This window comes from Myotis nattereri (genome assembly GCF_964212035.1).
Source record: "Myotis nattereri genome assembly, chromosome: 17".
Lineage (NCBI taxonomy): Eukaryota > Metazoa > Chordata > Mammalia > Chiroptera > Vespertilionidae > Myotis > Myotis nattereri.
In genome coordinates, this window is record NC_138092.1 from 40,721,510 (window position 1) to 40,793,598 (window position 72,089).

At 40.1% G+C, this 72,089-nt stretch overlaps 1 protein-coding gene across 1 annotated transcript; it reads left to right on the top strand.

The window, feature by feature from the left end:
• Window positions 1-2,944: 2,944 nt before the first annotated feature.
• Window positions 2,945-31,023, top strand: PI15 (peptidase inhibitor 15; the record flags this gene model as incomplete). Its single annotated transcript, XM_081111625.1, has 5 exons — window positions 2,945-3,217; window positions 24,925-25,043; window positions 26,449-26,581; window positions 26,931-27,046; window positions 30,888-31,023. The coding sequence occupies 5 exons, from the start codon at window positions 2,945-2,947 to the stop codon at window positions 31,021-31,023; spliced, it is 777 nt and encodes a 258-aa protein (XP_080967751.1).
• Window positions 31,024-72,089: the final 41,066 nt, after the last annotated feature.

Genomic DNA, 72,089 nt, shown 5'->3' on the forward strand with positions numbered 1-72,089 from the left:
TTTATCTCAGAAATCCTCTCTTTCTTAGTCCTCCTCTTTCCTTCCACTCTCTTACAGTAAACCCATTTGTGGCTCAGACAACTTTCTCCAAGAACGCTTGTTTTATTCGCAAGGAAGTCCCTCAAGTCAAACTCCAAGAGAGAGACAATACCTCTTCATGTGCATGACAAAGGTTTGACCTTGAAAGCAACTGCTGATATTTATGAGATTCTAAGCAAGAACTCAGCCAGCCTGGAGAAAGAAAGGCTCATGTCCACTGCTTAGGCATTAAAAGTCCTATTGTCCCCTATATGCTGGACTGCTATAGGGCATATGTTGGAAAGTATAGGCTAATCTGCGCTGTCATTAATTTCTCAAAATGCCCTGGCACCTTTGAGCTGGACAGCTCATAGAGAGTATGTTGTCTAACCTCCTGTTCAATTCAGAGACCTTTAACACAACATCCTTGAGATTCATTCAAGGCACCAGGAGTCCTTCCTGAAGGGGTGAGACCCTAGCTGGACAGCTCCAGCTGTTAAACATCTGCAGCTGTGAGCGGTCACGTGCATTTCCCCCAGCTGCTCTGATGTTTCACACTATTCCTATTCACCTCCTGCCCTTACATGGTCTTGCCTTCTCAACACCACAGTGCTAAGTCTTATTCACAGCTTTCCGTACTGCAAACCGAGCTTTCCTAAAATGACTCCACTTTAGTGAAAAGCTTGATGCTCATCAAAATATAGCAGCACCCGAACTTTGACACCTGCCATAAGACATCCCTCATGGCACCTCGTCACTGTACTTTGAACTTCCATGGCACGTCCCGTTTCAAACATTGTTCTGCTCTCCTAGGGAATTTGATGAAGTCGGCCTCCCCATGAGTATGCACCTTGCCCCTCCCACCTTTAGATGCGCTAATAAAGAGTTAAAGAACACGCATCAGGCCACACATATTGCTGGAGATCCAACTGGGAATAGAGCCCAGGAAACTTGGCTCTCAGTCTGGTGTGTTTCTAACCACATGACCATCATTTCTGACGGCTGTGAATTCACGTAGTACTCCTCCTGCAGAAACACGCAGGAGACGAGCACCTCGCACACTGGACGAGCCAGTGCACTGTTTTCAGTAAACGGAATAATGTGTATTTTCCAGGATTCCTGTTGCCACTCCCTGTGAATGGGCCACATTTTTTTGTTAGTGTCACCAGGACACATGGCATCGCTGAGGGAGCTTTCATTGCAGATTGCCCTGCTATTCGCGTTCTTGGCTCTTGTCTTGCCCGACACGGATTTTGCTCCAAAGGCATCTTTCTAAGAAGGCACTTCTGACTGCTGGCGGTGGTGGCTGCTGCTGCTGCTGCTAAATTCTTCATGGGCTCTGTGCTCTGCCCTCCAGTACGCTTCCTGAGAGGCTGAGCCACTCTCTGCTTAAAATTTCAACTATATGCTCCTAAACCTGAAACAGATGTTATCTTGGCGGCTGTCATTTGCCATGGGCTTGTCTATTTGCATTACATACAAGGCAGGTAATTTGCTGCCTCAGTTTGTAGAGAAAGAAAAGGGGGTGGGGGGATGAAACCAAAGAGAGAATAAATATAGAAACTAGAGGAATAAAGCCACATGGAGACAGAGAACTACCACTTGAGCATCTATTACCCTAATATCATATGCTATAGCTTGGCTACCACGGACTTGCCTGGCATCTCTCTTGAATCATATTTGTGGCCACCCAGATGAGCTATGGGAGCTGATCTTTTGGTTTAATATCAGCTTGCTCTTTTCAGCTGCCATGTCATTTACTATCTTAAAAAATGTACTCCTTGTTACTCAGGCATCTGTGTTTTCAAGAACTCACATTCTTATTTTTTTTTTCTTTCTTTCTTCTTTTTGTATGGGAACCAGGAACTAGAAACTATTAAATGGGGGAAATTAACCACTCACAGTAAAGGTAGAAGCCCAAAGAAAAAAGGGGTTTGTCTTTTATGGTTTGTACTTTGTAAGCTGTGGGTGTGACTCAATTTCCTCACCACCCACATAAAAAAGGTTGCCACCCAATCACTGTTTTTTTTTTCTTTCTTTTTCTATCCCAAACCCCTCCCCTTTGATTTTGGCTGGGAGAGACCCTAAGAAAGACTGCCCTTTCTGGACGTTGCCGACTGGGACATATAAAAGCTGTTTGCTGCTCCTGTAGCCAGCAGCATTCAAACCTTGCAGGCTTTTACTCTCAGAGTTTGTAATAAGACACACTCCTCTTACAAGAGTTCATACTACAACTTAGCAAAGACTTTACATTTTTGGAAGAACAAAATATTCATTTTGGCATTGTGCAGAGGTAAGCTATTTAGCTCAACAAGTTTATTTTGCATGCATTGATTTTAAAGTAGCTCACACTTTTTAAATTTTTTTTTTTTAACTTTTAGAAATGAGTTTGGATGGTTATGGCTCGTTTGTATGTTTCTCTCACTTGGTGTCCATATGTGTCTGGGAGACATTATCAGCACATTCTCTGCTGTTACCTGCGATGCATTTTTTCCCCCTCTTCACTCTCCAGATGAATTTTAATTTCTAAAGATTTCCCTCTGAAAATACATATGCAGTAGTGCATTTTGTGGTGCAGGAATTTAGGACAAATGGCTCACCTGCTCACATGCATTTTAGGGTTAGTAGTCAGACTGCTAATTTTTCTCTAGCTGTAGGAAATTCCTCTTAGGAGTCTGTCTCATTAACACCAAGCAAAATGCAAAGAGGCTACTATAGGTGGTCTCCTAGGCTTGAATTCAACATGTGCTTGGATTTTTAATTTTTTTTATTTTTATTTTTTTGGAGAAAAACCAAAGCAAGCAATGCTCCCAAATAACAACTTGTACATTCACGTTCTCGGGCCCATTTCCCCCCTTTCCTCGACCCTAATTCTACCTTTCTGGTTTCAAGCAAAGGGAACTGGGTGCCTTCCTCCAGCCTCAAAATGACAGCAACCTCTGCCGTCAGCGGCGCGCTCCTGTTCTCCCTTCTGTGTGAGGCAAGTGCTGTTGTCTTACTCAATTCCACTGACTCATCCTCGCCAACCAATAATTTCACTGATATTGAAGCCGCTCTGAAAGCTCAGCTCGATTCTGCGGACATCCCCAAAGCCAGGCGGAAGCGCTACATTTCGCAAAATGACATGATCGCCATCCTTGACTACCATAACCAGGTCCGGGGCAAAGTGTTCCCACCGGCCGCCAACATGGAATACATGGTAAGAGGAATTTTTCTGTATGTCCTGGTCCTGGGTGAGAATGCTTTGTTCCAATCGTACATGAGAGGAACCTAAAGAGTGTCTGTATGAGATGCGGGGCGCTTTTTACCTGCTTCCAAGAACCAGTCCTGTGTGCCTGGTAAACTTAGGTGCTGTCCTATTACAGAAGGAAAGGGGGGGGGGGTGTCTCATGAACTTTTGTGGGTTCCAGAACCATCCATGAATCAGATCTTATATAAGAAACAAAGGTAAAGAGGGAGGTGTGTTGACTGGTCACGGTTGGAAGGTCCACTTTAAAAAAAAAATTCATGGAAAATTTTGGGGGCTTTGTTTAGCTGATAGCCAAATGTCCCAGTTAAGACATTTATTGAAAATCATTTTTTTTTCAAATTATAGGTTTCGTGGGCATGATTTATTGTCTGGGTAGGAGTCCTTTCCCTTTCTTGGACAGAGCATTTCTGATGCTCATGTACAGTGTGCTCAGGGAACACGCTGCTCTTGCCTCCCGGTGATTTACTGCTCTGCCCCGCAGAGAGCAGGGGAGCCAGTGTGCACTGAATGCGTGCTGTTCCAGCTTGCTCTGAACACATTCTTTGCTCTCTCTTAAAATAGGCTCTCTGGGCTGAAATCATTTTACTTAGAACGTTTCAAATTGGGATGGTATGAAAGGATAGATGTCTTTTTAATGTTTCTCTTTGGTTTTGAATTTATGCAAGGTTATGGTTTAAATTCCAGTACCTTCTAAGAGCACAGCTTGGAGCCTATTTAAGGCAATGGAGACCACCGATATGGTGTTTCTAAGATGGGTTTGTGGGGGTGGGGTGGGGGGGAGATACCACTAACAACTCTTCATAAGTGCTGACCTAAAATTTTGGGATTCCGATCAGATTATAAATTCCATCTATTTTATTCAAGTCTGCTTTTTAAGTTTGACTAATTGCAGCTATCACTGTCAGAGGGAAATCAAAGGCTTGCCAAGCGTAGGAGAGTCATAGTTCAGAAGAGTGCAGTTTAGACTCTATAAAAATGCATGTTCCTTGGATTTTTAAAGAAATAGGAAAAGGAGATGTAATCAGTCCTAGTGCATAAGGGGCAATATAGCCTCATGATTAAGACTATGAATTCTGGAATCGAAATGTGTGGGTTTAAACCCCAGTCCTGGGATATAAGCTGAGTGAATTCACTACCTCATTCATTTCATCATCTCTAATATGAAGGTAAAGGTAGTATCTGCTATACAGGGTTGTTATGAGGAATGTATAAGTTGAGTGGTAGAGCAATTAGACCAAAGCCTACTGCAAAATAGATGTTCAATAAACATTAACTTTCATGGGTTTCCATGAACTTCTTGTGAAAGGTGCCCAGCGAAAACCTATTCAAGATCTAAAGTAGTAAGAGTTATGCACATTGAAGAGGTGTTTCTAGAAGGTGACGTATAGACATAGAAAGAAGAGAAACAAATATGTTTTCAAAATTACCCTCAATTATGGAGTAATCTGCATAAGGTTCTATTGAACTCAGAAAAGTGTAATATCCAGATTGTGGGTTTAGGGCGGGGATCACATAGCTACTACGCAGTCAGAGACTCAAGACAACAGAACAGGCTTTGGAGATAAGCTCATCTGGGTTGAAATCCTAACTCTGCTGCTTACTTCATTGTCTTGTATACATTACTTAAACTGCTGAGCCTCAATTTTCTTAACTGTAAAATGGGAATGATAATTTACATAAGAACCCGTCAGTACATGATGCAATTCACCATTTTTATGATATGAAGAGGAACCATCATGAATAAAGGCATAGGTGGGGTACAACACAGTAGAAATAGAATGAAGAAAGCCACATTTTTCTAGTTATATCTTTCTCCACTGATCAAGAATTAATTAATTCCACATGTTATTCATTTAATTGCTTCTATGTGCCAAGGACTTGGTTAATTGTTTCCACAGATGACCTCATTTGATAGCTCACATTTTCCCTGTGAGGTTAAGACTATGGTCTTCCTTTTACCCTTGAAATCACGGAGACCCAGAGAAGTTCATGAATAGGCCAAGGTGGTGTGGGTTGTTATCCATATGGAACCAGATCACTGGGATTAGAATTTAGGTCTGTGTAATTCCAAAGCCCATGCCTGTACTGGGAGCATCTATGTATGTGTATTTAGATCTAGCAAGCATTCTACTAGAGGAACCCTCCGGAGATATTGGGATATCTTTGTGTCCTGCTTTACATTGCCAACTGAAATCCTATAGCATTCATATTTTATTTGCCATCCCCCCCCCCTTTTTTTTCAAATACAGGAGCTATTATATATAATTTACTTTTTAAGAACCAGATTCAGTGCTGGTTAGATGATAGATGCTCTATAAATCCTCCTTAACTCAGGAAAGTTAATGAAAAATAGTAGTTAGAACAGTTAAGTCCTATAAAGCAACATATGACTGTCTCAATTATCATGTAAAAACTGCATTTAACTCTAGCCAGTATGGCTCAGTTGGTTGAGTGTCATCCCATGCACCAAGAAGTCACTGGTTCAATTCCAGGTCAGAGCACATTCCTGGGTTGTAGGCTTGCTCCCCAGTAGGGAGCATGCAGGAAGCAGCCAGGAGGAACGATCGATGTTCTGAGCTTGCATGCATATTTCTCTCTTCATCTCCCTTTCTCTCTCTTTCTCTCTCTCTCTCTCTCTCTCTCTCTAAAATAAATAAAAATGTATTAAAAATAAACACTGCATATAGTTCATTTGCATAAGTATTTATTCATTTAATACGTAGGCCCTATTCTAAGCATTAGGGAAACATTCATGAATAAAACAGACACTCCTTAGCCATCTGGGGTGGGGAATCAGACGATAAACAAGATAACTATATAAAGTTCACAGTACATCAGAAGATAATAAGATTATGAAGAAACAGGAAGCTGATTGTGGTGAGGTTGTGAAATTCCATAAGGTGATCAGAGAAGAGCTCAGTGAGAGTATCCTGGAGAGAGAGGAGGGAGGTAGCCACACTGATAGGTGAGAGGAGATCATTCCCAGCAGAGGCAAGAGTAAGGAAGGACAAAGGCCCTGAGACAGGAAATTTATTAGTTCCATTAAAAAATATGCTTCATGTAGTGAAATTGTAGACCTCCCTGAGTAAACTGACCCATGGAAATAATTCAATGGACCCCTCAAGAAGACTCAGAGAAACTATTGAGGGAGGTACAATATAATAGGTAGCTTGGAGGTCAGGATGTAGTTGACTTTAATCTCTAAGCGCAGGTGAAAAATGAAGATCTCAATTGAACAGTTATCTTTGTTTTAACTTGCTCAACGTTGATTTGGATTATGAGCAATTTGAAAATGAGTTCAGTTCCCAGCTCTACTCTGTATCTCAATAACTTGGGACACTTAGCTCACTATGGCCACCAGCCAAGTGTCCAAATTGTCCCCATCAGTGAGTTATATCACTATGGGAGCCTCATAGAAGGCAGTCTTTAGCTCAGGGCTTTTCCTAATGGCACCAGATTGATTGGTAATCTCTCTCATCCCAACTTCTCTCTCAGAACCTTTTCCTATGCCATTTCTTCTCCTTCTAATGTTTCCTAATTAATGTCTGCCATTGTCTATAATCCTACCCTTCAAGTTATAATCAGAATGTGTGTCTTTTGTTGATATTTCCCTTGATCACAACCTCATTTGATTTCTCCTTTGAAGTACCATAACCTATATGTCTATTATACTGCTCTCATCAAAATGGAATTGGATTTACAGTTATTTGTATATTTCTGCAAACTTCTTCATTTTAAGCTTTCAGGGTGCTAAGTCTATGTTTAGTTATCTCTATTTTTAAGTAGCTTTAATTTTGATATGACAGTCAGCACTCCTATCTATGGGTTCTCCAACTATGGATTCAACCAACAGCAGATCAAATATATTTGAAATAGCCTATTACATAGTTGCTGACATATACTATATAGCAGGGGTCCTCAAACTTTTTAAACATGGGGCCAGTTCACTGTCCCTCAGACCATTGGAGGGCCGGACTATAGTTTTAAAAAAAACTATGAACAAATTCCTATGCACACTGCACATATCTTATTTTGAAGTAAAAAAACAAAACAAAATGGGAACAAATACAATATTTGTATTTGCATGTGGCCCGCGGGCCGTAATTTGAGGACCTCTGCTATATAGTCAGACCTATAATATGTAGACTTTTTTCTTGTAATTATCCCTTAAATATTATATTAAAACAAGTATTAACATTGTATTAGGCATAATAAGCAATCTTGAGATGATTTAAAATATCTGGAGGATGTGCGTATCCTGTCTGCAAAGACTAGATCATTCCTATATAATAAAAGGCTAATATGCAAATCGACCAAACTGCAGAACTACCGGTTGCTATGATGCACACTGACCACCAGAGAGCAGACACTCAACTCAGGAGCTGCCCCCTCGTGGTCAGTGGGCTCCCACAGGGGGCGTGCCATTCAGCCAGAAGCTGGGCTCACAGCTGGAAGTGCAGCAGTGGTGGCAGCACTAAGGATGTCCGACTGACGGTTTAGGACACCCCCCCCTCACCAAGTGCACAAATTTTGTGCACCAGGCCTCTAGTTTAATATAAAGAGCATTCACGGATTTTGGTATCTGTAGGAGCCTTAGAACCAATCTCACACAGATACCAAGGGGCAACTGTAAAATTTATATTTTTACAGAAATTTTATCATCTATAACAATATTTTATCACATGCACCCAAAATAAGTTTTGCATAATTTCAAAAAAGTCATTATATAGATAGAGCTTAAGATATGCAAGTCAAACTTCTCTCCTCTTGGCTTCTGTTCTCCAATTAGTTTATTGACATATTTCCAGAGCTCCTTGGACACCAGCTGCTTTTCATTCTTCCTAAGGGCAGCTTAAACCATGACTCTAAACCACAAACCACACTAGTTTCTTAGAATAAGAATTATCCCCAAAAGAATGAAATTGCAAGACTCACACATGGAGTAAAATTTGTAGGATCTTCTTTGAATCCAAGTCAATTGAGTAAATTAACTTTAGAAAATTTGAAGTCCCTCCCTGAGAATATGAGATCCAAAGATAACATGAATCTCTGTCTTTAAAGTATAAAACAAAACAGTAGAAAAGAAAACAAAACAAACAGGAAAAAAACCACTAAGCATATAATTCAGTATAATACACTGCTGCATAAGACTGATGTAATAAAAGAGGTCCAGATAAATACCATGGAGAAGTCAAGGAAAGAAGTGATAATCTCTAGTTGACAAAATCAAAAAGCTCTTTGGAGGAGGGGCATTGAGACTCCTGATCAGGAAGGGGCAGGGTTGGCTCTTAGGGTAGGTTAAAGCGAGGCATGAACAAAACTGCCAGGGGGGAATTCACAGTCCATCGACCAGATTTAGGGGGAGTTTGAAAGGAGACTGAGGATCATTTAATACAAAGGAGTTCCAGAGTCTGTGGGAGTTTAGAGCAGGGTCAGAAGTGCATGTTAGAAAGATGATCCTGGCAATTGATGGACTTTGGTCAGCAATGAAAGTGACAGGAGAGGTGACAACCACTGAGTCAGAGATGCCATTGCTTTAGGCACAGGTAGGAGGGAGCTGGGCACCTACATCTATACAGTGACAGGCAGTAACAACTAACTGAAGTGTAGTGTGTGAGATAGCAATCCTCACATCTAGGCAGTGGTTGGCAAACTGCGGCTCGCGAGCCACATGCGGCTTTGGCCCCTTGAGTGTGGCTCTTCCACAAAATACTGACTTCTGTGCATGGGCCACGAAGTTTCAATCGCACTGTACATGCACACCCGCACGTGGTATTTTGTGGAAGAGCCACACTCAAGGGGCCAAAGAGCTGCATGTGGCTCATGAGCCACAGTTTGCCGACCACTGTAGTAGAGAATGGTGGGAAGGCAGGTGAGGGGCAGTGTGAAGATAAGGATGCACTTAAAGCTGAAAATAAAAGGTATAATGTAATTTCAAGAAGCTAACACAGCTATATTGATAATGTGGCCGATTTCATTTGTTTGGTGCCTGCAGATGTTATTGGCAAAGCTAAAGGAACACGGCCTCTTATGCTTTTCTGAAAAAGCGAAAAATACTAGTTACCAAGTCACAGCAGATAGTAACATAACAGAAAGCATGACTCAAGTGAATGAATGGAGAATAGATTAATTCACCCTCGGAAATAACCAATAAACTACTTGCCTACAATGATTTCTGACTTGGGAATAATGAAAAATGCTGATTTCATTTATTTGGGTTTCACAAAGAAGAGAATGTAGACAATATAAATTACTTTTTTTTCTTTATTCAATAGTTGAACACATGTGATGCCCTTATTATTCTGAAAAAATAAAACCATGTATTGTCCCAGATGGCGCATTTCCTCTCATTCGAGAAAGATAACTCAATTTCTTGCGATAAACATGAGAAATTTGATGTGTCTAACCTAAATCTTTTCGATGAATGCTTCTCTGGCGGCTGAAGGCCTCCTGAGAGCCGCTGCCAGCCTGCGATGAGCGGGGAGGTGGCTGCTGACAGGAGGCGCGGGTCCAGCACTCCGCATTCCTGCTCTAGAGGCAGAACCTTTCAAGTGTCTTGGCTTCAGATGGAGACTGGGCACGTTTGGTAGGAATTTTCTTTCAAGGTGCACGTTGCTTAGTATCACTTGGTGGTGTATGCTCAGCTCTCCATGCGTGGAGCCAGCTGAGGGAGGGAAGCTTAAGAACATTTGGTTTGAGACCATTTGAAGATAGACCCCAAAGAAGCACAAATGTAAACACGTGACACACAGAGGCCACATATAGGGTGACCATATTACCCAAGAGTCAACAGTGCTTTTTTTTTTGTGGCAAAGGATACTTGACCAAATACAACAGTGCATGAAGAGAATTGTATTGTATTCCTGTTGAGTGTTGGTAGACCATACCTGGTCTACAGAGAACACTCAGTGAATATTATGGAGCAATTGAATGAAGTACGTCCACTGGCATGAGTGTAAAGAGCATGTGGCTCTGGTGCTCGGTAGGCAAGAGCCATGCAGCATTCAATCTCTCCTCCCGCAGTATCTAGCCAGGTGCCTGGCACTCTGCTGAGGGGGTGAGTGGGGAGCTGGGACACCTTTCCGTAGGAGCACTGTGCACAGACCAGTGAGTGGGAACACAGTGAGCTGAGTGCTAAGGGGTGCTTTGGGATCACAGGGGGTGTACCTAGACCAGACTTGGACTAGGATAGAGAGGCCGGGAAGGCTTCTAAAAGGCAATATTTCAAATATCAAATGTGAAAAATAAATAAAAGTTATAGAGGAGGGCATTAAGGAAAGAGAGAACCTGTTGTAGGTGTGAGAGCATGTTCCAAGAAGGCACTTGGTGTGTTGCAGGCAAGGATAGAAATTGAAAGGGTGGGGTTGGGGGGGGGGTGCTTGGAGGGAGTATATTAAGGAAAAAGTGATGTTTAATGAGGCTGGGAAGGCAAGTGGGAACTTGTTGAGTTTTATTCTAAGATCAAAGTTAGATCATTCATTGAAGGTTTGAAGCAGGGAAGTTATATCATTCATTCACATCATTGCTCCAGCATGAGGAAGGGGTTGGAGGAAGGCAGAAGTAAAGGCAGGGAGCACAATTCAGAGGCCATTATTTACTTGGCAGTCTGGGTGAGCAATAATTGAAGCCTCATACAGTTTAAGGCCACAGGGACGTGACCAAGTACATGTAGAGACCAAGTCAATGGGGGTAAGTGATTGTGTGAGAAAGCAGGCAAGGAGCTGCCTTCAGTTTTGAGCAGAACAACTAGGTTTTTCTGAGTTGAGTTGAAGACCAGAAAGTAAAGAGTGGGGGTCAGGCTATCTATAAGGGCTGCAGGTGTACCATCCAGGTACACACCTATGGAGGGTGAAAGAAGTAGCTAGTGGGTGTGGGAGGGAACATTCTTCAAACCTGACAATTTTCAGCTGGTGCAAGAATTGTTAAAATATGCAGCACCTAACTAGTCAGGGGCACTGATTTCTTTTCTCTTACATTGCCAAATTAAAAAAAAAAAATGAAAAGAGCCAGCACAATAATAGCTGTCCAGTGTGAATGAATCAAAATTATATCTCCTTTATTTTTTTTGTCAGATTGGCAAAAAATTGGTGTGCTGCAGAATAGTAGTAATTAGCTTATGTGTGCCCTGAGATGAAAAGGGTTGAAAATCGCTGCTCCACTACAAAGAATGTTGGGTGGGCATATGCTTTGCTCATCAAAATGGACCATTTTGCATAAGGGGTTGGGGAGTATCATGGAGACAGCATGGATGGATGTTTTTATGTCTGGGAATCAACTCAAGAATGTTTGCAAGAAAGCTTCATGTTTTTGTGTTTTGTAAAGAATAAGTGCTGAGACTTAAATCAACACGAATTCAAATCTGTTTCAGGGGCCTAAATAGCAACAGACCCATCGAGTCCTTCTGACACATTCAGAATAAGGTCTTTCTGGAAACTATCCAAAGCACTTCAGAAAACTAGCAGCTGACTAGTGTGGCATCTGAGTGTAGTACATCTGAAAACCTTTTAATAGCCAGTGAGTGGCTATTCAACAGCTGGGCGGAACCTGAGATGTTAAATTGTGAGAATTTCTTAAGAAAGGTGGGGAGGGGAAATGAGAAGAAAGACTAACAGCTCAAACTGGTCACGAAAGAATGCTTGGTACAAAATCTATCCTAGAGTGAGGTTTGGAGGGATGGGGCTCCATTGTTTCCAGGCTATGCTCCCTATTGTGTCTAAAATCGAGTATCAAGCATTTTTTTTTTTTTGGACACAAAGAGGAAAGAATGCCTAACAAGTTGTATTTTCAAACTAAACTTTTCATGACTTTTAAAATTTCACACCACATACTCCAAACGGAAACAGTCCAGCAATGTTACTTAAGGACACATGTTTTTTCCTCCTAAAATGTGCATCAAATTCACATTTCATAATTTCATTAAATATGAACCTTCTACCCAATCTGGGTCTCTGCATTCCAGGGAGATCTAGCTGCCAGCAGGCTGTAGGTAGGCGGAAAGGCATTCCACTTCTTCAGTGCCATGGCCAGAGAGGGGGTTTGCACGTGTATCACAGCAGAGTTTAACAATCAAGGAATCCGTTTTTTAGATTGCTGTGAAGCTGAGTTTGGGGAAAAAAACTAACCACGCGTGAAAATGTCTTCCTGTCTCATAACTCTGGAATTATATGATAGCCAATGGGCATTGTATTTCCCCAGAGAGCAGGGCATTGCTAGAATCCATCATGAAATGGTCTTCAAATTTAGAGACACAACATATGTGAAAGATGGGTTTAAGTTGGGGAATTCACAAATTTTAACACTTCTAAAATCCCTCTAATTTTTATGTCCCACTGTCTGATGTTATTTTTCCCCAGAAGCAAGTTCCTTGTTATCTAGACATAATTCTGCTTCTAATTATTTAGTTGCTTTAGGGTTTGCCTGGCTTTCCTTTATCTGCTTACACGCTTAGCTGAGATGAAAGCTTGATGGCTCTCAAACTTTAGGCTGCCAGATGATGTGATCAAAGGGCACCTCACTGCTTCCCATTTGGGGCGGCTTTCTCATTCACTACCATCCAGGGCCTGGACCCCCAGTACTAATAGCATCCACCATTACATACACCCTTGCGCTGCTCGAGCTGGGCTCCATGCTCTCAATCACTAGCTCACCCAGCCTTCACCACAGTCAGACAGGAAACCTGAACCTGGAGAGCAGGTCAAAAGGTTAAGAACACAGTTCTGCCTGACCCCAAAGTCCATGCTTGGAAAGTCAGCAATACACACTCCCCTGCATGTGTTCATCTCCTGCTCTAGGACCTTTCTCTACATGCATTTCATCTGAGGACAACACTGAATATTAGAAAGTATTTCTTCCCGTGGCATTGAACCTTGCTGCCTGCATTCTTCCTTGGACACCATGTGGGAAATTCTGCATTAGAATAGTGCTTCAGGTCTTTGGAGGCTGTGAGCATCTATGTCTTTGACCCCTGACCCCAGTCACCCAGCTCTTTCTTAGCCTCTAGACCTTTTGTGTTCAATACCTGCTGTCTACACCACTTCTGGCCTCCAGAGTGTTGCCTATCAGGGAAGATTGCACAAAGAGGTTTGCTTTCTGAAAATCCTGAGAAAGGTAAGAGTTGTGTCGTTAAGGAGATGGAGATTCGAGGTACTCCCTCGCCCCTTACTCCTGGGAAGCAGTGTGGCTCTGGTCAAAGACGGGCTTTCACCTGGTTGGTATCCCTGGTTGGGTTCTAACCTGTGTGTGTTATTCTGACAGCGAGGTGCCTGGAATGGAGGTGGCCTGACCAGCGCAGAGTGGTGATGACACATTGGTCCCCATTTGTTCTGCTTCTGCAGATGCACCCTCAAGGGAGGTTGGCAGATGTGGTGGCCAAAGTCTCCCGCAACTTCATTCACTAAGTCATGTGTAGGTCAAATGAGTGTTTTAAGTACAAGTGTGAGATTATAATGCAAAGAGATTGCCTTACTTTACATTTTTAAAGCCTTTCTTTCCAGTTTTTAGACTTTTCAGGAAGTGATGCACACTGTTCTTCCATAGGTTACTTTTGATACCTCAGTTAGTAAATCCATTTAGAGTTCCCATGTTGTCTAAACAGGCACTATGAACACCATCTGTCATCTCAGTATTCGTACCCATGAAGCTGCAGACTACATGTCCCCTCCCCTGGAATGATTGTTCTCAGAATGTGTGATATCAGCTTATTTGTACAGCAGCATTCAGGACTGTTTTCTACCCCTCGTACCCATAAATCTTTCATGTGCACACATAGCAGACATCCTCACAGAGCATCTCGCTGTCACCAGGTACATGAATCAATAACAGACCAGGGCTGAAAGAAAGGATATGAATATGAGGGCTCATAAAGTGAAAATTAACAGACATTAACTACCAGAAATGCCCCTTCTTCCAAAGCCCCTCATGGGGTGTGTGAGTGCAGTGGGGAAAGAGGGATGAGTAGGGGTGAGATATGAGAGAGGAGGCCCAAAGTTCTTCATGATCAGAATGACACCCCCCCCCTTAAGTAGGGCTTTAGATAACTTGTTGCCCACAAGAGCAGAACCACTTTGCAATACACAGTCAAGATGCCCAACTCTGGTCCAGGGGTGGGTGAGGCATCTCTTCTCAAAGCTTCCCCTGGGGATCCTGGAGTAAGTTCCCAGGTGAGAACTCTAACACATGCTTTAAGAATTATCTCATGTCATGGTTCAGAACACAAAACTGAGCTGAGAAAAGTATTTTGTGGCTCAAATATCCACTTATTTAATGAGAGACTATACACTGAAACAAGGATGAGGCTAACCCAAAGGAATTATTCCAGTGCTACTTGCTATATCATCACAAAATGTCACTGAATGCTCACTCAACACCTGTTTCCAAACATAGCATGTCTGGGGGAGCTACAGATGTGTGTGACATGGGATGAGGCTTACATGGGAATGTACTTGATTGACTAAGGACACTTCAAAGGAAACAAACTTAGTGGCACATGGTTTTCTCAGAGCTTCTTCATAGAATGCATTGTATCTGTTATACAGGGATGGGCAGAAGTAGGTTTACAGTTGTGAGTACATGAAACACAGTTTATTTTTGTATGTTTATTTATTAAAATTGTATTATTCATTTGTATTACAACTGTAAGCCCACTTTTCCCCATCCCCACCCCCATATACGTATATTGAATTGTATAATGCTAAATGTATGTAATTTATTGTCATTTGAAATTATTTGCTTATTTGTTTGGTAGTGCTTTTGTTGCCTGTCTCTTCCCTAAGCTGCAAGGCAGAGTCCCTGTTAGTCTTGTTGACAGTTGAATTCATAGTACCCAGTGCCTCCCAATAGATATTCATTTACTGGCTGTCTAGATGAATCACTTACCTAGAATCCTATTGGTTAAAATGGAAACTTGCATTCTTGCACTTTCCATTGTTGAGGACAAAGCAGCCTTCCCCATGTGGTAAGTCTATTGCGAGGAGGTTTGAGGCAAATGCAGGTACAGGGTTGCTATGTCCTGCCACCATCCATGGATGGGAAGAGGACTCATTGGTGTATGTGGAATGGTGACAATGACACCCTACATTAAAGTTCATAACCTGCAGGCCCATCAACCACTCTAGTAGGTATGTTTAATTTGCTCTGTATGGTATTGAACTGTACATAATTTTGTATTTTTAAAAGTTAACTGCCTACATGTAAAAGTTGATATATTTCACATGTATATCAGGATTTCTAGATTATCCTGAAAATGGTAATGTCTAGAGAGACTGAGTCCACTTCCTGCTTGTTAGCAATTGCTTAGAGAGGGGAGGGGTAGCCTCTTTGGGTGCAGCAAATTCACTTATTTCTGAGTCTCTCTCTCTCTCTCTCTCTCTCTCTCTCTCTCTCTCTCTCTCTCTCCATATAACTGTCCAGAGGTCAAGCAGCAGGTGCACTTTGTAATCTTATACCCAATACTACATTTAGTCATCCTCATGGGTAGACCATCCCCACAATGCAATCATTTAGTTTAATTATATTTAAAGAGTTTGGACATTTTCAGCACTTGGCTGAAGTAGTTTTACAGCCATGCATAGATTTAAAGCACTCAAAATTTTTCCATTTTTTCCTAATCACCAATCTTATTTAAGTACTTTTACCTCAAATCCTAAATTTATTTTTTTCGCTTTTATTCATGCCCTCGTTTATTTATACATATGGGTCACTCCCTCAGTTAAAAGCCCCTTTCAGGAATCCCGATAAGAAATGAAGGTGGCTTTGACCAGGTGCGGCAATAGTGGTGGCACTCACTACTTATCTTTTGTATATACAGCAGTTTGAAGGCAGGATCAACAAGATTTGCCGGTGGAGCAGATAAAGATTATGAAACCAAGAAAGCACAGAGTTGACTACTAGATTTTTAGCCTGAGCAATACAAGAGCAGTTGTAGTTTGGAAACAGCCATAGATATACATGAACAGGCAAGGGGACAGATTGGTGACTCCGGAACTAGAAGACGGGCTATGCCATTTGCTGACAGGAGGAAGACTGCAGGTTATGGGTGGGAAGTGGGGCAGGGTTGTGAGTATTTGGAGCTCAACTCTGAACAAGTTAGGTTGAGGCTTAAAGTACCTAGGTTTGGAATTCAAGTGAGAGGTTTAGAGATATAATTTGGAGTGATAATGTCAATAGCATGTAAATGGCATGTCAATCCATAAGACTGAAGGAGATTATGTAGGCAGTGAATACAGATAAAGCAGGAGAGAGAGAGAGAGAGAGAGAGAGAGAGAGAGAGAGAGAGAGAGAGAGGCTGACTCTCTGCCCTGGGACCCCTCCAGCACATAGAGGTTGGAGGGATGAGGAGGAACCACCAAACATGGAAAATCAGCAACCAGAGCTCAACAAGGCAAGTACGGGGTGGTGAGACCAAGGACAAAGGAATGGGGGAGTGTCCAGGAGGAGCAAGTGGCTATCAGCCGTGGGCAAACTACGGCCCATTCGCCAGATCTGGCCCGTTTGAAATGAATAAAACTAAAAAAAAAAAAAAGACCGTACCCTTTTATGTAATGATGTTTACTTTGAATTTATATTAGTTCACACAAACACTCCATCCATGCTTTTGTTCCGGCCCTCCGGTCCAGTTTAAGAACCCATTGTGGCCCTCGAGTCAAAAAGTTTGCCCTCCCCTGGCTAGATCATGCCAAGAGCTGCTGATAGACCAAGGAAGTTGGTGACCAGGCCATTGAGGAGAGCAGTTGGGTAGAGTGGAGGTGGAGTGGGGAATCTCTATGTGGGGCTCAAAAAAGAATAAAAGAAGAAAAACTGGAAATTCTCAATTAAGACAACTCTCATGGAATTTTATTGTTAGAAGGAGAAGAATACTGCAATAATTGGAAGACAAAACGGGATGAGGAAAAAGGGCTTTATTGGTTTGTTTTTAAGAAATGTATGCTGTTAGCAATGATCCTTCCAAAAAAGTGCACTTTACATCATCTCTTTACAGAAATTTACCCCACCTACCTGCAAGGTGGCATTCATCTTACCTGAGGGAAGTCTTCATTATCTTCTTTTAAACATTTACCAAATGCTTAGGACCCGACTTAGATATTTTATGATATAATTTGGTTCCATCTTTTATAGGTATGGTTGTGGCTTCAGAGAATTTTTTAATCAAGTTCCTTTAACTCTCTACTTCTCTTATAAAGTAGAATCAGTTTAAAATCATTTAATTAATCTAATGAACACCAGAAATTTCCCTTCCTCTTTCTCTGTCCTACCGCACTTCACCCTACCCCAGCCTTCCTTCCCAATACTCATTTCTGCCCTCCTGTCTGGTTAACCCTGGGCCTCAACTCTGAGTTTTCTTTACTGGCATTTCACATGCATTTCTACCTACTGGGAATGAACCCATCAATTTTAAAACAGAACTGCAATCATGCCCATGATTTAAAGCTGTTAAAGTGTATTAAAAGCATATTTTTTTTGCCCTCAGAGGAAATAATTTTGTCATCACTTAACTTCTTTTTAATGGCTCTTTCCCACTTCTGTAAGTCAATACTCCTTCCCCAATCTGACCAACACAGGAAAAGATCAAACAGTCCTAGCTAAATTATTTTTTAAAAACTCCAAAACGTGTCTATCTAAATTGACTTTACTTCTTATCTTAATATACAAGGAATGACCACATAAATTTCCAGGAAAATAGTGTCTACAGCATATGCCATACTGTCTCCATTACTATCATACCATTACTATCATACCATTTTAGAAATACATCTCCAAAGATTCAAAGTACGTTTTTTTTTATTTAACATTTGTTATCTTTGAAGATGGATTCCAATTGTGTATTATATTTGTCAAGAGGTATATTTTGCTTTCTCAAGTAATATTCCTGGTTCTTCCTTAACTTAGCTTACATTTCCTAATCTCTGGTTGTATCCATAGAGTTAGCAAACTTTGACAATCACATTTCCTTAACGTTTGTTACTAACAAATTTTAAAAATTAAATATCTCAAAATAGCATTGATAGTTTTAATATGTTTGATTTTTAAAGTATTTCAGTTAATTGATTGAAAATAATAATTTCTATATAGGTAATGTCTTAAAAGTCTAAGGTACACAGTGACTCTCAAGTTCTAAATTTTGCAATACTGTTTAAAAAAATTTAACAAGTCTTCTAATTTTCAACTTAAAATCACAAATATAAATAATTACTCGTTGATATATTTATTGAAATTACAAGGCTAACCTGTTGCTTTAATAAGCCACATTCTTTAACCATTAAAAATCTTTTTTTTTTTTTTTTTTTTAAAGGATGTGATGTTTATGTGTGTGTATTTTGTAATGTACATTTTATTTATTTATTTTAATACATTTTATTGATTTTTCACAGAGAGGAAGGGAGAGAGATAGAGAGAGTTAGAAACATCGATGAGAGAGAAACATCGATCAGCTGCCTCTTGCACATCCCCCACCGGGGATGTGCCTGCAACTCAGGTACATGCCCTTGACCGGAATCGAACCCGGGACCTCTCAGTCCGCAGGCTGACGCTCTATCCACTGAGCCAAACCGGTTTCGGCAAAAATCTTAATACTATCAAATATGCACAGGTTCTTCATCCAGACATAGCTATCCTTTTTAATAACTTCAATTTGATTCTTTCAAATACTTCTACATTTAATTCTTATGTTTGGAATTGAAAGATATTACCCACTTAAAAAAGGTCTGTCACCTCAAATACTGTTAGGGATATATTCCCAAGTAATTTTAGGTTGCCATCCAGCTAGACTCAATTCTTGTCGTCCAGAGATATTGACTGGGGCTTAAGAAGAGAGATTCAGATGGCACCATGCTCCCTGAATCTGGCTGCGACACTGTTGTGGATACCAAGCTTACAGAAACGGCCGAGAAAACAACCTCCCCCCTGGCCGGAGTGTATCATTCGCTAGTTCGTCTGTCCACTTGAGAGTGTCAACAACCTTCTCCCGTGATGGAAAATCCTTTCACTCGGTTTTGTATGTCTTTGGCTCAAGCTCTAAAGACCTCTGAACTTGCTGAGAATCTGCATTCTTGTCACATCCCTTCTCTCCCTTGGAGCCACAAGCCTTTTAGATATTTACATGACATCAGCTTGAATCCAGGGTATTTCTCATGGCTCAGTCCAACTATGTGGTTGCCACAGACAAGGTGCTGACTTTATAAGCAGAATAGCTCATGGTGAACATTTGAGCCCAAAGCTAAATCAGTTTATGAGCTGAGCAACTAAATGGTTCTTAACAACAAAGAATGGAAGAAAACCACTTGGGTCAATAGGGTACACCTACAAGTATACGCATGCTCCAACATTGTCTTAAACTATATTTATTTTGTGATTTACCTGATTTAATTATAGTATCCTCTAGTGGGTCCAGTAAATATCTTTTTGTATCCATACATATTCTTAATTTTTGCCTCATTTTTAGGAGGCAAGATCAGATTTTAAGTGCCACAACTAACTTACCTTTGAAAGTATCTTATCTATTTATAGGGAATACAGAATGTTGAATCTGGTTGAATGAAAGCTAAGTATCAGGTGTTCAGTTTTTTTTTTCACCAACAGAGAATAATATATTGTATGTTTACTAGGAATTCCACAGAACATTAAGTGAGTCACCTGGGTGCCCTTTGTTCTGTTGCTGTATTTGTAGGGGATAATATTAAAGCCATCTCAAATAAATGCCACAGGTACTCAGAGAGATTCAGCAGATGCCCATCAAGCAAACAGAAAGGTATACAGGGTGTCCCAAAAAAATGTATACACACTTTAACTTCTGATTTTAGCTCAATTTTAAAAATGAAATGTACTTTAATAAGCACTGGCTTACTAATTATTCAAAGTGCATGTACACATTTTAGGGGGACACCCTATATATCAACTTAAATGCTTAGCAATTTTCATCTTCATTCCCTGAATTTTTTGTTGTTGCTGTTGATCCTCACCTGAGGATATTTTTCTATTGATTTTTAGATAGAGTGGAAGTGAGGGGGAGAGACACACAGGGAGAAACATTGATGTGAGAGAGACACATCTATTTGTTGCCTCCAGCAGGACCCGGTGGGGGCCAAGAATCAAGCTTCAACCAAGGTACGAGGTATGTGGCCTTGACCAGAATTGAACCTGGACCCTTCAGTCCATGGGCTGACCCTCTATCCACTGAGCCAAACTGGCCAGGGCCCTGAACTTCTGTAAGTTGTTAAAATTCTTTCACATGGTTATACTGGCAACATTCATTGTAGTTCAGAGCTTCTGATTAAGAAAGAACAGATAATTATTGGGCCATTAAGAAAGAATAGATAATATTGGGCCACTCCCTACAGGCCCCAGTTTTTTGTTGAAATTTCCTATTGTTATTAAATAAAGTATCATTGCTTGCTATTTTCCAACCTCAAAGACCTCTCATCAAATTAATACAATCAAATACCACAAAGATCAGGGGATACGTAATTTACTCACTTTCTCATGGGAGTGGTAAGCAATGAAGAAAGACAGAGGCAGTGAAGGCAGGTCTCAATTTTACCAATAGACGTGATTGATGTAACCCTCACATTTCAGCGCTCCCTACTCCAGCTGGATATGCCTCTCTCTACAGGACGGGTGTGGGTCCTGCTTGGGGACAGAGAGGCAAGAAAGAGTGCAGGACCTTCTGACTTTGTAGTGGGCATCAAAGGGAGAGTTGATCATCTCTTGCATAGGGAGGGAAAGTGACCCACTGTCTGTGTGGGACCTGGCCAGTGCCCACCAAGCTTCCAGCACCTTCCTTCAGGGACATGGAGACAGACAGAAACCCCTGCCATCAGTTCCCTAAAAGTTAATACCAGGGAGGGAGGAAGGAAGGAAGAGAGAGAGAGAGACAGACAGACAGACAGTCCTTATTCCTCCTCTCCCACAACTATTTTCTCCAAAATTGTAATGGTGACTTTTGTACATAGAAACCCCTAAAAAAAGTAGGCATCAAGCAGTAATAATATTTTTTCTTCCCATCAAAATCCCCTATCACAGTTAAAAAGAATTATCACGTTAAGATACTGTTCAGGCATAAACTTATGGTTTATCTTTTTGACATATACAATATTTTGTTTTTAAATATGTGAATGAGTGTAAAGATAGGATTATATATGCTAAATTATTTTTCAAATCCTCAACTGCCTTAAATGTTTTCAGTAATTCTGAAAAGGAGTTTTACTCTCTCTGGGGAATGGGAAGGGCTAGCACTGAGTAAATCATAGACCCATAGAACACACATAAATCACAGATCTTCCTGGCTCTGTGCTGGGCTACTCAAGTATATTAAGTCATGAGCAGTTGAAGATGAAAGGTACCTTAAAGATGACTTCATTCAGTCTTATTTCACAGGTGAATTACGTGGGAGACAGAAAGAATAGTGAACATGCCCTCAGATGATGTTAGCAGCAGAATCAGGGTTAGAACACAGTATTCTTTACTCTTAGGTCAATGCTATTTGTGCCATGCTATGCTGATATTCAGGACAAGACTCTAAGTGTTTTTAGCAGTTACTGATTGGCGTGCACACTGTATATTTGGATGCATTTTTTGCTCAAGTGACTACAATTAGTTAAGAACCCTCCAGGGGACAAATTGGGTCGATGCTATTCCATCTGGAACTCCTTTGTGAATTAATTGTGTTGTTTTGTATTTTGATGAACTATAACCCATATTTTATTCACAAACATCAGAAGAATAGATAATAGATGAGTTCACCAAACAAATGCTTTTAAAAGTTCATTTCAGTCCTATGATTCTATAATTTTCATTATAAATTTATTATATGTTGTTGGTATACTTTGCCCGATTTTTACAAACAAAACAAAGAAGTTTGAAATAGTGACTCATATAATTTCTGTCAAATAGTGATTTTACTGAGCTAAGAAATTAACTATAAAATAGTAGTACAAAATCTTTTTCATAATTGTAAAAGAGTATGATATCAATTTAGAGAAAAACAAATACACAGACACTAGCTCATAAAATATTATAGAATGAACATTATTCTCATTTTTGATACTGTATTTAACATTATTTATTAAAATGATATTATGTAATATTTTGCCACATTAATTTAACACACAAAATGGGAAAATTATATTCTGGATAACTAAAAGTGTGTCTTGCTACAGCTCCTTGTACATGGGCAAAGGAGAAGTAGCATTTCACCTCAGAATTATTCCAGATCCTTCTAAATAATTCTGAGTTTATACAAATTTTCTAAGTCTGTTTATTTTTTTTTATTACCTTAAAAATATTTTTTATTTCAGAAAGGAAGGGAGAGGGAGAGAGAGAGAGAAACATCAATGATGAGAGAGAATCATTGATTGGCTGCCTTCTGCACATCCCACACCGGGGATTGAGCCCACAACCCATGTATATGCCCTGACCGGGAATCAACCATGACCTGGTTCATAGGTCAATGCTCAATCACTGAGCCATGCCGGTTGGGCTTGTGAGCTTATTTTAATGCAATTCTAGATCAATGTATGTGTGATGGCTTTGTTTTTCTCATTTAAAACAACTTCTGAGTAGCTAACAAATCTCTTTTGAGGGCAGCTGCCATGGTCTCTACACTGAAAGTATCTCTTTTTTTTTAAAATATATTTTTATTGATTTCAGAGAGGAAGGGAGAAGGAGAGAGAGATAGAAACATCAATGATGAGAGAGAATCACTGATCAGCCGCCTCCTGCATGCCTCCCACTGGGGATCGAGCCCGCAACCTGGGCATATGCCCCGGGAAGTGAGCCGGTGACCTCTCGGTTCCTGGGTCGATGCTCAACTGCTGAGCTACACCCGGCTGGGCGAAAGCGTCTCTTAAAGAGTTCATCTATTTAATTTTTTCCTGTTTTATTTCTTTTATATATATATATATATATTTTTATTGATTTTTTACAGAGAGGAAGGGAGAGGGATAGAGAGTTAGAAACATCGATGAGAGAGAAACATTGATCAGCTGCCTCCTGCACATCTCCCACTGGGGATGTGCCCGCAACCCAGGTACATGCCCTTGACCGGAATCGAACCTGGGACCCCTCAGTCCGCAGGCCGACACTCTATCCACAGAGCCAAACCGGTTTCGGCTTTCCTGTTTTATTTCAAAGTCACTAAATTACTTTCCTTTTAGTTAAATATATTATTATATTAAATAAATCTATGTATCCCATTATCCTTGAGGAAAACTATGGCTTCATAGTGTTATGATCAAGCAGTCCCATGAGTTTGCTTGGTAACACATAGTTAACTAACGGCTATTAACCCTAATGGAGGTGTGTCCTGCTTAGCTCCACACAATCTGGTGGAAGAGAAAGTCACCAAAAGGATGATAAGATAAGAAAGTCTATGAAAAGCAGGAAAACAATGATTAGCAGAAGGACATCTCCACAGGCCTCATCCATGGAGCTTCATTTGCATTTGAGTAACATAAGACTAACACTTCCTTTTTCATACACAATCTTACCTTCCAAAATATACTACTACCTACTGTCTAATCACAATCTGAACCAATTTCTTCAGACAGAATAGTATATCAATATTTAAATAATTTATAACATAATGTCATGGTATTGAACTTGTTAGTTCAAAATCATTTTTATAAGAGATAAATACTTCACTAAATTATATTTTCACCAGGGAGAAATTTTGAAAGCATTTTTTCTATATTTATGTACAAGAATTATAAATATTCTATACTTTGTGTTTTGTACCTTCTAACTTGCTAGAAAATAGAGCATCATGCTTGTGTTGCTTTATTATTGGAAGGTCCACATACGCTCAGAGCTTGATTTCCCCATACAGCTTTGGAAATAAGAATGTCAATCCATATAGTAACTAATACAAATGTATACTAAAGCTAAGGCTCATTTAAATTTTATCCCACAAATATTTTAATGATGGAAAAGTCATTATACACCCATAACACCCTTGCCAGTGTAAACCACATTCTTTTCAAGAACAATTACTATTTTTCATCATTTATTTAATTGAATCATAATGCACTATATTTTTATATCAGCCCCATGTAGCATAGTCAAGTTACTTTTTATCATAGTTTGTTTCCAGTTCATGCCAACTAAAATGTAATTCTCATGTTATCATTACCAAAGATTTAAATGATATAACATGTGGAAACTCCATGGGATTTATTGCATGCTAATATAGTTTGACCTTTGAAAGTTTCAGTATAATATTAGACGTTATTAATCTTGATAAACTGATTTGAATAACTTTGATCATATTAGTTTTTAAGGTATTTGAATAGCACGGTTCCTTGTTGCTGTGAAGATGGCTTCTAGGGAAATCAACTGACTTTGGTGGATTCAAATTTCAGTGGTCAGTATGAGGTGTCCCCAGTTTACACCTAGATACAGTGTTTTTGTTAACCAACCCTTTACTAAAACTGACGTCTAGACTTTAGATCTAGGGGCACTAGAAAAAACAATATTTTGGTGGCATAATCATATTACATTATAGAACTTCAAATTTCAATGGCCTGGATTTGCTTTGTTTTAGTCAAAACAGCCTCACGAACCAGCATTGAAAGAACTTTGGGGAACAGTAGCACCTTTTCTGCCCTCTTCCTTTTTGTTTCTTACCAGCAAAACTTGGTAAAGCTAAAGGCTTTTTTTCCCCTTCACAGGTTTGGGATGAAAATCTTGCAAAATCTGCTGAGGCCTGGGCCGCCACCTGCATTTGGGAACATGGACCTTCTTACTTACTGAGATTTTTGGGCCAAAATCTCTCTGTGCGAACTGGAAGGTAGGAAGCGGCTTTCCTGGCACCCTTTATGTCCACACAGCGTCGTTGCTCAGAGACTCCAACGGGGGAGTGACACCAATTTCAAGTTGTATCAGCAACTGTTGATTGAGTGCTTGCTATGTGCCAGGCACAAGTGCTGGACCCCTGGCTGTTTTAGATATCTTCAAGGAGCATTAATTGCTTCAAAGGACCTAATATGACCAGTTTCCCATTTCACCCTTGAAGCACCCTCCCTTAGCCTGCATTCTGCACTTACATCCCAGAAGCTGCGAAAGGATCAGCATGTGCTTATACCAGTGGTCGGCAAACTCATTAGTCAACAGAGCCAAATATCGACAGTACAATGATTGAAATTTCTTTTGAGAGCCAAATTTTTTAAACTTAAACTATATCGGTAGGTACATTGTTATTAACTTAATTAGGGTACTCCTAAGTTGGCCTTTGCTAAAAACGTCCTCAATCTGAGGGGTCGACCTCAGCAAACGTACCCCCACTTCTTCTAACACCATTTCTTCAAAATAGACTCACTCAGGCCGAAAACCAACTTCTGCACATGGGCCACGAAGTTTCAATCACACTGTATGTGCGCGCCCGCACGTGGTATTTTGTGGAAGAGCCAAAGAGCCGCATGTGGCTCACGAGCCGCAGTTTGCTGACCACTGTGCTATACCCTGTATCTTGTCTCTTCTACCTCAAGAAAATCCCGACAATGGCAGAAGCCATTCTTGTGTGTCTGCAGCTTTTTCCTGGTTGCATATATCTCTGTTATAAAAATTATACATATTCATATATATATATGTGTGTGTGTGTGTGTGTGTGTGTGTGTATATACACACACACACATACGTACATTCACACCTATCTGCAAGTATATGCAACTATGGAAAAGCTGTTCCCAGTGATGGGATAATTTTCCTGCCACTGTGCAATGTCATCATACAACCTTCCAAAGGCCCAGTCTCTTGCATGTGGGGGGGAAAAAATCAGGTGTCCTATTATTAAAATTAAAGTGATATAAATTTAAGAAAAAACCCCACACTGAGTTCTAGTATAATGACTACTTCTAATATGTCAACTCTTAATTGTGCATAAGATTCTGATGGAAGAAATTTTTGACATAGATAAAACAAGATAAAATGATAAGTCCCGAAATATCTACGTGTCTGTTTTTGAAACGGTCAGATGTAAACTTATGCAAATATAGGATCACTTGATCCAACTCTGGGCTTTTTTATGTTGGTCCTACTTGAAGGAATAGAGGATTCTACAGGGTGGTGATGGTAATTGTAAGGGGTGGGCATGCTCTTGATTCATTGTGAACAATCTGCATAATGAACACTTAACTTACAATTTAACATGAGCCTGCCAGGTGTTCTAAGTTCTCATTGTTTATCTTTATATCCAGATATCGCTCTATTCTCCAGTTGGTCAAGCCCTGGTACGATGAAGTGAAAGACTATGCTTTTCCGTATCCCCAGGACTGCAACCCCAGATGTCCAATGAGATGCTTTGGCCCCATGTGTACACATTATACACAGGTTACTTCAACTGTCTCGTTAATTTTGGGGTCATACTTTTAAAAAATGGTCTTAACTATTTTTTAAAATTTACCTTTATTGTTTAAAGTATTACAGACGAACCCTTTCCCCCTCCACTGACCCCTTCTCCCCACTCTTGCTCCCTCCCCAGCCCTTCACGGCGTGATTGTCTGTGTCCGTGGGTTATGCATATATGCATATACATTTTTTGGTTAATCTCTTCCCCACCCCTTCTTCCATCTGAGAATCCTCACTGTGTTGCATGCTTCCATGTCTCGGGATCTATTCTGGTGAACATGCGTGTTCTTAGCTTTGGCCTCAGTAATGGTATATTGGTTTGTGTCTGCAGATGGTTTGGGCCACCTCCAATCGGATCGGATGTGCGATTCATACTTGCCAAAACATGAACGTGTGGGGAACCGTGTGGCGCCGTGCAGTGTACCTGGTGTGCAACTATGCCCCCAAGTAAGTCCCAGGTGGCCTGCTGTTTCCTCGGACCTTTCATGATTATTCAATATCTTCAGTCTGTTGGGCATTTTTTTTTCTTTTTTTTTTAATGTGCCTCTTATTACCTTAATGAGGTGACTTTTTCTTTTTATTGATTTCAGAGAGGAAGGGAGAGGGAGCGAGGGATAGAAACATCAATGATGAGAGAATCATTCATCAGCTGCCTCCTGCACGCTGCCTACTGGGGATGGAGCCCGCAACCTGGGCATGTGCCCTTGACCAGAATCAAACCTGGCACCCTTCAGTCCTCAGGCCAATGCTCTATCCACTGAGCCAAACCAGCTAGGGCAGTCTGTTGGGTATTTTAATATGAGTGGGACTTAAATACAAGGGCCTCTGATCTTGAATCCTTCATTATTCTCATAAACCTGACAAAATGAGCTGAAAGGCTTCTTTGCACAAGGAGAAGGATTCTGGGCCAAAGCTGGTGGCAAAACAATCTGAGTATGGAGATTCACTAAATTCTCCTCACAGTCTTTCCTTTGTCATGGCGATTGTAAAATAAACTCTGTACTCCCAGGCTTTTGATAGCTACATGAAAAGGCATCAGAACATAATCTTCTAGGGAATTTATCAGCACCATGATATTCCCACCTCCCAGTGCCAAAATGTCAACTTACTTTTTTCCCTAGGAAAGCAAAACAAGCCTTTCTTCCTTCTTTGTTTTAAGAGTAAAATTGAAAACTATAGTTTATTCATTCCATAGATGGCTAGGGAGGCATTCAATATCAGAAGGGGAGATTTACAAGCTATGACTTCTTTTTCAATTGAGGCTTTGCCATGATTGAAATTTCAGTATTAAAAAGTATTCAGTAATTTCATCCTATGGCACATATGAAAATATTGTGAAACTGATTACAGCTTCTAAAATATGGACATATTTATGAACTTTTTTTGCAATAAATAAGCATGTGTTAACATTCGGGAAAATGCCTTCTTGATAACAATAACTCTTCAGCTGATAAAAGATTGCAGTTTATTCATGAGTCTGATCCCATTTGGAGTAAATACCAAAATGTGCAAAGGATTTATGACATTCTTGGTGTTTTCCAAACTAAGTCCCAAAGATTTTCTCTAGCATTGCCAGTATGGGGAGGGAATGAGAAAATGTTTCACAGACAGCTGCATTACTCATTGTGTGGTAGTATGCCAGTGTTGTTGCAGAGTTAGAGAAATAGCAATTTCCCCAATGGACCCCTCTTCACGATTACTAGAAGAATAAGATTTGGAAAGTAGAATGTGTCTGCTTTATGAAAAGTATGGAACTGTGCATTTGACTGATATTTTCAGTCTCACTCCTTATATTTTCCTGTTAAGCTTTTACCTTTCTTTCTGACACAAAGAAGCCAAGTGTCCTCCCCAGATGATGAAAGACATTTTTATTTTATTCATTTAACTTCTCTGTTTTGGGCCAATGACTAGAATTTCTCATACTATCGATGAAAGATTTGATTGTTTTATGGGTCCAGGAGATTAAGATATTGTGTTCATATGCTATATTTGTTGTAATAAAAGACCATTATTTTGAAACCTGGGGCAATGAAGAAAGTTTTCAAATCCTGGCTGATATGTGAATATGATTCTTCTAATGCCAGTGTGAAGTTACCTCAAGCCTAATCATTTTTCAGGGTAAAAAGTAAGAAGGGATGGGGGAGACAGACAGGGAGGGAGAATTTAGTTACATGCGCTAGGACAAAACAATAAAAGAATAAATAATAGTTTTATTAGTTGGCAGATTTACTATTGAACACAATTAGTTATTCTCTATTTGACAAAAATCTGTGATTTATGTAAAAGTACATAACGTAACATATAATTATTACAGATAATAAAATTGTACTTCTAAATTAATGTTACCAAAATATGTGCTATATAACTTCAAGAAGTATATATAGTAAAAAGAAAAATATCAAATTAAAATAGCATAATCTTGATAAAGATGTAGCTTGGGTAGAGATACCTAGAGAAATACAATTTTGAATATAGAATGGGGGAACTTAGGACCCAGGTGAGGGAGCTGCACTCACCAGCGAATGGGGGCCCTGGCTGTTTCTGAGCCAGCTTATGGCATCAGAATTCCACCTGAGGAAGCTTCTCTGGAGGTCAGAGTGTAGAACAAACTAGATTTGGCAGGCAGTCTTAGAATCTCATCTCGTGTTGTAATATGAGTCGTTAATCAGCAGGTTTTACATGTGTGTAGATAAATGTTTTATAGATAAGTGTGAATTTTTAACTGACGTTTAAACTGAGACCTTCACGCCCTATAGAGACAGGTTCTGAGTCCCTGCTTGGTCTTGTTCAGGTCTTAAATAAAGATTCGGAGAACCTCCTGTCTCATATGCTAGCCTCTTACCTACTGTCGTCTGATTTTCTACCCTGACTTTTTATTATTGACAACCAGATTTCTCCTGAACAGTCAAGTTCCTTCCCATTGTTGGCTATATTGCTATTTCCCAGTACTCTAGTTACTAACACCAGGCTATGAAAGTACATTTATTACTCTTTCCTTTGTAATTGCAGGACCTAAATAATAGTAGGTAACAGTAAGGTAATTCTCCTAATAGTGAACTGATGTATTATTTTGATATTGGTGATCAATACAGATAAAGGAAAATATTGAGAACAGAAAGTAATTCAGTTAAATGTGTTTATTATCAGAAAATGAATAGCATTACTATAAAAAGGTCTAGGAGTGTATTTATGGGAAAATTTTTTTAAATCACCTTTAATTGCTTCTGTGGGCCATCATTCCCTTACTACAAAAATGGAGCTTTCCATATCTCATTTTATAAATAATGAGAATCTACAATATTTTACAAGTTTAGGAACAAATTTTGTGAACATTTATAACTTTTGGTGTGTGCTTATGACAACTTTTTGTTCATTTAATCATTTCTAAGCCTCCCAGAAATGATGACATGAGTAGGAAGTTGTCGTAAGCACCCAAAGCACTTGTATGCATGCATATAAGCACAACCAACAGACGCAAGACACTGGGAAAAGGGGACGAGGGCGAGTGGGGTGGGGGTGGGTAGGGAGGGCCGGGGGGAGGTCAGTGGGGAAAAAGAGACATATGTACTGCTATTTGTAATACCTTAAACAATAAAATTTAAAAAAAAAAACTTATATAGACATGTAAAAAAATATCAATGAAAGTTTTGGCCAATAAAAATGTGGATTAAAAAAAAAGCGAATCTGGCCTATGTGCTTCAGAGGATAGCTATGGGAAAGAGACAGATGCGGTGAATTGGAATGAGCATTAAACCTGGTGTCAGATGACTATGATGTCACTACTCATTGTAGTGAGTCACGTATCACCTATAAATTAAGATACTATTAATTCAGAGAGAAAGTGTTTTAAAAGTAAGATATATAAATGTTATTGTATAAATAAGAAATGGATATAACTTTCAGTGCCTTTCCAAAAATGACAAACTTCTCAAAAAAATCGTCATGTCAATACATATGATCATGTGCTTAACAACGATAAAAAAAAATTTTATTCTCATCCCATGATATTTTTTCCATTGATTTTTTTTTTAGAGAGAGAGCAAAAGGAAGGGAGGAGGGGGAGAGAGAGGGACACATCCATTGGTTCCCTTCTGCAGGAGCCCGACTGGGGCCAGAAATCGAACTGGAAAATGAGGATGTGCCCTTGACCAGGAATTGAACCTGAGACTCTTTGATCAGCAGGCTGACCCAACGCTCTAACCACTGAGCACTAGCCAGGGCAAAAATAAAAAGATTTTAAATGAGCAAGTAACATTAATGCTACCATTTTTTTTCTTTTTCTCTCTAGGGGCAACTGGATTGGGGAAGCGCCATATAAAGTAGGGGTACCATGTTCAGCTTGTCCTCCGAGTTACGGGGGATCTTGTACTGACAACCTTTGTTTTCCAGGAGTAACGTCAAACTACCTATACTGGTTCAAATAAGCTTATCTGCTCTTCCAGGAAGTTGAATGCTTTCTGGGAATCATAGGTCTATATATATATTGAGTTTTGCACATATTATACATATTTTATAACAATCTTGTTTTCCTTTTATTAGTCCTTGTATAAATTAGTGTTTGTCTAGTATGTTTGTTTAATCTTTTGAGGTCATCGGAACATCCATTTCTATTTTCTGATCTCTAACCCTAAATTAAAATATTGTATAGGTAGTACTGATATCGTTGATGCATCCACTTCTAAAACTTGCTTTCCAAAAGAATTATATTATGTTCCTACGGCATAAAAAATCTAGTTGATCTGTAGGGTGTGTGTGTGCATATGTAGACATACACATGTATATGCATTTATATGTCCATATTTACACACACACACATAATAGATGATGGAACACATTGCTAATAATATGATTCAGTAGTAAACTGAAGGGAAACTTAAAATATTCTATTCAAAATATATGTGAGGTGGTGGGACATGTCCAGCACCCACCTCTGTAATACCCACAAAATAATAGTTTGCAAAATAACCCTCAGTGATATCTGGATATAATAAATTAATTAAGCAATCCCAGATTTCATTCTGGAGACATTTTTTTCTTATTTGGGTTATGCTCCAACTATGTAAGCTTCAAATCCTACCTTTTACTTAATCTCTTCTGGTTATGTTCTCATAATGCAAAGATAATGAGATTCGGTTCCTGCCTTCAGAAGCTCACAAAAATATTCAGGAAATGATACAGCCCAATGATTTGGCTGCACAATTATTCTTTTTTAACGAATGGATGTTCACGTAGCTGTGAGGAAGTGAACACAATAGCGATGTCCGCCTGTAGGTGGAACAGGGGATAAGCCACACTGTGGGGTGGGTGAGGCTCCTGATTAGTGTGGAATTTTAGCTGCCGTGCTTGGAACCAGAAGAGGCAGGAAGGAATTAACAACTGCCCAGAGGTACTGGGTTGGAGTAGACAGTTGTGCCTTTGGCAGAAAGGCAGAAAGCTAGACCCTGAGAACACTGAAGAGTCCCAAGAGAAGCAAGACTGGGGAGACAGGTATGAAAGTCACAAAAACTCCAGGTGCAGAGCTGCGGGAGGGCCTGTCCTGAGGGCCTGGTTATCGTGAGGGCTGTCCGCAGGAGGGAAAGGACCAGAAAGAAACACCTCGGTACCAAGGACACTCCACTGCTTCACTGTGATCGTGGGACTTCGGGGCTCATATGAGCGACCCTGGGTGCCCACCACAGACGGCAATGACGTGTTAGACAGCCCCCTGCAGAACGACTTTCTGAGGACGAGTATATGTCTATGTAGACGAATACTTATCAGTTGAGTTCTCAATTAGGAGCTCAAAATAACCATGAAAACTTCACTTGTGTGATTTTGGAAAGGCAACATTTCCTCATTCAGGGAATTGCTTTCAGAGAAAACTCAATTATCTGGGCCAAGGCACTTAATGCTATATACCGCGTGTGTGTGTGTGTGTGTGTGTGTGTGTGTGTGTGTGTGTGTGTGTGTTTGTGAAAGAGAGAGAGAGAGAGAGAGAGAGAGAGAGAGAGAGAGAGAGAGAGAGAGAGAGAGAGATATGCTTAGGTTGTATAATACTTCCATAGAATTTCTGACTAAGAAAACATGGTTAGTTCCAGAATGCAAATAACAGGAGGAAGCTACTTGTTTAAAATTCCCTGCACACTTGCAGTTTCTTAGGGTGGCTGCACTGAGAGGATAGATAGTTAATTAAATCCATTCAATGCGGGAGAAATGCCCACCTGGAGGTTTGATGGACACGATGACAAATAATTGGCCTGATTCCTGTTCCAAACTGGATATGGTGACCAAATGTTTTGACATCCTATTACTCTGCTTCTGTGGGCACCTATATAGACTTTATCAAAAATACATATTTTGGAGACTTAAATGAAGGATAGAAATGATCATATGGTTCAGGCCCCAATTCAAATTTTATCTAACATGCAATAGGCAGTTGGAGAGAAATCTCATTGGTAGGATTTTGGCTTGATTTCTGTAGAAAGTGTTTTCCATCCCTGATTTTGCTGCACAGAAGTAGAAAAGTACTATTCAACCGAAGATGATCATGCTTAGTTCCAATTCTGTTACTGGTTTACTCGTGTAGCTTGGTTTCTTAGTTTTAAAAATGAACAATGATATTTGCTTCACATTTCACAGAGGTCCTTAGGAAGGTAAAATTATCATAGTAATAGGATTTATGAAGATTAAATTATCATTAATGTGAAACTTTTCATTAAAAGTAAGTTTTTTGTGAGCTTTTCCTTGGCAGAAACTCTAATTCTTTGCATTTATCTCAGCTTCTTATACGTTGGCTGTAATGTAATAAATGTTTCTATGAATGGATTTTCAGTATTAACTAAAAACTCTAGAACTGCAACAATTTAGAGGAATCCCAACTTTCCATGTTTTATTAAGACAAAAATGTCTTCAGTACAATGCTTTGAATGCATCAAAAATCCAGATGAATCATCAGACATATCAGATGACGACCAAGGTCTGCACACTTATAACTTACCCAGCAGTCTGTTCCAAATCATGGCTAGAACTAAGTTTATTTATAATTTAACAACTCAGCTGAAAACGTAACGGGTATATTTGTTTGTCTATCTATACTTTTTAAAGTTAGTAATATAATGTGGCCATGTAAAATGTTTTATTTCCCAGGCTAAAGCAAATGACAGTTTGCTAGTAGCCTGTCATATTTTTACAGCATGCAACGAAGGTGCTAGGATAACAATTTCTCACTGTAATGCCCAGAGGCAGGAAGGGTCTGGGGATAAGCTATTTCATAAGAACAGCTTTAAACAGTCAGTATTGAAGCTTTCCTTTCAAAAGGTTTCATTCAAAAGATACAGTAATTGGCATACATATTCTACAGCATGGATCCTCTCTATGGCAGAGTTTTTTCATTTCCACCTTTTTTTTAGTAAAAAAGTAAAAAACAAAACCTGTCACATTATGTATTTTTTGGCTTTCATGTCATCAAAAGACTGGGAAAATGATAAATTTTGCTGTTAAACTGATGGATTCTTTATAAAATTGTATTTGGGTTGCGTAGGCAACAGTCTTCATGTTCCTGGTTATGATAGATAAACTTGCTTTTACAATGTGGCAGAACCAGCATTTATTATCCCTTTTGCTTCTATCCAGCAATCAAAGTACCATCACTGCTTTGAGCCATCAGAGTGTCCCTACCAACTTCATTTGGCAGTGAGGTCATACTCACCAGAAACCATGCAAACAGCCGTTTAAAGGCTCCAGGCAGCTTTGGCACAGAGTTGACCAAACACTAGGGCAAGTTCAAGCAATACAATTTACTCTAAACATTTGAATAAAAACCATATACATATACATATACACTCACACTCACACACACACACACATATACACTCATTAAAACATGCTTCTGTTAAATCAACTTATAACATCTACATAAGCAAGTCTCGTACACATTTAGGCCAGTTTAAGTGTTTTGTGTTCATCCTCTGCTTATCATATGAATGATAAGCTGAACAGGTCATTTGAATGTGTCCATAGAGGAGAAGTAACGCTCAGCCCGAGGTCTATGTTCTCCACCTTGTGTAACAACATTCCCCGGGTCCGGCAGTCTCAGAGGATGAAAATCTTGACATGGATGGAAGCCTTTATCTACTGAAGCATTTAAGGAAAGTAGAATTAGATTTCTACCAGTCTGACACTATCATTGCTTATGTATGATTTTTTAATATTGCCATTATATGTATGGGGAAAGACATGTTTAAACACATGCAAAATGATTTTTTAAAATTATGTCATGGTGTAACTTTGACTTATGAGAGGCCAATCAAAAACTTAGGAAGTTTAACAATAACTTGCTAATGGTGCTGAAAATGCATTACAACCACCAAAATTGTTACAATTTTGAGGTTTCTTTGCAATTAAAGTTTTTATTAAGTGTGAACTATCATTTATTTTGGTGCTAAATATATGGTGCTAAATGAATTGTTAGTGTTAATAGCTTTCGTAAGGCTCTTTTTAGTCATTATTAAAAGTGTTATCCATTCAATTCCGATTTGGAAATAATAATAAAATCCTGTTAAATTAATCTTAACCAGAAACAGGGCAGTGAACTATATTTTTAATCTAAAAGCCCAAAATTATTTTAGTGTTACAGAATGTAAATTTATTTTATTTTTTTTTGAAGTTACTAATTTTCTTTTAAAGCATTTCTTAGCTTGGCAATGTCCAAATTCAAATATTGCCTAAAGGTTAAACACCTACACCAACCATACTGCAGACACTGGCGCCCTCTGGCGGTTGTAAAAACAAATTCTTGATGGCTACTTGGCCTGAAACAAAAAGCCCTTTCTTCTGTCCAATAAAAATTAAGCTGTATAATTTTAGAATTCTCAAATACTCTCTAAATCTGAATGTATTTGAAAATGCTTGACTCTTTTGACATACTTTTCTAAGAAAATAAGAGCGATACTATATCTTGGTATCGACTTTGCTAAATAAAAATGTTTTTCATGATTTTCCAGTTCTGAGGTGCTTATTACAATGTTGTTGTTTTCAACTAGGCATTACTAAAACATTTTTTATTTGGTTTACATTTTAAATACAATTAGATTTAAACTTAGCAAACAAAATCATAAGTGTGCTCTACTTTCAGAAGCAGTAATTTATTTTTACTTTGCAGAATGCATAAGATAAAAAAGAGATAGGTTAAAAAAATTAATTCCACATAGGAAAGGATTATCTCCTCACCTGGACTTGTTGGTCTATAATGTGATAATGTTCTGTGATCACACTGTTGAGCTAATAATACAATTTTAATATTCCATTCAAACTCCTTTTAGCCTAACAAATGTTTAGAATCACATCCCCTGTAACTAAATGGGCCGTATGCTTAGGCAAACTCTCAGGTGAGGTATGTAATCAACTGATGTGATCATCTGTTTGGAAAGAGATGTTTCTTAAACCATGTTAACATAACCTAATGAAATATGCTTTGAGGCTGTTTTCCAAATTAGTATTTTCAAACTTATTTTAAAGCAACAGAACCCTTTTCATTATCTCAATGACATACAGAGCTCTGACATTCAATACACAAAAAATGGATCTGCTATTCCCCACACCTTCCCCAGTGCCTTGGAAGTTTCTTCTGAGAGCCCCAGGATTCCATCAAACAGAAAAAATAAAATTGATCTAAATCATCCAGTACCCCAGCCCATTGTCTCTAAAATAATCAACGAATGAAAGAAACAAAGTCTGAGGCTCTGAATAATTCCAATGGTTCTTTTAAATACCCACATCACTTTGCGGTGTTAGAAAGCCTCTTACTTGGAGAATTAAAGGCTGACTTTAACTGGTGCTTGCTATAGATTACATCATCTTGTGTTATTTGACAAACAGAATGTTGGTACCATAATATTTTAAGAATTAGAGATAATTGTGATGCATATATGAAAATAATGTGTTTTTAAGGTATCTAAATGTTTCAACTATGTACATAAACCTACCATATATTGTATCATTTTAGATATTTTTATTAAAAAGGTTAATTTGGATGAGTTTTATTCATTACCTAACACTGTGGCCATGCTTGGTGCCTGCAATGATGTGATATAATGTCATGAATGTGTACATACATCGAAGCTGTGTAAACCTCTGTCCTTATAAAGCTTATCATGAATAGCTTTTGGAACTCAGCTATATTGCTTTTTCTTTCAATAAAAGATATAATTAACTGTTTTATTTTTTCAAATTTTTGTTTTCAATAGAGTTTTAAAGTAGATTCAGAACTAGAGGCCATGTTAATTTTGATAAGCGATGATCTATTTTTCTAAAACAACAATGATTATTTTTTCAACACATTACTAAAATACACATCTTTTTTCTCCTTTTCTTTCCTCCCATCCTTTCATTCTTCTTCCCTTCTTCCTTTCTTTTTCTACTTACACCTAAAATAACTATCAAGAAATTCTGGCTGAGGAAATTGCATGAGCTGAAGAGGTATTTTCATGCTTCCCACAGGAAGGGCCTCGGGAGAAACCATTGTGGTCCTGGGGGAGAAGCACCAGCTGACCCAAGGCTGTGATTCCCAGGGTGGCTCTGCCTTGCAGAAGGGTCACTCCTTTCTGATGCGATGGTAGGTCCCACCCAGTTCCTTGAGACGGACCGAATCTAGAACTGTAAATTCCTCCTTACCACAGTCCACACCAGGTGAGAAAGCCTCACGAACACAGGACTTTCCAGAGGGTCATCCCCAGGAGGCCTGAGGCAACCACTCAGCTTCTCTTCCTCCTGCTAGTCCTCCCTTCTCACTTCACTTTCTGTTTTTAATATAATTTTATTGATGTCAGAGAGGAAGGGAGGGGGGGAGAGGTATAGAAACATCAATGATGAGAGAGAATCATTGATTGGCTGCCTCCTGCATGATCCCTACTGGGGATCAAGCCCGTAACCTGGGCATTGCCCTTTGACCGGAATGAAACCTGGGACCCTTCAGTCTGCAGGCTGGCGCTCTATCCACTGAGACAAATCGGCTAGGGCTCATTTCACTTTCTCCTCTCAAGTCTCCAGGTTCCCACCCGCATGTTTGGAAAGTTTCATCTATCTCATCTATCTCCACAATGAATGAATACAGGGCTCCATTGTGCGTGTGTGTGTGTGCGTGTGTGTGTGTGTGTGTGTGTTCAGCAGATTCCAGCCTCAGACAAGGCCTGATGGATACAAAAAAGTCTTAACCTCCTAGACTTGCACCCCTCTGACGGTGCACACGTGGGGGGCATAGTGGGTACCTGGTCCCATTCCTTCACTCCTTCTTGCCCTCAGTGACAGCTATGGGAGACAAGCACATGAGAAGCAAGCACACCCTGCCAAGGGCTTTCCCAGAAACAATAGACTAAGCTCTTGGGAGCAAAGCCTATTCCACCGAGGGTGACTCTGACCCAGTTCCTCCTGAGACAGTCACCTGGGCATTGTAGTGTCAGGGGCACTGACTCCTTCCCGAGTCCTGCTTACACTGTTGAGCCAACACTGGTCCTGTCCTAGCCAACCGGGGACCCGTCACCAACCTGAATTGAATCTCTCGGGCCCAATTCCCACTGTTGATGAACGAGAAGCAAGGACCTGGCATGTGGCCTTAATCTGTCACCCTGAGAATTTACATTTCCTTCCCCTTTGACTTAGCAATTCCTCGTCCACAAATGCATTCCAGAGGCACACTAGCAATTCATAAAATGGCATGCATACATTAATCATTATAATGTCATTTGTACTGGTAAAGGGCCAGAAACAACTCAGAGGTCCACCAAGAGGGCGTGGACTGAATGATAGGTCCACATACGGTGATTCTATGCAACTGAAATACGGAAGAAGAGAAATCTCTATAAACTGGTAGACAGAGGTCTCCCAGGACGATACTAAGTGAGGAAGCATGGTGCACAGGAGTATAACTAGAATACTACTCCTGTGAGAAAGCTTAGGAATAAGCATATATATGCACACATGCATTTGTAATACATACCTGTTTTTATTTGCCAAAAGAAAAGTGGAATCATAAACTTAAAAAGGATGAAAAATGATTATTTTTATGAGTAAGAAGGAAACAGGATGGAGGGGACAGAAATATTTCCAATGACTTTGAAACAGTATTTTGAGTGCACAGCCTTAATGGAATATCTTGTAAAGGCAGAGTTGCAAAAAACATTTCTCTTCAGCAGTCTGCCATTAGCATTACTAGTGAGGGGAGGAGGAGTGGAGTAATGCAAGGAGGAAATAAGGCTATTTGTTTAGACCAGTGATGGCAAACCTTTTGAGCTCAGCGTGTCAGCATTTTGAAAAACCCTAACTTAACTCTGGTGCTGTGTCACATATAGAACTTTTTTGATATTTGCAACCATAGTAAAACAAAGACTTATATTTTTGATATTTATTTTATATATTTAAATGCCATTTAACAAAGAAAAATCAACCAAAACAATGAGTTCGTGTCATAGGTTCACCATCACTGGTTTAGACCAACGTTTTTCAATGTAAGCAAAAAGAGGTACAGTTTTTTTTTTAAAGTTAAGTAACAATGAATCATTAAATATGAACATTTAGATGTCATTATGAACTCAAGATATATTCTTTTTGAAAATTAATACTCGTCAGCTTTGAGCGGTGAAAAGCCCTCAGTGCAGCGGCCTCCCAGTAGTGACAAGCGCATTTATTCCCCAGGCTGCTGTCACCTCTGAGAGTACCGTTGGCACCCCGCAGGCTGCAATCATCCTAACCCAAACCACCATCGTTTCTCATGTAGATTAGTGGTATTGAAAGTGGAGTTTGTCCTTCCTGGAAGCACAGAAGATGAACCATTGAGAGAAGTGCTCAAAAAAACCCCAAGAGTTTACTTATGTTTAATTTTATCAAGAAAATCAGAAAGACATTATTAAGATTTCCCACAGGCTAATGGGCTGACATGACTGTCCTCCCTAGGTCTATGCATGTCAGGGTTACGTGTTTCCTGTGGGCAGTGGGGTGTCCCTCCGGGGGGGCCTCACGTGGCTATTAGCTTTTAGGGCTTTTGCACATAGTGCGTTTTAGAGACTCAGGGCTGAGAATCAATTAATTTTGAAACCCAGCCTCTATTCAACACCAACAAACATACTTAGAAAATTCCCGCAGAAGCCAGATTTAAAAGGGTTTAATAATGAAAGCACAAGCTAACACAAAGGAAATTGAACAGTTGATCATTACCTTGCTTCTGATAGCAGGCATTTTTGTCAACCACGGTATGAGGTAAAAACAATAATGATCTAATCGGGTTTGACCAACTGGTCAAAGAATTAAGAATTTTTAAGACTATTTGACGTGGAAAATATTCTATTATGCATTAATAATGAGCATTTGCCTTGATATATTTGCTGGTGCAAGTTAAGCAGTTATGATTAGCAAACATGTTTAAACCAACAGAAATGTAAAATGTAGCTTTCAGTCATGTCCTAAATAAAACTCTCCAAAATTATTAAGCACACTTTGTTATATGGCTCTGATGAAAAATTTAAGCACTAATAAAATTTAAAATTAATGTAAAAGTGATCATAGAATATCAAAAGAATGTTTTGGTGAATGCAAATGTTTTTACAACATTGATGAAATCATTTGAAGGTTTTTATAAAATTTTTCTGCATATTTTATGTGTTATTTCTATTTCACATGGTATACTGTCTAATATATATTAGCACTTGGTAAAACTTATGTTATATATAGTGGAGTGCAAGATACAAAACTGTTTATAAATAAGGGCGCACGACCCAAATGTCTGGAGGCGACAGGTCTGAACACTGGCAGCTTCCTAACACACTCCTGGGCTCCCCCCCCCCCCCACAGTCTCCCCCTCACCATGCGCGTGTACGTGGGGACTGGTCTTTGTGAAAGTCAAGCATGTGCAGTGACTTCACTGCGGGAAACCTCTGGTGACATTCCAATGACCTTGACAGACTCAGTGTTCTATCTGCTTACAGAGTTCTACAGGGCTGGCTTCCGCCTCATCCTCCCGCATCCTTCTCTACTTCTCTCCCTCTCTTTCTGCCTAATTCACCCCCTCCTTGAGCTTCTTCACACTGACCTTCCAGAAGATCACGTGACTGACACTCTTCCCCTCCACACTCCCTTCTCTTGCACTTAGTGCGTGAGCACTGTGATCACTGAGCTGAGACCTGTGGTGGTAAAGTGCATTACACATACTGGTCTCCTGGGTGTCTCCCCACTAGAGACAGGAGGTGCCCCTAGGCCTGGCAGGCCATCAGGGCCTTCCTTGGTTCCACGCTGCCCCCTGGTGGTCAGAGCATGTCATAGCGAATGGTTGAACTCCTGGTCAGTGGAACTCCCTAGGGGACAATTTGCAGGACTAGAGGCCTATTGCAGGAAGATTCCTGCAATAATAGGGCTTCCTCGGGCCTATTCCTGCAAGAATAGGGCTTCCTGAGATCGGAGCGAAGCAGAGAAGGGAGTGAAGCCCACCGAGGCGGGCTTCTCTCCCTTCTCCGCTGCCTCACTCCCTCCCTTTGCCGCCTCGCCCTCGGCTCCCTCCCTTCTCTGCCACCTTGGCTCTCTCCCTTCTCTGCTGCTTTGCTCCCTCTCCAGGTCAGGGATCTGGGGCCCGGGTCCCACGAGCAGTGTCGCACGCTGCCGGCCCCGCCTGCAGGATGCAAATTGGCCACCATCTTTGTTGGCGGGTAATTTGCAGATTGCTCTGATTAGCCAATGGTGGGCATGGCGAAGGTACAGTCAATTTGCATCTTTGTCTATTATTAGATAGGATGAATGAATGGGGTTGTAAAGATAAATGAGATAACACACATAAAGCATTACATACACACGGTTTCTGGTAAGGAATGAACAAAAATCGTGATTTTTATCACCACTGTTATTTTTTCATAATGTTCTGGAAACTAACTGGAAATCTATGGGATCTCTATCCTTAGAAAGAAAGAACAGAATTAATTTACCAGAGAAGCAGTTAACCAAGCCTGTTTTCCAGAATACCAGTATCCCTCATCTGATACTTTCTTTAAATCTGCAGCTTAAATCAGAATTAAATTAATATCCTTTTGGAACTGGTCCACATAGTTTGAATGGTCAACCGATGACACATTCGCCCAGAGAGACATTTTTATGGCGGCCCTGATTTCACCTTTATATGGAAAAGAATTAGGCGAACAACGAAATGCTGAGAGAGCAGCACCAACTTCTGCAGCTCCTGCTGCACTGTTTGCACTAAAGAACTAGAGGAGGCTACAGAAAATGAAGTAAAAAGTATGGAGAATTGCGTTGCGGGCTGTGTTAGTGCAGTAGTTTTATGTAAATCAGACAGGCAATCTGGAAATGTCCGAATTCATGGTCATGTTTGAAACCTGGGACTTCCATTCACTTAGAGAGTTCCTGTACACAGAACAGTGAGAAAGTGAGAATCTGTTTCTACCAGATTCATGAACTCAAGCTATTAAACCAGTGAGAAGGAGAAACACATTTATATAGAAAAAATGAAGGCTAAGAACATAAAATAACTTTTTGGAGATATAAAATAAAATGATAAATCATGCTATATAACAACAATATGAAATTGTGATTATATTAGTAAGTTTTCAGATAAATTAAAAATCGTCCCTGAAGGAAAACACAATGCCCATGTATTTTTAATATTTTATTATTTATTTGTTTGTTTATTTATTATATATATTTTTTTGTTAATCCTCACCCGAGGATACTTCTTTTCCCCCATTGATTTTCAGAGAACGTGGAAGGGAGGGGTAGAGACACGCAGAGAGAAACACTGATGTGAGAGACACATCTACTGGTTGCCTCTCAAACACACCCCAGCCAGAGCTGGGGATCAAGCCTGCAACCAAGGTACATGCCCTTGGCCAGACAAACCTGCAACCCTTAAGTCCACAGTTTACCCTCTAACTATTGAGCAAAACTGACTGGGGCAATATTCACCTATTTATTACTAAACAGGCATAACAGGAATAGGCAACCCTTCTATGTTATCTTTAATAAGTAAGGAGGAAGAATTTTTGAGCAGTGTTTCTCAATAGGCGTGATGTGACATTTGGGTGGGAAAATACTGTGAGGGACTGTCTCATGTCTTAAAAGGCATTTATCACCCCTGGCCCCTCAGAACACTAAACAATGCCTGTGGACCTGGTCCAGGTTCTACCGGGTGGTGACAGCACCCTTTGTGAAATGCCCTCCTGGAGGGACAGGGGCGCAGCAGACCCCTGATTGAGAACCGTTGATCCAGGGGTCCTCAAACTTTTTAAACAGGGGGCCAGTTCACTGTCCCTCAGACCGTTGGAGGGCTGGACTATAGTTTAAAAAAAAACAACTATGAACAAATTCAGCAACAGGCAGCGGCGGCAAAACCCCCCCGGCGGGCCGGATAAATGTTTTCGGCGGGCCGCATGTGGCCCACGGGCCGTAGTTTGAGGACCCCTGATACAGACCTTCATGAGTGAACACTCACAACCAAACCCTTCTGATGAACTCATTAAATTCCTCTATGGCTGCTCATTCCTACATTTCATTGCAATTATGCTCATACTCACTCTTTTTTCCCCCCCACAATATTTTTTGACTCCCTCTTCTAGATTTGGGAGGCATGCAATGAACAAAACAGATACAAATCCATGCCTCATGGAACATTCCAGAGGGGAGGTGATCAACAATCACAAAGACACGGAATATGTCAGAGGGTAGTAAATGCTGCAGAGAAACTTTAAGGTGGGAGGAGGGGAGGTACTGTTTCGCATAAAGGGTCAGACGAGGCCTAAGGGAACATTCAGCAAAGATGTGGAGGGTTTTAGGGAGACAGTCATGGGGAGCCTATACCTCTGCACATTCATACGATCTCCACTTACGGTGGTTCAACTTAACACATTTCAACCTCGCAGGTGGTGCCAAAGCAACACGCATTCGGTGGAAACTTTAAACATTGGAATTTTAAACGTCGATCTCTCCCTGGCTGGGATAAGTGGTGCATTCCTCTCTTGCGAAGCTGAGCAGCGGCAGGAAGCCACACCTTCCCATCAGCCCCGGGGTCGGAGGGTCAACAACCAGCTCTCCACGGTGGACTGAGCCCCAGAAGCCTTTCCTGGGTATTGTGTTCTGAGCACATTTCAGGTAGGCCGGGCTAAGCGCTCATGTTCAGTAGGTTAGATGTGTTAAGCACTTTCGACTTAATGGTATTTTCAACTTATGAGGCTTTATCAGCCATAACCCTATGGTAAGCTGAGGAGCATCTGCACCATGTGGATCTCTGGAGAAGAAGTTTCCAGACAGAGGAAGAAGCAAGGACAAAGCCCCCCTGCAGGGCATTGGCAACTGGGCCCACAGACTTGCAGCAGAGTTAGGGAAGAAGGCAAGGCGGTGTTGCAAAGAGGTCAGAAGCGCCATGATCTGACATTTCAGAAGGATCACCTGGCCTCTATGTCCAAACAGTGTAGCGAGCCAGGGAGGCCACCTTCATTAAGCCCTCGTTCTGTCCGTCATCCTTTCTTTTGTATTTTCACCTTTCTCCCAAGTCCAGAGCAGCACAAGAAATAGTCACTATTTTATCTGCTTTCCAGCCCCTCACCACTCAGATTCATAAACGTGCCACCTATATGCACTGACTTCTGACCCTGGCTACCCACTTAACCCTTGGTGTCTTTCCATTCATTCATATATCCCACAAATATTCATCAAGTACATTTTACATGCTAAGTACTACTCAGGATAAAAATCAGACCATGTGTCTGCTGGCCAAAAGCTTACAGTGCAGTGGTGGGGGGAGCGGGGTGGAATAGAGGCCAGTGCACACACCCTAACATGCCCCCTGGGTGTAATGCCCAGGGGATACAATTGTTATGAAGAACAATAAAGCAGGGGAAGGAGACAGAGGGTGAGGGGCTGTGGGTATTTTAGATGGTGATGGCCAGGAAGGGTCTCACCTACGAGGTGAAATTTGTGCAAGTACCTGAATGTTTGTTCTTTATCAAAGGAAACTGGCTGGAAGGTTCCTCTGATCTATTTATTGAAAATAGATAGCGCTTCTTACTCTCTCCTGTCTCCCCATTGCACTCAAGGCAGCAATTCATTTCCTTATTCTTGAAATTCTTCTCCTTGGATTCTGTGTTCTCCTTGACTTCTGCTATCTCTGGTTCCAGGGAAGATAATAGGTTAACTGTAACTGAGAAAGTGAATTTATGGGGCAACTCATTCCTAAATCAGCCTTCCTGAGACGTAACTCCCCCCTTCGAATATTTTCTTTGGCTTCTTGCCCCCTCCAGCACAAATGCAAACAATGTGTCCTCACATTTAATTCCCCTAGCTGAGGTGAGACCTCATACAGTGGGGCCTTGACTTACGAGTGTCCCGACCAATGAGTTTCTCGAGATACGAGCCTTCTCGGCCGATTTTTTGCTTTGAGTTGCAAGCTAAAATTCGGGTTACGAGCCAGCTTCAGATACCCCACTGCTAGTTGGTGCAGCGAACGTCACAGTGAACGCCACAACATCAGCCCAGCATCACGTGTCTCACTCGTTCACTTTTTGATTTGACATACGAGTAATTTGAGTTACAAGCTCCATCACGGAACAAATTAAACGTGTAAGTCAAGGCCCCACTGTATTTCAGTTTTTTCCTACTACTCTTTACACATCTTTTCTATAGATGAACAAAACTAATTAATATCACTCATACACTAATGTAAACATTTCAACATCTCTGTCTAGTCTCATATGATTTACATTGTCCAAATGCATGTATGGATGTGTGTGTGTTGTGTATGTACTTGTGTGTGTGTATTTTTGTTTGTATATGTATGTGTGTGTGTGTGTCCTTCGTAATACAAATCCTTCTCACATGGCATTAATTTGACCTCCTTTGGGATTCTTTGGTTCCCCATTTCCTCTGAGCACCAATAGCACTTGAACTGTATCTCTGTTACTGCATTTACCTCCTTGCCTCCCCTATTGCATATTCACAAAATTCTAAAAATGTTTTTGTTATACAAGTCTGTGCTAGGTCATCATTGTGTCTCAAGTATTAGCTGTGTCCTATTGAAATAATTGATACCATTGTGGTCATTCTATCACGTAGTTTCTTCTGTAGTCACATACGTGCAGGTACTCGAGTGACCAACAGATGCCACTCTTGTAACTATCAGCAGTAGTATCGTTCTGCTGAAATTGATAGGAACTTAGAATAGCATTTGATACGTCCTTTGCATTACTTACATTAAATATAGAAGCAACAGTCAATGCCTATTAACAAAATCTATGCAGAGAATATGTGAATGACTTTAAGTTCCCCAACCTTTGACAAAGCAATGTAGATTCTTCCGGTGGAAAGGCAAGTGGGTAGCGATTTTCTTGAAGATATTTGAGAAAGAAAAATTCTTGTGTATGCGCATAAGAGAGAGTATAAAGTAGCCCCCACCCCAAGTTCCCTCAGGCCAGAAGCTGGTTTTCCACCTTTTGAAAAGGTATTATGTACCAGCATAAGACCTCTGCTCAGGGACCAGCCACAGTGCCGGCCGTGGTTAGTGGAAATGTTTATTTGTTCTGGAAAGCAAAGCTAGTGGGAGAAAAAAGGCAACTTTTGAACAAAATTTTAAAAAGAAACGGATCCGAGAAATCTGCTGAAATTGAAATTTTTAATTCAGGGAAGATAATAATGACTGAATGGAAAATAATCTTCATACTCTCATATTTTGATTTCAAACATTGGAAATTCTTTTATGGTCTAGAATTGCTGCCATCATGGCAGATAATGGTGCTTGATTGGCAATTGTTTCTTGGAGCTATTTCTCTAAACCTCAGGTACACTGATGGCAGCAAAAGAATTAGCTGGGGAAATTAAAGAGATAACTATTTCTTTTTTTATTAATTGATTTCAGAGACGAAGGGAGGGAGAGAGAGATAGACACATCAGTGATGATTGAAACCATCCATTAGCTGCCTCCTGCACACCCCCCACCCCCCACTGGGGACTGAGCCAGCAGTTGGGACATGTGTCCTGACCGGAAATCGAACCCTGACCTCCTGGTTCATAGGTTGATGCTCAACCACTGAACCATGCCAGCTGGGCTCTAAAGATAACTACTTCAAGCATAGCCTGTCAGCCAATAGGTTTATAATTCAGTTTGCTCTGCTGGCAAACTGAAGTGATTTTAGTAAGGCTCGCCGGCCCCACCCCCTGCTGCCGGTCACCACCCTCTGCAGGGCAACAGGCGGGGTGATGGGGGGGGGGGGCGCTGGCACCCATCTTGGCTGGCCTGGGGCCTGTGGGCTGGGGGCAGCTCCTGCGTTGAGCGTCTTCTCCCTGGTGGTCAGTGTGTGTCATAGCAACCGGTCATTCCACTGGTCATTCCTCCGTTCGGTCGATTTGCATATTAGGCTTTTTTTATACAGGACGTTACCTTGCATATTTTTGACTTGTATTTAATGTTCCCCAACTCTCAGTCTACCCTTTGTTCAACCCAGGATATCCAATTAGTCTTTTGGAATAACAATATACCATTTAGTCAAAAATCGAAAGCCACCTACATTTTATTGCATTGTACTTAAATGACATATTATTTGTTTTTATAGTCATACTAGAGGCTCGGTGCATGAAAATTCATGCACTGGAGGGGGGGGTCCCTCAGCCCAGCCTGCCCCCTCTCAAAGGCCAGGAGCCCTCAGGGGCGGGAGGCGACCCGACAATCAGGGGAAGGTGACACCCCATCACACCTCTGCTGCTGCTACAGCAGCGCAAGCCTCGGCCAGCCCCGGTTACCTGAGCTTCGGGCGGCCCTGGGAGACTGGGCAGCCACCATCCGAGGCTTGCCTGCACTTCAGGCTGGCCCTGGGTAGCTGGGCAGCTGACATCCAAGGATTGCCTGCACTTCAGGCTGGCCCTGGGTAGCTGGGCAGCTGACATCCAAGGATTGCCTGTGCCTCAGGCTGGCCCTGGGTAGCTGGGCAGCTGACATCCAAGGATTGCCTGTGCCTCAGGCTGGCCCTGGGTGGTTGGGCAGCTGACATCTGAGGTTTGCCTGCACCTCAGGCATCGGCTGGGCAGCCGCCATCTTGGCTTGCCTGCGCCTTGGGCGGGTCCTGGGTGGCTGGGGGGCCGAGGGGACTGGAGGACTCCAAAGGCAGGCGGCAGGTCCAGCCTTGCCATGTGCCTGCCATCCTGGCGGGGCTGAGGGGACCAGCACCACCATCTTGTGGCTGTGGGCACCAACATATTCGTGGGCGTGACAGTCAATTAGCATATTCCCTCCTTATTGGCTGTGGGCACTGCCATCTTTGCGATGGTGTGAGAGTCAATTAGCATATTCCCTCTTTATTAGATAGGATTGGAATCTGGTTAGTTTCTAGGATTCTGAATTAAGAAACTATTCCTATTCACTCAAAAAGGTATTCAAAATAACTAAAACCATATTCATGTTTTGTTATATATGCTGAATGCTAAAGATTTTTAACTATACATAAATGTCAATATACTTTATCATATGGAAATGTAATATATTGGAATTTTTTTCTCAACACTTTATCCACAAAAGCTCAAATTTATTAGAATATATACTCTTTTAAACTTGTGGGAGGAAATCTCTGACAAGGCTATGGACATCGGCATTCCCACCAACAGTGCCTGGGTGTTCCCTTTTCTCTACATCCTTGCTAGCACTTGTTATTTGTTGATTTATTGATGATAGTCATTCTGACACGTGTGAGGTGATATCTCATTGTGGTTTTAATTTGTATTCTTCTGATGATTAGTGATGTTGAGCATCTTTCATATGTCTATTGGCCATCTGTATGCTCTCTTTGAAGAAGTGTCTATTCAGGTCCTTTGCCCATTTCCTAATTGGATTGTTTGTCTTCCTGGTGTTGAGGTTTATAAGTTCTTTATGAATCTTGGATAGTAATCCCTTATCAGATGTATCAGCGAATATGATGTCCCATTCAGTGGGTTGCCTTTTAATTTTGCTGATGGTTTCCATTGCTCTGCAAAAACATTTTAGTTTGATGTAGTTACATTTGTTTATTTGTTTATTTTGTTTCCCTTGTCCAAAGAGACATATAAGAGAAAATATTGCTCTGAGAAATGTCCAGATTTTACTGCCTATGTTTTCTTCTAGGATTTTTATGGCTTTGATCATAATGTTTAATTCTTTAATCCAGTTTGAGTTTATGCTTGTGTATGATGTAAGAAGATAGTTTCATTTTTGTATGTATCTGTCCAATATTCCCAACACCATTTATTGAATAGACTATCTTTATCCCATTGTATGTTTTTGCTCCTTTGTCAAATGTTAATTGACTATAAAGGTGCAAGTTTATTTCTGGGCTCTCTATTCTGTTTCGTATCTATGAGTGTTTTGGGCACAAATGATAACATTTGTACACTGTGTTCCCTCTTGCTTTGGATCATTCAATATATTTTGGAAATCAGCCCAAATCAATAAACACAGACCACTGCTTTTAATGAATATAAAATGTACACATTTATATGGCTATACCAATTAACCTACTTATGGACATTTCAGTTGTTTTCACATTTTGTGACTATAAAATGCAAAAATGAATGCTGAAATGCATACTGTGCATTTATCCACAGATTGAATATATATGTAAAATCATTAAACCAAAGGGGAAGTACATTAAAAATTTTAAAGAATATTGCTTAATTCATCTTAAATTCACATCCACTAGCCAAAATGTTACTTTACCAATAATTTTCAGTTTTTGCACATTTGATTAGAGAAAAGTGATATCCCATTATACATTAATTTTTACTTTTCATCTTTTGGCTAGTTTTTACACAAATTTAAAATAATTTCAAATGATTACCTGTTTTGTTATTTTCTGATTGGTATTTTATTTCTAAATTTGATTAACCTCCATTTATATTTATATTTATATTTATATTTATATTTATATTTATATTTATATTTATATTTATTTCAGAGAGGAAGGGAGAGGGATAGAGAGAGAGATAGAAACATCAATGATGAGAGAAAATCATGGATCTCTGCCTCCTGTATGCCCCCTACTTGGAATTGAGCCCAAAACCCAGGCATGTGCCCTGACCAGAAATGGAACTGTGACCTCCTGGTTTACCCACTGAGCCACACTAGCCAGGCAACTTTGATTATTAAATATACTAGGGGCCCAATGCATGAAGATTCATGCAAGAATGGGCCTTCCTTCCCCTGGCTGCGGGCACTGCCTTCGCTCTGGCCGGAGCCTCCTTTCTGCCTTCACTTTGGCCCAGAGCCGCCTTTCTGCCTTCCCACACTGCCCAGAGGCCCGGAGCGGCTGGGGCCATGCAGAACACCAGCATCATCGCCATGGCGATGATGCAAGGTCCTGCCCCGCCCCCGACCGCTCAGCACCTGCATATGCAACTTAACACATCTTTGTTGGATTAATTTGCATACTCACTCCTGATTGGCTGGTGGGTGTCGTGAGGTGTTGTCAATTTGCATCCTACTCTTTTATTAGTGTAGATTAGTACTTTGTTTGAAGTATCTATTTTTAAAAATCTTTTTTGTAGTTTTTATTGTTATTTTTTGGTAAATTTTTTGACATATTTTCATGTAAAACTTGCTAAACTTTTTGAAATAAAATTAATCTTGCTACATTTTAATAGTTTTTAGTTGCAAATATTGTACTAGAATTATAAAAAATGTAAAAGTTTTCCTTTTTTGCAATGCTCTGAAATAGTGTAAATAATAGTAGAGTTACCTCTTTTTAAACTTCTGGTAGAAAATCTATTTACTATTTGGTCCTGCTAGCTGTGCGTGAGGGGTAGATCTTTATGTACTTTTTTTGCAATTGTTAGTATTTTCCATTTTCTAGCTGTTCTAGTTTTAGTAAAAAAAATTGCTTTAATTATACTTTAAAATATAAGTGCATAAGCTTGAGAAGCACAGTGGCTTATACTTTTAATTCCCAAATGTATGTGATTATTCATTCAATATGTGTATATTGTGTATTTGTGTCTATATTTATTCTACTCCTAGAATTATATTTTTGTTGCTTCTTAAATTTATTAATTCTACTTTATGTCCATTTTTTTCTTTTGTATTTTTGGTTCATTTTGTTACTCTTTTTCTTAGTCCTTTAGTTGAATTTTTTTTTATTTTATGCTTCTTTAATTTATGTGCAAGAGTAAATCTATTAATTTTCTCTGCTATTGCTGTATTTGATATTTTTTGATATATAAAGTTTTCATTAATGTTCAATTCTATAGATTTCTCATTTAGTTTATTTACACTTTGATGTATTATTAAGAGTATGCTTTCCTTTTAATTTGCAGGTGGAAAGTTGTGTATTATCTCTTTTATCTCATTTTGCTCTTAATCCCTATATCTGTTTTCGTATGGCTAGAAGACCACATACCATTTCTACTCTGAAAAACAGAAAATTGTCTTTTCAATCCATTTTTAAGTCTGTTTAGTGTAACTATGGAATCAACTCTGAATTCTCTCCCAAGCCCTCTTCTCTTTCCTTTCACCATGGGTCATAGGAGAATTATGATGTGTCCAGAAACAATTATGAGAGGAGTATCTGGTATGTGTGTTATTATTTGCTTTCAGACCTTTAATAAGGTAAAGATCTCTCCCATAAACATTAATCATTTTTTTTAGCAAATCTGAGAGAACCAAGATGGCGGCATAGGTTAACGCTGGAGTTTGCTGCCTTGAACAACTACTTCAAAAGTGAAACTAAAAGACGGAACGGACATCACCCAGAACCACAGGAACGCTGGCTGAGTGGAAGTCCTACAACTAGGAGGAAAGAGAAATGCATACGGACACTCAGAGGAGGCGCAGTGCTGAAGTCAAATTCTGAGGTGTGGAGTGCGCGGAGCAGGCTGGCGGCGGAGGGCGCGGTTGGCGTTTTCAATCGGGAGGGAGTCCCAGACTCTGAGCTCCAGATACGGGCGAGTCTTTAGGGTCCCAGACTCAAACGGGAGAAGCGGGACTGTCTGGCTTCGGTCAGAGCGAGTGCAGCTTTCTCTCCGAGGATCGCAGCCGTTGCTGGGACTCAGAGAGGCAGAGCCCCTGGGGACAGGACTGAGAGCCGCCATAACTGCTCTCTCTGGCCCACCCTGTTGATCCTGTGCGACCCGCCCCGCCCAAGCCCTGCACAGAGGCATTTGCTGGATAGCCTCAGGCAAATGCCAGATTAGCACCTCCCAAGAGGACAGAAGTTCTCTCACTGCTGACACAGCTGATTCTCATAGCCACTTGGCCTGGAAGTCAAACCCTCCCTGGTATTAGCTACAAAAATCAAGACTTAACTACAAGACTGCGCACAAAGACCACTAGGGGGTGCACCAAGAAAGCATAACAAAATGCGGAGACAAAGAAACAGGACAAAATTGTCAATGGAAGATATAGAGTTCAGAACCACACTTTTAAGGTCTCTCAAGAACTGTTTAGAAGCCGCCGATAAACTTAATGAGATCTACAAGAAAACTAATGAGACCGTCGATGTTATGATGGGGAACCAACTAGAAATTAAGCATACACAGACTGAAATAACGAATATTATACAGACTCCCGACAGCAGACCAGAGGAGCGCAAGAATCAAGTCAATGATTTGAAATGTGAGGAAGCAAAAAACACTCAACCGGAGGGGCGGAATGAAAAAAGAATCCAAAAATGCGAGGATAGTGTAAGGAGCTTCTGGGACAGCTTCAAGCGTACCAACATCAGAATTATAGGGGTGCCAGAAGATGAGAGAGAGCAAGATATTGAAAACCTATTTGAAGAAATAATGACAGAAAACTTCCCCCACCTGGTGAAAGAAATGGACTTACAGGTCCAAGAAGCGCGGAGAACCCCAAACAAAAGGAATCCAAAGAGGACCACACCAAGACACATCATAATTAAAATGCCAAGAGCAAAAGACAAAGAGAGAATCTTAAAAGCAGCAAGAGAAAGAAACTCAGTTACCTACAAGGGAATACCCATATGACTGTCAGCTGATTTCTCAACAGAAACTTTGCAGGCCAGAAGGGAGTGGCAAGAAATATTCAAAGTGATGAATACCAAGAACCTACAACCAAGATTACTTTATCCAGCAAAGCTATCATTCAGAATTGAAGGTCAAATAAAGAGCTTCACAGATAAGGAAAAGCTAAAGGAGTTCATCACCACCAAACCAGGATTATATGAAATGCTGAAAGGTATCCTTTAAGAAGAGGAAGAGGAAGAAAAAGGTAAAGATACAAATTATGAACAACAAATATGCATCTATCAACAAGTGAATCTAAGAATCAAGTGAATAAATAATCTGATGAACAGAATGAACTGGTGATTATAATAGAATCAGGGACATAGAAAGGGAATGGACTGACTATTCTTGGGGGGGAAAGGGGTGTGGGAGATGTGGGAAGAGACTGGACAAAAATCGTGCACCTATGGATGAGGACAGTGGGTGGGGAGTGAGGGCAGAGGGTGGGGCGGGAACTGGGAGGAGGGGAGTTATGGGGGGGAAAAAGAGGAACAAATGTAATAATCTGAACAATAAAGATTTAATTAAAAAAAACATTAATCATTAATTGAAAGTAATTGGTTTACTTGCAATAGCAATAGATGAGTGAGTAACTAGCTGGCTAGATAGATAGATGATAGATAAAAAATAAATACTACAAATTGAAATAGAAACATAGTAGTTTAATTGATTAGTAAAGAAAAATAAGTATGGATCCTCAAGTCCCAAATATAATAATTAACAATTAATATTTTTGCACTTAAAAATATGACATAGGTTTTTTAGTAATCGTGCAAGCTATCCATAGACAACTTTATAGTTAGAATAAATGAGAGCTCAGAAATCCTTAAGAAATAAGTTGTGTTCAACCAGAGAAAAATAAAGAACAATTCTAACAGTGCAGGGGGAAATGGTGGTGTTGTTGTTTTTATCATATGTATATTGAATTTTAGGGAGAAGCCTAGAATCCGGCCTCTGAGTGCCGGAGTTGCTAATTCTGTGGGAAATGTCAGAGTGTAGGCTTACAGGTGCCAGCCAATGCCAGTAAGTTGTAGGGAAAACACCGGGGAACCCTAAAACCCTTTGAGCAAGGTGTAGAAATAGCTCTCAGGGCCAGAAGAGAAGAAGTGACCATTCACCGGGGGAGAGCAAGGATGCATAACATGTGGCTCGAAGAAGTGGGGGCTGTGGCAAGACTATGGACATTGGCAACTGATGCACTGGGGATAGAGGCCACTGAGCAAAATGGGGTTACAAGCTGAAGCCAGCAAGGACATGCAAGGACCACAGAATGGACACACTTTCCTTGATGCCAGGACAATTTACAAGCCACCCCACCTCCCTCTCTGCTTCTTCACTAGGTATCCTGAGCCATGCATCTAGATCACTCCCTTTACCTGGTAATAAGGGAAGAGGAGGAAGTAGGAGAAATCCTTGAAGAATCCAAATAGTTGGTGAATGAGATCTAATTGGTTCCAACTGAGTTACATTAGAATAGCAAGGTTACATTTTCTACTACAACTGGAGCTGAAGTCGTATGAACAAAGGTGATATCAGTTTTTGAGAAACTAAGAAAATTATTTTCAGCACAACTGACTTTCTGACTGTGTCACGTATATGACCACATCAACCTTGTAGGTATGTGACCTGCTTTGGAGAAACAGGTATTCTGTTGGTTCTTTAAGGTATCTGCCTCAGCAGAATGATTTGTCCACATTTCCTCGCCTCCATTACATGGGTCACCTGCCTCTCAGTTACCCCTGTTAGAAAGCTTGGAATTACCATAGAATAGTCCTTCATTCTCTGCATATAATTCTTTTTTTAAGATTTAGTTATAGACCAGTGATGGCGAACCTTTTGAGCTCGGCGTGTCAGCATTTTAAAAAACCCTAACTTAACTCTGGTGCCGTGTCACATATAGAAATTTTTTGATATTTGCAACCATAGTAAAACAAAGATTTATATTTTTGATATTTATTTTATATACTTAAATGCCATTTAACAAAGAAAAATCAACCAAAAAAAATGGGTTTGCGTGTCACCTCTGACACGTGTGTCATAGGTTTGCCATCACTGTTATAGACAAAGAGTCCCTACCATTTATTGAATCATTATGTAGCAGGCATTCTGCTTCACACTTAATACACATTATTTCATTTAATCTTTAGAATCTTGGAAGTCAAGATTTTAAAAGTGAGCAACTTAACTAATAAGGTCTCTCTGTTATTACTATTACTGGAGACCCAGTGCATGAAATTTGTGCACTCGGCGGGGGGGGGGTCCCTCAGCCTGGCCTGTGCCCTCTCACAGTGCGGGATTGGGCCAAAGAGGTAGGCCAGAGCTGGGGGTCCAGAGTGGCTGCAGGAGCCCCGGTGGAAGCCGCACAGAGCGGCTGCGGGAACCCCGCCTCCGCTGTTCGCACAGCCATCTTGTGACGGCGTGAGGGCATGAGGACCACGTAGGCTTCTGTTAGTAAGATTGCATTTTTAATGATTTAGTTGTTGGGTCACAAAGATGACAACTGTACCACACTATTCTTCTAGCCAGGACCAAATAGAAATGGAGAGTGGGGCCAGCCAAGATCCTGAGTGTATGGCATTCAAAGTCCATACATCTCCTAAGACCAGCACAGATTTAATTTCAACTATTTGAGGGTCTGGGGAACTGAGCAAAAATTCTTAGAGGAAAAACGGAGTCTTTGAAGAGAGTGATACCGAGTGTTCTAATAGTCCTATAAAATGAGGAGGTAACTGGGGTCAATTCAGGATCTTTGAAAAAATGTGCCCAAAACTCTACTCCACCACCCCACCTCTCCATCCTCTCACAGCAATAACATGGGGACAAGGAGGAGCTGGCTAACGACGCTCAGATGCCAAATGCAAACACATATGGAAAGGTTTGACTTCGCTTATGGGTAGAATCAATATTACATAACTTCCAACAGAGCATCACTTCTCACAGTACTCTCCACTGAGGAAAAAATGTTCCACAGTTAAACGATTCTGGAAAATGCTCAGCACCTCGGATGTAAACTTTGTACACTGCAACCCGGAGAAACTCTGCAGATTAACTTCAATTAACTCAGTTCCCCCAAACTTATTTCACCATGGGATCCTTTTCTGCATGTAAACATTTTTATTGTATTTTATTTATTTATTTTGCATTCTGATCATTTGAGAAACACTGGGTAAAAAATTATGTTTCAAGCAAGCCAAACAGGACAGCAAGTAAGGTACCAGGGAGTAAGAGAAACCATGTGACACAGTGAAAGCAAAGTTGCCTGCAAGTTGGGTAAAGAGTGATTTGAGCCAAAACCGGTTTGGCTCAGTGGATAGAGCGTTGGCCTGTGGACTGAAGGGTCCCAGGTTCGATTCCGGTCAAGGGCATGTACCTGGGTTGCGGGCCCATCCCCAGTGGGAGATGTGCAGGAGACAGCTGATCAATGTTTCTCTCTCATCGATGTTTCTAACTCTCTATCCCTCTCCCTTCCTCTCTGTAAAAAATCAATAAAATACATTTAAAAAAAAAAGAGAGAGTGATTTGAAACTTGGGACGAAAACTAGGGACCAGAAATGGAAATATCATTTATCTCCCAGATTTCTGAGGAACCTAATGGAGAAAGACATTCAACCCTGAAACCAGAGTGTAAAACCGATGTGTTCATATCCGATGGGTAACCCCACAAAGTAACTTCGAAGATAGTCTGTGATTCACAACAGCTCCTGAAGCCATTTCAGCTTGGTGGTCTCTTTACTCTTGAGTTTTAACCAAGTCAACTCAGTGATTGAAAATGCTTGTCTAGTGTCAGGCAGGAAGACTGAGGTGACTTTTATTTTATTTTATTTTATATATATATATATATATATATATATATATATATATATATATATAAATTTTATTATTGCTTAAAGTATTACAAAGGGTATTACATATGTGTCCTTCCCCCCCCCCACCCTTGACAGTCCCCTAGCCTCCCCTATCCCCCAGTGTCTTATGTCCATTGGTTATGCTTGTATGTATGCATACAAGTCCTTCGGTTGATCTCTTGACTTTTAATTATCTTAGCATAGCCCTTCTGTGCTCTGTAAGCCATTAAAAGAAAATTCTCTTTATTCCCATTTGTTTCCATTCTTGTTTCACTAGTGAAATCTTTTGAAAACTGCCAGCCTACCTGGCAATAAGAAAGATATATATGTTTTTTTAGCCGAGACCGGTTTGGCTCAGTGGATGGAGCGTCGGCCTGCGGACTGAAAGGTCTCGGGTTCGATTCTGGTCAAGGGCATGTACCTTGGTTGCGGGCACATCCCCAGTAGGGGGTGTGCAGGAGGCAGCTGATCGATGTTTCTCTCTCATTGATGTTTCTAACTATCTCTCTCCCTTCCTCTCTGTAAAAAATCAATAAAATATATTTAAAAAAAAGAAAGATATATATGTTTTTTTAATAAACTGCATCTATGAATACTCAAGTGTGTGGTGATGTGAACGGTGGACTTAGCAATTTGATTCACCCCAAAATTGGTAGAGCCGTACAATATTCTTAAGGTAATCTATGGGCCTGAATTGTAAGGGCGAGTTATGCCTTCCTCCCACAGGGGCTGGCTCCCTTTATGTTTCTCACCAGTTTGTGGGCCAAGTCCTCACGCATGCCCTCTGTTAATAGCATAACAGCCATAAAATATTATTTCACACACACGGTCCAACAAAAAGTCTCTTACTGCATTCCTACATGTTATATCCTAAAGACACAATTTCTTCACATGGAATGTGTATTTTTAGTGCTAATCACACCTTTATGTACCACATGTATTTAAATAAGACTAAAATAGAGGAACATATTTATTTCTCTGTCAATAGACGTCACGGAGTTGTTGTTTTTTTTAAAAAAGTTCATACTTTTTTTGGGGGGAAGGAACCAAAAAATGGAACTCCTTTTCAAGTATAATAAGACTCTTGGAAAATTTATCCAATATAAGAAGAAAGTAAAAAAAAAAATAACCCACACAACCTCCAATTTAAAACACACTAGTTTGATTTCCAATATAGAATTTGTGTTCATATCTATATTTAGCAACATTACGGTTGTTTTTTTCCATTTGCTGTCCTCATAATTTCGTAGTTAACCTTCTTGTTTTCTAAAAAGAAGTTCTGCCAAAACATGCTGAGCGAGTTGTTTGTTTCTAAACCCCAAGAAATCAAAAGTAGCAAGTGAACTTTATTATTGTGACATTTTAATTATGAGTGCACTTATGTATTTTTTTTTCTTTTGATCTTTGAATCACTTTATGATCCTGGAGTTTAAATTTGTGAGCTTGGGAGATCATAATCATTTAACCAAAGAGTAATGCTAACCCATGTTTACATATAAATAAGATTATGTAAATAAAAGCTATCCCCTACTCTTCAAAATAATATTAACACTTTAGATTTATGTAGTGTCAAGACTTCCATATATAAAATGCCATCTGATTACTGAACGGCTTGTGATTCTACCAGGTCAAGTATTGCTCTTCCCCAGGTTCCTCGCCCCCTTGGAGTTTGTTTGCTTGTTTGTTTGCTTTTTCTAAATAAGAAAACTGAAGCTTACAGATAGAAAATGATTTCTCCAGAGTCATACAAATATAGGTGCTTGCTCCAGATCTAAAGCTAAAAACGTCATCCCTCTTCCCACAACGGTAGTTTCCCTCGCAGTGTGTAAACAGCTTAACTCAGACTTGAAACGAGTGAAACGAAAAATGTAACTGCTCCTTCCTGAGCTGGGTACTAATTCAAAGAAACTTTTAATGGGTGGCAGGAAGGAAAGAAGCTCCCCCCCACCCCACCCCCAATTATATAGGGTGAGAAAGTAGTGAGATGGATTCGTGGAACTGTGGTGCCATTTCTTTCTAAAAAATATCACTTCCATGGTTGCCTATTAGTGACCACTATGCATCTGGCTGCATGCCACACACGCAGGATAAAAAGATAATAGGACAAAACTCTGGACTTGAGAAGGCCATACTCTGCATAAATACTATCCACACAGATAAATATCTATGATAACATGTGGTAAGTTCATTAGACCCTACAAAATTCCATGGACAATGGCAGGACCGATCTGGTTCTGTGAGGTGTTATGGCTTGAATGTTTGTGTCCTCCCAATAGTCATGCTGAAATCCTAACTCCCGATGTGATGGTTATTAGGGGGTGGGGCCTTTGGGAGGTGATTAGGTCACGAGGGTGAAGTCCTTATGAATAGGATTAGTGCCCTCATAAAAGAGACCCTACAGAGAGTCCTCTCCACCTAGTTCCCTCTCTCCCTCCCTCTTCTCCAACCTCTCTCTCACTCACTCCTCTGGCTTTCTTTCTCTCTCTCTCTCTCTCTCTCTCTCTCTCTCTCTCTCTCTCTCTCTCTCTCTCACCTTGTGAGGACATAACCAGGAAGAGAACTCTCGCCAGGAACTGAATTAGCCAGCACCTTAATCTTGGACTTCCCAGTCTTCAGAATTGTGAGAAATAAGTGTCTATTGTTTAGGCCACCCATTCTAGGTTCTTTGTTATAGCAGCCTGAACTGACTAAGACATACACAATTTCATATGTGTATGGGAGTGGGGAAATGGTGAGGAAAAGACTACGAGATCTAGAAATATAAAATGATGTACGGGTCTTGAAAGAGGCCTGTGCAAGGAAAAGTCCCTGAAGTTTAAGCCTCTGTAGTGTCCCAGTGACCTTGATAACAGAAGAAGAAGGAGATGCTGAGCAGAGTAATCAGAGAGGGGAGGAAAAGACTAGGTGGCAATAACAGCTTAGACGCCATCAGGACAGCAGCTGAGCATCCAGGAGAGGAAAGAAGAGAAATTAGCCTCTTACAGAGAAGGCCTCAATGACACGGTCAACCTCTCACGTGCTTCCCTGCCATAGAAGTTATTTTATGTTTCAAGTAAAATGGATAAACTGAAGCAACTAACACCATTTTCCCAGTTAAAAAAAAAAATAACATACCACCATATTAACAAACAAATTTTTGAAAGGTGATATCCCCAAAATATTCTGTCTTTAAAATGTGAATTTAAAACAAGTTTGGATAGAAATGATGAGAATGTCCTCTTGTGTGTAACAAAGTCTTATTTCAGAAATATGAATGCATTACAAATAGTAGAGGATGTAGTACCAGATAAACAAGCCACTCTGAACCCAGGACATTAACTGAAAAATAGGACAAATCAAACAGAGAAGATGGCATGTCCTAATGGGACTCCTGGTTAAGAATTCATTTATTTATTCAATAAATAGTCATTGCATGCCTACTAGGGAATGCGCACTGTTCTAAGGGCTGGAGAAACAATCTTGAAGAAAACAGTAAAGAATAAAAACTTTTGATTTCATGGAACTTTTATTGTGGAGAGGAAATTGTGAAAAAATAACAATAAATAAATTAGTGGATAGTGGTAACTGTTTTAGAGGAGTGTTAATACACTAATGAATAAAGCAGCAATACGGGGGGAGTGTGCTGGGCAGGTGAGAGTTGGTAAGAATGCAGTTTGTAGAGGTCTCACTTTAGGACAAGATTAAGAAGAGGAAGAAAAGGAGCCATCCTAGGAGAGGGAAGAGCTAGTGACCACCTATGCGATAGGGCTACAAATTCCACAGTAAGAACATATTAATAACAGGATTCTGATGCATTTGATTTGCAGCTTAATAGCTATATGTGTGTAGAGATATAGACATTATAATACAGAATATAGTTGATAAAAGTTCCATGAAATCAAAAGTTTTTATTCTTTACTGTTTTCTTCAAGATTGTTTCTCTAGCCCTTAGAACAGTGCGCATTCCCTAGTAGGCATGCAATGACTATTTATTGAATAAATAAATGAATTCTTAACCAGGAGTCCCATTAGGACAAGCCATCTTCTCTGTTTGATTTGTCCTATTTTTCAGTTAATGTCCTGGGTTCAGAATATAGTTGATAATAAATTGATATAATTGACTCACGTCTTCTTTTATTATTTTATTGAAGTACAGTTGACAAAATTGTCAGATACTTAAAGTGCACACTGTGATGATTTAATGCATATATACATTGTGAGAGAATTCCCCCATTCGGTTAACACATCCATCTAATGAATAGGAATAACTCAAGTCCCAATGGGTGAATTTCTTTAATAAGTCATATTCTTTAATTTTGTATGAATCATGTTCAGCAATCTGGGAATGTAATTTTTTAAACTCCCTGAGCCTAGCTCCAATTTTGATTTAAAAATCAAAACAGGCTCTATTCTTGGTATTTTAAATCTTAAAGTAATCTGAATATCAGCTGGGGACACCTTGTCATTTGAGATTTGCAAACAATTAGTTTAAACTCTCTCTCCCAAGTTCCTTCCGGTGTTTGATATCCCCAAGTTCTAAGTAGCTGGTGCTCTTTCTCAAGTTCAGTTCTTTCTCCAGCTTCCTGCACCTTCAAGGGCCCATTCTCAACTGGGTCTCATTACATCTTATTAACTGTGCTCTTTTTGTTTCCCCGTGGCCAGATGTGGTCCCCAATTGCCCCTTATGTTTGGTTTCCACATACAACATTCATAGTATAAATTTTCATGTGCAAAGGCATCTGCTCAGTTCGGCTGCAGTAAAATTAGTTGGCATCACGTCACAATTTCTTAGAGATGCTCATCACTGGAACTGCTCAATCCTGGTGTTTTTCCACAGATCTCCACAGCCACCCGTTTCCTCACCTGAACACTGTGTCCTGGGTCCCACATCCAGCTCCTTCCTTCTGTGTTCTCCTTTTCTCCAAAACTTGCACGTGTTTTTCCTGTGCAGAGAAGCTCAGCTTTCTCTTTGCTTTCATCACTGCAAATTACCCCTTGAGTTTTTCATATTCTTGCATTTTTAGATATATATAAAGTCACCTGGAGAGCAATTACACTCTCCATTTTTTATTCTGTTTTGAATTTTAAAAAATCTCAACAAACAACAAGTGTTGGAGAGGATGTGGAGAAAAAGGAACCCTTCTGCACTGCTGGTGGGAATGCAGACTGGTGCAGCCACTGTGGAGAACAGTATGGAGCTACCTCAAAAAACTAAAAATGGAACTCCCATTTGACCCAGTGATCCCACTTCTGGGAATATATCCCAAGAAACCAGAAACGCCAATCAGAGAGAATATATGCACCCCTATGTTCATAGCAGCACAATTCACCATAGCTAAGATTTGGAAACAGCCTAAGTGCCCATCAGCAGATGAATGGATTGGAAAACTGTGGTACATATACACAATGGAATACTATGCTGCGGTAAAAAAAAAAAAGGAACTCTTGCCTTTTGCAACAGCATGGATGGAACTGGAGAGCATTATGCTAAGTGAAATAAGCCAGTCAGAGAAAGATAAATACCACATGATCTCACTCGTTTGTGGATTATAGAGAACAACATAGACTGATGAAAAGGGACAGACCCAAAGACTGAGAAACAGCGATCAGGCTATCAATCCCCAGAAGGAAAGTAGGGGAGGGCGGGGTAAGGGGAAGAGATCAACCGAAGGACTTGTATACATGTATATAGGCCAAACCAATGGACATGGACAACAGGGGGATGGGAGCATGAGTGTGCGGGGCGGGGGGGAGGTTGGGGTTAATGGGGGGGATGAGGACACATTTGTAATACCTTAACTAATAATAATAAAAAAAATCATTTTTCTCCCTGTACACTTACTATAACTCTTCAAAATAAGGAGGATGGTGATGATCGTGATTATTATTATTACTATTGTTACTACTTTATAGAGAACTCTAAGGCTCAAAGAAGTATTTTGCCCAAGGACACACAGTGTGTTCAAGTTTATCTGTTCTCAAGTTCTATGCCCCATCTGAACTCATTGGCACCACACAGCAAAGCCCTGGCCACGTACAACAAGTAGCCCTTTTAGATGGGATTCTGGAAAAGTATGCTATCTTATTATTGTGCATCTGGGATATTTGGAGCAGGTCACGGATGGCATACAGAAACTGGACTCACTTTAGGGAAGCCCAGTGAATACAATAAAGTGAGTGAAGGGTCCTCATGCATGCAATAATAATTTATTGCATGAAAAAAATATGGTGGTTCAGTGATATAACCCAAGACTGTAGAATCAGAAATCCTGTTAATAGTGTGAACATTAACTTTTCCAAATTTGACCACTGTATATTGAAATTAATATGTGGGAGTGGAGATAAAGCTTGAGAAGCTCTATTCAGATGTACATTTAAGGAATACTTTATTACATGGAAATTGATAACATTGATAGCCTCATTATTCCAAGCAGTTCCAGGAACTTTCACTGCTGTTTTTAAACTTTTTTAAAAATATATTTTATTGATTTTTTACAGAGAGGAAGGGAGAGGGATAGTTAGAAACATCAATAAGAGAAACATCGATCAGCTGCCTCCTGCATACACCCCACTGGGGACATGCCGGCAACCAAGGTACATGCCCTTGACCAGAATCGAACCTGGGACCTTTGAGTCCGCAGGCCGACGCTCTATCCACTAAGCCAAACCGGTTAAGGCTGTTTTTAAACTTTTAAAGTAGTTTTAAGGTTTGACATCATGACATTCAACCTGCCTCTTCCAAAATACTTTCCAGAATAATGACCTCATCTGTAATTTCTTATCCTTTATGTTCTAATCAAATGAGAACTATTTTCACAAGTTAAATATTCTATTTTAATAAATATTTTTATATAGGAAAAGGCTTCTGTGAATGGCTAACAAATGAAGAAGGTTTTAATGCATTTTATATAACATGTGGGAGTGTTGACAATAGGTAATTATTCAAACATGAATTCAAACCTGGACATGAGCAGTGGTTTCTAGTATCTGGTTCTTTTAGTGTCTTATGGGTGATCCTGTGACAATAATTAAGCCAAGGCATCCTTTGAAGTAAATGATAAATCTCAAACCTGAAATGCATTTCCTCTAAGTCAGCAACAGTGCTGCTAGAGTCTGTTTGTTAGAAGTAAGTCACTGGCCACTGCAAACTCTGGGATCATTTGGGACCATCTTAACTTAACGTGTGGCCACCACAGAGACAATGAAAGAGAGAACTTGCTTTGTGACAACTAAAGAGGAAAGGCATTTTACATTCTTCCTACTTGTTGGCAATACTTAATTAAGGTTAAATGTTCACTATAAGAAAAATAATAGCATGATGTAAAAGTAGCAAATAGAGCCTGGCACAAAATAATTGTAGGCTGGTTGTCTTAATATGTTATAATTCTGAGGTTTTAGGGTTATCTGGTAGGCCTGCTCCAAAAGTCATTTACTTCCTTTGATATTCTGTTTCATTATCTTATCATTTTTGTTGTCGCTACTGCTGTTGTATCCTGCTGACACTCAACTTGCAAATTTGACAAGTTATAGCATTCTGTCTTCTTTTTCTTAGTCTGTATCATCTCATGACACAAACTAATTACTAAAATTCTGCAACATACCAAAAAATATATTATCTTTTTTGCCAATCTGACAAAAGAGTGTCATTTTTATTCATTCACACTGAATGGCTATTGTTGTCATTTTTAAAATTGACAATCTAAGAGGAAAGAGGTCAGTACCCCTGACTAAATAGTCAAATATTATGTGTTTTAAAAATTCTTGGCTATATTGAACATTCCTGGTCTATATCATTGTCATTTTAAAGATGACTTTCCTGCCCTACCTGATTTGGCTCAGTGCATAGAGCGTTGGCCTACGGACTGAGGGGTCCCTGGTTCGATTCTGGTCGGGGGCACATGCCTGGGTTGCAGGCTCAGTCCCAATTAGGGAGCGTGCAGGAGGCAGCCGATCGATAATTCTCTCATCATTGATGTTTCTATCTCTCTCTCCCTCTCCCTTCCTCTCTGGAATCAATATATATATATATTTTAAATCCCTTTCCTATATCACAGAACTATTAAAAATGAGGATGAGATAATATATGTGGCAATTTCATTAAGCTCAAAAGAGACACGGTATAAACAAAGAACCTTCTAGAACATCATACAAAGTACAATAAAGGAGCCGAAACCGGTTTGGCTCAGTGGATAGAGCGTCGGCCTGCGGACTGAAGGGTCCCAGGTTCGATTCCGGTCAAGGGCGTGTACCTGGGTTGCGGGCATATCCCCAGTAGGAGATGTGCAGGAGGCAGCTGATCGATGTTTCTCTCTCATCGATGTTTCTAACTCTCTATCTCTCTCCCTTCCTCTCTGTAAAAAATCAATAAAATATATATATTTTTTAAAAAAGTACAATAAAGGTAATACGTATTTGAAATTATTTTAGAAATGTGAGATAGTAAACCGCAAATGCACACTTAGGTCTCTATTCTGATGTTGCTTACCTATGTATAGTTTCGTAAACAGAAGAGTGACCTTTAAAAGTGATATTTGAGAGGAGACGTACAAATTAACCGCTGTGTGGCCATCAGAAAACAGTGTGCAGCCAGGACCTGACACCCACACACTTACCGCCACCACAGGGTACAGACAGGGCTGGAGCTCTTTGTGCTCTGCCTCTGGTCACTCTGGAGACAAATTCTATTAACAGCTTTGCCGTAGGCATGATGTTGGGTCGCAAGAACTGAACGCTGACTTGTCCCTAGTAAGGGGTTTTACTATGTCAACATTCTAATTAGCATCCACATGGAAGGTGCCTGTTATTGTTGGCTTGGTTGCCTCTGTAATCCTGACAAACCATTCGATTGAAGAGTGCTGTTGATGTAGTGTATGGCAGCCTGTGGCTTTCTTTGAAAGGGTATATTAAAGCTGGATCCCGATTACAAATGTTTAACCTGGCAAATAACACTATGACCTCTAAAACAAATATTGTGTCATTAATATAGCAGTGTCCACAGATGGGACTGGCAAGCTAAAATGTGCTGTCTGTAAACATTTTCAAATTATAGTTGAGGTCCTGAATTAACCCTATTAGGCTCACAGGTTGAGACGACGGCCCAATCATTATAAAAGAACAATTGAAGAAAGAGAGAGATACCGTTATTTTTAATACCTATTATAAATTCTATGGAGTCTGTGGTTTTGAAGTCAGATTTAATGTTATTTGAATATTACCTGTTTCCACCCCGAGGGGTCAAAATTTTAACATGTCAGAACAAAGTAGAGTTCAGAATGATTAATTCCATCAGTGTGTCAGAGAGGGAGTTTAGAATTGGAAGTTACCCTAGAGCTCACCTATGTCGGCCCCTCCATTTACAGATGAGAAGACTGTGATCCAAAGTGGCTAAGTGACCCCGCAGAAATGAAGTTGAAATGAAGAACCACGATTGTACTTTTATGCTCAACAAATGATCTACATACATATTAAAATTTTTCCTCATGGACTTTTCAGTGGTTCGAATTTTCTTTCCAGCAATAAATGTAAGCTGATAGTTGGTATTTTAACCCTGTGTTATCTAAAATTTTCCTGGAGAAATGTTACCATTCTTGAAAACAAGGGGTGGAGCTAAAAGTTGGAATCACCTACAGACAAATATATGCATTGGTTTTACATTGCTCTTTGCATCTGAGGTTGACGCTTGGGTTTAATGATGATTTCTCCACTGCTCGGTGTTTTTCTCACCGGGGCGAAGATCATTAAGAAAGTCCTCTGGTTTCTGGCAGTAGCTGTTCATTTGTATAACCTGGCATCGTGTCCTGTTCTGCCTTTTTATCTCCGGGACTATCCAAGCTTGGCCTGCTCTGTGCTGGGTCCGTTGGTCTGCAGCTGTGGTTTCCTGGCTGACTGCAGTTAGGATCCATGAAGTGAGTTGTGCTTCAGTGTTTCTTTAAGTAGTGTTTCTTCTCTTGTCCCATCTTCCTTCTGTTTGATGATCGACTTTATTCACAGCACAGCAGCTACCTGAATCTCTCCTGCCATCCATTATTCATAATGTCTGTGTGAACAGAATATTATTGCCCTGAGCTTTGCTTCGACAATGTGTAAAGTATCACCGTTTTTATTAAATGTACTGGGGTGTCATTGGTCAATGGGATCAAATAAGATGCAAGTGTAGATTTCTATGACTCATGACCTGTATATTGCATTGTGTTCCTACCACCCAAAGTCAAATAATTCCCCACCCCCTTTCCTCTGGTGAGGACCACAGTGTTGTCTGTGTCTATGAGTTCCAGTTTTATATCCCATAGGTGAGTGAAATCATATAGTTCTTGGCATTTTCTCACTGATTTATTTTGCTTAGCATAATATTCTCAAGGTTCATCCATGTTGTCACAAATTGAAGTATTTCATTTTTTTCTTATGGCTGAGTAGGATTCCATAGAACATATGTACTACATCTTCTTTATCCAATCCCCTACTGAAGGACACTTTGGTTGTCTCCATGTCTTAGCCAGGGATAATGCTGCAATAAACATAGGAGTGCATATATCTTTGTGATAAATGTTTTCGAGTTTTTTTAGGTACGTACCCAGAAGAGGGATTGCTGGGTCATATGGTAACTCTATTCTTAATTTTTTGAGGAACCACCATACTGTTTTCTATAGTAGGCTGTACCAGTTCATATTTCCACCAGCAGTAAATGAGGGTTTCTTTTTCTCCACAACCTCTCTAGTATTTGTTATTACCTGTCTTATTGATAATAACCATTCTAACAGGTATGAGGTGATATCTCATTATAGTTTTGATTTGCATTTCCTTAATATTTGGTGAAGTTGGACATTTTTTCATGTATCTGTTGGCTGTTTGTATGTTCTTATGGGACAGGTAGGTGTCTGTTCAGCTCCTCTCTGCCCATATTTTGGATTGTTTGTTTCGTGCTGAGTTGTATAAAGTATCACAGTTTAAATTTCCCTCACCCGGCCATTCAAGAAAGAAATGTTAGTGAGGGCCTCTCCATTCTTGATCAAAGCACCACCAGGATTAAACATGAGAGAATGTGAGCCATGGTTCAGGGTAGAAAAGACCATTTGATTGTCTTATAGAAAACACATAAAAAAGACTCCACCTCTGATTCTTCTCTGTGTATCTCAACTTCTGGACTTCACACTGATTCACCTGTGTTTTTTGTGTGGTTTTTTTTTACTGTGTCTGAACAACAGTGCTATCAACATATTACTTCAAATATTCTTGAAAAGGCAGCAACTGGGAGAGTGTATTCCAGAGCAATGTGTTCCTCTAGCTGCCCGGTGCTCTTTTTCTGTACGTGCATCTCACTATCCAGTACAACAGAACAACCAGCTTCAAACCCGAATTAGTCAAGCAAACAGTAATCTGAACAACACACATTCAGTATCTAACCACAAGGACTTCTCCATGTAGAAGGAGAGATCAACCGGACATGAGATTACACCACAATTGTTCACATAAATGCAAAGGTTGCCACAGGAGCATGGAGGAGGGACTTCTTACAGAAAAGGAGTGACAAGCCATGTGCTGAACAGTAGGGTTTAACTGCGTGGAAACAGGGAAGAGTATTCCACGTTCTAGAGAAATGTATACAAGGTACAGAGGCAAGAAGACATCTGGCCTGAATTCTGAGCAGGCTGCTATTGCTAAAAATGAGTGCATTAGGGACGAGTAGAAAAGTTTGGGCTGGAGAGGTGACCAACCACCATAAAGGCCTGATGAGCCATGCTGAGCAATCTAGATTACATCATGGAAGCAAAGGAAAAGTACTAAAAGATCATTGAACATTATTTTCTGAATTTATATTTTCCAATAGGTAAAATATGTACTGTAGAAGTGTAGAGAACTACAGAAAACTGTAGAGAGAACATCCTCATTATCCTACATCCAGAGAAAAATGGATATTTAAATATATTTCCTCCTAATGTATTTTTTGTTTGTATTTTATACGGTATATATTACATTTGTCATATGATTTAAATCATTTTAAGTCTTGCTTTATTCTCTTAATATGTTGGCATTTTATTTTCCATTGAATATTTGTCAGAACCATAATTTTTAGTATTTTGAATTGGCTTTACCATAAAGTTATTTCATCATCCAATTATTGCTGGTCAGTCTGTTGTTTCCAATGTACCATCATTATATATAAATATGACTCATGTGTCATTTGAGGGCTCCCCTCCCTGCCGAGATCATGGTAAGTATACTCTGATGACTTGCTAACTCCATGAGCTCTGCAGGACTAAAACCGTCCCAGATTCCTGAAGACTCCTTGGATTCTTTCGTTATTAGAGCAGAGATTGATTCTCCAAGGGTAGTCATTCAGAGCTTTATGTGGTCAAAACTGTCTTCATGGTATTAGTAAGAAATCATGTGTCTTTTCATTCTCATTATCTCATGAGGGTGCAGTAGACATTTCCAGGTGCTACACGACATAAGATGACAGCATCCTTCTCAGGGCTAATGGGATGCTTGATTGTAATGTCTTGATGTTTAAATTTTTTCAGGTTTGATTTTGAGTGTGGTAAAGATTAAGTTACAACACACAGAAACAAGAGCCCATGAGGGTCCTGAACACATTTGAAGTGTGTAAGGGGTCATGAGAGGAGAGGGTATAAGAACCACTACGTTAGTACAACGAGGCATTTTTCCAAAACAGGAAAGGTCTCTAAGAATTAGTATGGTACCAACTCTTTTTGTAAGAGTGTTCTCTATGCCATTACATAGCTACTATTTAGAAGAAAATTCCTAATAGTTTAACTTTGGGAAGGAGTGAAGAGTAGAGTGTGGCATCCTCATATTTTTTCTTTAGAAAGTTAGTGGAGAATGTGCAGAAATAATGCGCAGAGACTAGTTAGGAGCCCGTAGGCAAGGTGAGAAAGGATACAGCATCCGCAGTGTGATGGCAGAATGAGCTATAAGAGCAAAGCACAATCCTATGTAGGTCTGTTATCTCCATTCCACAGATGAGAAAAGGGGGAACATGGTGAAATGGATCTTCTGACTTCAAGTCTCTTGTTCTTTCTACCATAGCAGAACTCTTCAAGAACAGGGTGTCCTTGGGAACATACATCTATTGTCGACTTGGACACAAAGGTGATGCAAATCTAAAACCTCATTCTTCACGGGCCTTTTTTTTCACCATTCTCTAACCCTCTGTGACATCTTCACTTCCCCATGAATATTATCTACATGGGTCTGTGAGTTTGATGTGGTTCTCATTCTTTGTCTCAGTCTACCCGTCTCTGTCTTTCTCTCCCTCTCTTTCTGTGTCTCTCCCTCTCTTTCTTTTTACTTAATTGTTATTATTACTGCCCATGTGGTAGTATTAGATGGTGGTCATATGTGAACCACACTGGCTTTGCATATGTAATCTTCTTAAAACTTCTTTGAAATTTATATAATTACTTTGTTCCACAACAGCTGTCTGTGCCATTACAGAATAGTCCTTTGTAGAAGAGGACCTGGGCAAGTGTGGCTTTGTCCAGAACTTCTCTGTAGGAGTGCGAATTATGACATCTGGCATCCCTTAGAGCTAGAAGGTCACCTCCAAATGTTAGTTTGTGATTTCTTGGTTAGTGTAGTTCCCTGTAGCAATATGGAAACTACTGATTTGACTTTGACACTATGAAGATAACAATAGAAGTTATTAGGTCATGTACATAGAATACTAGGTGTTTTCCACCCCCACTGCCTTTTTGGAATATTTCTTCCTCTGAAATACTAATTCTGCAGTCATTGTTCCCATTTGAAGTGGCTCATGATGCAGCTATAGCTAACTGATATAAAGACATATTTTCTTTTTATATTACTAGAGGCCCAGTGCACAAGATTCTTGCACTGGCATGGGGTAGGGGTCCCTCAGCCCATCCTGGGCCCTCTTGCAGTCCAGGAGCCCTTGTGGGATGTCCAACTGATGGCTTGGGCATCAATCAGACATCCCTAACACTGCCGCGGAAGAGGGAGAGGGTCCTGCCACCGCTGCTACGCTCACCAGCCATGAGCCCAGCTTCTGGCTGAGCAGCGCTCCCCCTGTGGAGCACACTGACCACCAGGGGGAAGCTCCTGCAATGAGCGTCTGCCCCTTGGTGGCCAGTGCGTGTCATAGCAACCAGTCATTCCATCATTTGGTTGATTTGCATATTAGCCTTTATTACATAGGATCCTTATACCTGCCATAAAAAATAATTTAATGGTAACTTTATTCAGAAAAAATAGCATTACCTTTCAAACTTGATGATACTAACCTATTCATTTCACCAGGGATATCTTTGAATGCATGATGTAATGGTCAACTATGAAATTCATGAGTCAGTGTCAAAATAAAATACCCTGGTAACAGTAAAAATAGAATAGAGCTCCAGGGATAAAGAATTGAATAGCACATTGAAAAGCAGTCATACGTATACTGAATTTGTAGAACCATTTAAAATAAAACATTGGAAATGTGGAGATTTATATGTAATTCTAAAATGATTCCTGTGAGACAAGTAAAACTATTATCACTTATTTTACATATGGGTCAAACCAGGCTTAAAGAGATTAAATCTGTATATACAAAAGCCTAAGCGACTGAACGACCGAATGACCGGTCGCTATGATGCCCACTGATCACCAGGGGCAGACACTTGATACAGGAGCTGCCCTCTGGTGGTCAGTGTGCTCCCACAGCCAACCTCCTGTGGCCAGCCAACCTCTCACGGTCCCTCCCCCTGGCCAGCTGGCCCCGATCGGCCCCCATTGGCTCTGATCGCCAGCCAGGCCAAGGGACCCCACCCTTGCAAGAATTCGTGTGCCAGGCCTCTAGTAGTGTATATAAGTTCACTAAGGTAAGAAGTGGGTAGAGCACAGATCAAATCCCAAGTTTCTCTGGTTCCAAAGTCCATGGTCATTACTACTATGCCAGAGGTCCTCAACCCTGGCTACATATTAGAGTCATTTGGGGGAGCTTTTTGAAATGTCAATTTTCAAGACCCCTTCCTGGAAAAATAAATCATATCTCTGGGGGTCTGCAAGGAAATGGATTATTTTTTTGTAACTCCTCAAATCCTTATAAAAATGAAAATCAAGACTTGAACTCCATTATGTTTTGCACTTACAATGAAATGGCTAACCCATATTACGGCCTAGAGTGCTCTTCATGACTTAATCTGCCCATCTCCAGACTCCTCTTGCACTATTTCCCTCCCATAGAGCATTGGCACTATTTAAATAGAGCTTCAATCTTTCCAGAACCATCAGCTATGATATGGATCTAGAATTCATAAAAAGACTTTTGAATCATGTTGATTCTCCACTTGAATTTACCACAATGTAACCTCAAACAAGTCCTTCAATGCCACAAAGACACAGCATCCTAATGGACTCAGCAGGTTTGGAGCTATTTCTGAACCAAGACCTTACAGTATTTATAAAACAGATTATAATTCTAAAGAGACTACAGTTTCCCATATCCATCCCTCAATCCATCATTATTCTCATTTTTTCTCAGTTTATTGATGCAAATAATAACTGCACTTCTCCCTAAATAAGTCAGCATTTTTATCATTAGCTAGTGCTCCATATTTGTTTTAAAATTATGTAGAATTTACATGCAATTGATGGGAGTTTTTAACTGGCAGTAGATTAGCAGCTTACCACTGAGAGCATTCAAGTAAGTATTC